The sequence below is a fragment of the Rhinoderma darwinii genome, chromosome 3, assembly GCF_050947455.1.
Source record: "Rhinoderma darwinii isolate aRhiDar2 chromosome 3, aRhiDar2.hap1, whole genome shotgun sequence".
Taxonomy (NCBI): domain Eukaryota; kingdom Metazoa; phylum Chordata; class Amphibia; order Anura; family Rhinodermatidae; genus Rhinoderma; species Rhinoderma darwinii.
Window position 1 is genome coordinate 374925070 of NC_134689.1, and position 72089 is coordinate 374997158.

Below are 72089 nucleotides of genomic sequence, written 5' to 3' on the forward strand. Positions count from 1 at the left end.
ATTTGTTGTATTGTTTGTGATGAGACTACCCATTTAAGTCCAAACATTATTTATGTTTCAAACAGATTAACCGCTTCACGACCGCCCACTGTATATTCACGTCGGCACTTGCTGGGCTCTGTGAAGTGCCGACGTGAATTCACGGTGGGTGTTAAAAGCGCGATCCGGGTGTCTCAGAGTAGCGCTGACACCCGGATCGCGCTGTTGTCACCTACCTCTGTTCCCGGAGATATGATCGGGACCTGATTAGTTCAGGCAGTGGCGGATTAAGAAGACCATGGGCCCTGGGCTGTTACCCAAACTTGGGCCCCCCTTCTCCACCACCACCCTGCCGCGCCGTAACTATTGCTAACACTACCTAAACACTAGTACACAAAGTAGGCACATTATGCACAAAGTACGCACATTATGCACAAAGTACGCACATTATGCACAAAGTACACACAGTACACAAAGTAGGCACATTATGCACAAAGTAGGCACATTATGCACAAAGTAGGCACATTATGCACAAAGTAGGCACATTATGCACAAAGTACACAAAGTAGGCACATTATGCACAAAGTACGCACATTATGCACAAAGTACACACAGTACACAAAGTAGGCACATTATGCACATTATGCACAAAGTACGCACAGTACACAAAGTACCACATTATGCACAAAGTACGCACATTATGCACAAAGTACGCACATTATGCACAAAGTACACAAAGTAGGCACATTATGCACAAAGTACGCACATTATGCACAAAGTACGCACATTATGCACAAAGTACACAAAGTAGGCACATTATGCACAAAGTACGCACATTATGCACAAAGTACGCACATTATGCACAAAGTACACAAAGTAGGCACATTATGCACAAAGTACGCACATTATGCACAAAGTACACACAGTACACAAAGTACGCACATTATGCACAAAGTACGCACATTATGCACAAAGTACGCACATTATGCACATTATGCACAAAGTACGCACATTATGCACAAAGTACGCACATTATGCACAAAGTACACAAAGTACGCACATTATGCACAAAGTACACAAAGTACGCACATTATGCACAAAGTAGGCACATTATGCACAAAGTACGCACATTATGCACAAAGTACGCACATTATGCACAAAGTAGGCACATTATGCACAAAGTATGCACAGTACACAAAGTACCACATTATGCACAAAGTACGCACAGTACACACATTATGCACAAAGTACGCACAGTACAAAGTACGCACATTATGCACAAAGTACGCACAGTACACACATTATGCACAAAGTACACAAAGTAGGCACATTATACACAAAGTATGCATAGTACACAAAGTACACACGAGTATGCACATTATACACTAAGTAGGCACATTATACACGAGTATGCACATTATACACAAAGTACACCTTGTAAACACATGAATATGGACATTAAACATACATGAATATGGACATTAAACATACATGAATATGGATATTAAACACACATGCACTTACCTTTTATGTCTTCACTGCAGCTCTTCTCCTGCTCACAGCACAGAGCCCGCCGACAGTCTCCCCTCCCCCATGTCCCGACAGCTAGCAGCAGAGATGTTTAGAGCAGGGAAGGGGGGCTGGAGGGGGAGCTTCTAAAGCAGCACAGACCACGGCTGCTAAGTAGAAGCAAAGCTCCCCTCGCCTGACAGGTGCGGTCCTGGCACCGGGGCTCCCTCCGGTGCTAGCGACGCCACTGGGCATGAGGGGGTTCGGGCGGTCATAGGCTCCCTGGGAGCCTTGGGCCCCCTGGCAGTCTTGGGCCCCGGGCGACCGCCCGAAACGCCCTAATGATAATCCGCCACTGAGTTCAGGTCCCGGTCATGTGATCGCAGGGAAAGTGTGTTGTAGCAACGAACTGGAAAGTTTGTTGCTATAACAAACTGGAAAGTTTGTTGCTACAACAAACTTTCCCGGGGACCGATTGCAGGTGCTGCAGTCGGTTATAAGGCAGAACCGGGGGCCATATAACAGCCCCCGGGTCTGCCATGCACAGCAGCCTATGAGAACCAGCCGGATGCTGGTCCTCATAAGCTTCCTGTCAGTGTGACTCCCAACGTCACACTGACAGTATATAATACGTTACACTACCTAGGTAGTGTAATGTATTATTGCAGCGATCAGTGCTGCCAGGCTTCAAGTAAAACAAGTTAAAAAAGTTTTATAAAAGTGTAAAAACAAGTTATAAAAGTTACAAAAATAATGCTTTTTTTCCTATAATAAGTCTTTTATTATAGGAAAAAAATGAAAATGTTAAAAAAAGTACACATATTTGGTATCACCGCGTTCGTAACGACCCAAACTATAAAACTGTAATATTATTTTTCCCGCACGGTGAACAGCGCAAAAAAAATAATTGAAAAACCATGTCAGAATCACTTTTTTTTGGTCATCAACCCTTCCAAAATATAGAATAAAAAGTGATCAAAAAGTCGCATGTACCCCAAAATAGTACCAATAAAAACTACAACCCGTCCCGAAAAAACAAGCCCTTACACCGCTTTTTTGACGGAAAAATATAAAATTATGGCTCTCAGAATATGGTGACACAAAAAATAAATAATTTTATCAAAGTGATTTTATTGCGCAAATGCCATAAAACATAAAAAACCTAGATACATATGGTATCGCCGTAATCGTACAGACCCGCAGAATAAAGAAAAATGTCATTTATACCGCACGGTGAATACTGTAAAAAAAAAAAATACAAAAAACATTGTCAGAATTTATGTTTCTTTGTCACTTTTCTTCCAAAAAAATCTAATAAAAAGTGATAAAAAAAAATCACATGTACCCTAAAATGGTACTAATGAAAAGTACAGATTGTCCCGCAACAAATAAGCCCTCACACGGCTCCGTTGGAGAAAAAATAAAAAAGTTCTGGCTCTCAGAATATGGCGATGCAAAATGTGCAGAGTGTTCCAAAAGCGGATAAGATCGGGCGCCATTTATCAGTGCGACACCGGCCACATATCTGCGGATTATTATTTATGTACCCCATTATTATACCCTCTTATTATGCCCTGATGTACTCTGCCCAATTTACACATACCCCCACATCATAAACTGAAATACCAGCAAAACCCCAAACAGAACAGTTACCAAGCAAAATCTGCGCTCCAAAAGCCAAATGGTGTTCCCTCCCTTCTGAGCCCCACAGTGTGCCCAAACACCAGATTACGTCCACATATATGACATTTTATATCCGGGAGAACCCGCTCAACATTGTATGAGGTATTTGTCTTCAGTGGCACAAACTGGGCACAATATATTGTGCATTAAAATGGCATATCAGTGGAAAACTTTAATTTTCACTTTACACCATCCGCTGCGCATTAACGCCTTGGCGCACCACGACTTAATAGCATGTCGTGGTGCGAGGGGTTATATATGGAGCGGGCTCACGCGCTGCGCCCGCACCATATTCTGCAGCTGTCAGCTGTGTATTACAGCTGACACCCGGGACTAACGGACAGGAACAGCGATCGCGCTGTTACAGGAGCCTGTAAAATGACATTATACTGCAATACATTAGTATTGCAGTGTATTGTACCAGCGACCTAATGATCGCTCGTTCCAGTCCCCTAAAGGGACTTTTGGGAGGTTTCCACTGTTTTGGTACCTCAGGGGCTTTGCATATGCGACATGACACCCGAAAACCATTCCAGCTAAATTTGAGCTCCAAAAGCCAAATATTGTTCCTTACCTCCTGAGTCCTGCCGTGGGTCCAAACAGCAGTTTATTACCACATATGGCGTATTGCTGTAATCAGGACAAATTGCTTTACAAATTTTGGAGTAAATTTTCTCCTTTATTCATTGTAAAAATTAAACATTTCTATGTTTTTTCAGAAAAAAGTAGATTTTCATTTTCACGGCCTAATTCCACTAAATTCAGCAAAAAAACTGTGGGGTCAAAATGCTAACTATACCCCTAGAACAATTCCTTGAGGGGTGTAGTCTTCAAAATGGGGTCAGTTTTGGGGGGATTCCACTGTTTTGCTTACTCCAGGGCGTTGCAAACGCGACATGGCACTGAAAACCAATCCAGCAAAATCTGCGCTTCAAAATCCAAATGGCGCTCCTTCCCTTCTGAGCTCTGCCGTGGGTCCAAACAGCAGTTTAGTACCACATATGGGGTATTGGCGTAATCGGGAGAAGTAGCTTTACAAGTTCTGGGGTGCTTCTTAATCTTTATTCCTTGCAAATATAATTTTTTTTTTATATTTTTTCAGAAAAAAAGTAGATTTTCACTTTCACAGACATACTCCAATAAATATAGCAGAAGACCTGTGGGGTCAAGATGCTAACTGTACCCCTAGATAAATTCCTTGAGGTGTGTAGTTTCCAAAACCGTCTCACTTTTGGGGGATTTCCACTGTTTAGGTACCACAAGACCTCTTCAAACCTAACATGGTGCCTAAAATATATTCTAAAAAAAGGAGGCCCCAAAATCCACTAGGTGCTATTTTGCTTCTGAGGCCTGTGTTTCAGTCCATTATCACACTAGAGCCACGTGTGGGATATTTCTAAAAACTGCAGAATCTGGGAAATAAATATTGTGTTGCGTTTCTCTGGTAAAACCTTCTGTGTTACAGAAAAAAATGTATTACAAATGAATTTCAGCAAAAAAAATAAAATTTGTAAATTTCACCTCTACTTTGCTTTAATTCCTGTGAAGCGCCTAATGGGTTAAGAAACTTTCTGAATGCTATTTTGAATACTTTGAGGGGTGCAGTTTTTAATATGGGGTGATTTATGGGGTCTATCTAGTACATAAGGCCCTCAAAGCCACTTCAGAACTGAACTGGTCCCTGTAAAAATAGCCTTTTTAAATTTTCTTGAAAATGTGAGAAATTGCTGCTAAAGTTCTAAGTCTTGTAACGTCCTAGAAAAATAAAATAATGTTCAAAAAACTATGCAAATATAAAGTAGACATATGGAATATATAAAATAGTAACTATTTTGTGTGGTATTACTATCTGTTTTACAAGCAGATACATTTAAAATGAGAAAAATCATAATTTTTGCAAATTTTCTCTAAATTTTGGTGTTTTTCACAAATAAGCAATGAATTTATTGACCAAATTTTTCCACTAACATAAAGTATAATATGTCACGAGAAAACAATCTCAGAATCGCTTGGATAGGCAAAAGCATTCCAGAGTTATTAACACATAAATTGACACATGTCAGATTTGAGAAAAAGGGGCTGGTCATGAAGGTCAAAATGAGCTCGGTCTTGAAAGGGTTAAGTCTGAATTGGTGGCTCCGTTAGGGGCCTCCATCACAAATCTGGCAAAAATACCGGAAACAATAGCACAGCATGCTGCGTTATTGTTTCCAGTAAAACCATGGACACCCCAATGGAAATCTAGCAAAACCCATTAAGTCAATAGGTCCCGTTGGGCACCGATATTGTCCGTCATACAACAGAACTGCCCCCTCTGGTATTTTCATTGTTCTGATCCTATGATGGTGTGTCTTACATCAACATCCAATACAGACTTTAACATATTTTGTGATGTTTACTCTGTGTACTGGTGGGCACGGTAGACTGGCGAGGTCTCTGGTCAGGTGTGCTCCTGTGTCCACACACCTTACCAGAGAGGAGCCAGACTATACAGGAGGTGTTTTAGCGCGCCTTGTGGTTAGCATGTTCAGTGTGATTGGAGAGTGTACAGAGGGAGCCTGTCAGGTACAGGTAAGTAACGCATAGGACTGACAGAGTGGCAGACAAGTGGAGAAGGACTGTGAGGAGGATGGAGTTGTGCCAGTTCTTGTTGGGGAAATGGCAACCCTGTTTGTCCTGGTAAGTGGTTTCGGACCGGTTCCAGCGTTTCCCCCCCCCCCCACCTGACAGCTGTATAACTTGGGCATGCCATGAAGATTGCTCCATGACCAGAAGAGGCCCTGTGTGTTTATCCTGCAAGTGGTTTTGGACCACTTTCAGTTTGTATCCTATACCGAGGGCTGGTGGATACCTAGTGATCCCTGCCGCAAGTGTGACCGAGGACCAGGGACTGTAACCACAAAGCTATGTGCCCTACAGAGACTAAAATAGTCAAGCTATGCGCACTTAGAAGACTGTAACTTATGTGCCAACCCTGTAACCGCTACGCTAGGCACCACTGTTGTAACCATTATGCTTTGTTCCGCAGCCAGACTAGAATTGTTGTTTTATTGAACTGTACTGTGTCTGCCTCCATTACGGCGCCATCCTCGGGTGGGGTCCCGTGTCACGTTCAAGAGCTATACTTACTAAAAACGGACTCCTTTAAAAATCTTTTTAACGGAGACGTCCCTGAAAGTCCTCCACATGCCGTATATGGTTCCCACACAACTCTTTTAAGTTTTACCTGAATGTTCCTTATACCTGCTTCAGGGGCTGCAACCAACCAGACACTCACCTACAAATGTGCTGGACTTGTCCTATTGTAAAAACTTTATGGAATAGGTTCTCTAGAGACCTTCACAACTCAGTACTAGTCCCAAGGAACAAACTGGAGCAGCTATGGCTGCTCGTATTTGTAGCGTCCATGGCAGCGGACCGCCGGGATTACGTACCCCCCAGCGGCCGCAGCCATGGATCTGTGAGCGCTGGCTTGCATCTCCTTCCCAGGAGACGCCAGCGCTCACTTCCGCTCCAGTCCGCTATGTCCCGTAGGGTGTATGCGCACGCTCGTGCCCGGCCTTAAAGGGCCAGTGTGGGCACATGGGAATCATCATCATCAATTAGCCCATGATTCCCATGGACTATAAGAAAGGCCCTGCACCTTTGCTCATTGCATGAGCGTTGTTAGTACTCCCATGTCAGTCTTGCAAATGGTCCCTTAGTGTTATCCTGTTCCTGTTGTTACCCATGCCGTTACCTGTATCATGTATCCCGTGCTGTGTTCCTGAGCCTGTTAGTGTTGGAGTCGTGTCCTACTGCACCTGCTGTCATCTGCCAAGTCCAATGTCTTCTGCCACGTCCAGTGTCATCTGCCATGTCCAGTGTTATCCGCCACATCTGGTGCAACCTGCTGCACCAACCACCATCCGTGCTAAAGCCTCGGCCACTGTCTGGACTATTAAGGTACCCTAGTGCGGGACTTTGTATTGCTTGGGTGCTCTGCTGTTTGGCCAGATGCCTCCCCGATACGGCGGTGTGGCCCAGTGGGTTCACATACCCACAGACCGTGACAGTATTCATATTGAACACCAATGTAGACGGTCAACTCTCTCTATAATTTTCAGAATTAATTTCTTAATGTTATCTGACAAGCTTAATGCCTTTAAAACTGAAACTGTAGGGATTTTTGGGAAAGTGCTGCCACCTTGGGTGACATACACCAGGATACTAAATTTGTTATAAGATACTTAGGGATAGAGCCAATTTAACTAGTAGACATTACTGCCAAAACCTACAGTGAAAGGTAGCATATTTGCTGGAGACTACTACATGTCGTTCTCAGACAGTTTACATGATCTATGCTGTCAACGAAGGCATATTCACACAATACATGACCATTACTTGTTCTTTTACTTCTTGTTATTTTTTAACAGCATCCCACCCTGTGAGTGGTATTTGTGGCAGATTGTGCCATATTTTCTAGTTTCTTAAAAACCCAATAAAGCCTCGTTCACATCTGCAGATGGATTTCATTGTACCCATCTCAAGTTTATGCGTAGGATTCTTCCACGATCAGCCAGGCGCACAAAACTCCTTCCTGGAGGAATGTCCCGAACTTGCAGGGGATTGACAGAGATAATGCAAGATGCATCAATAATATTCTGTGGACTCTCCAAGGTGTCTTCCGTCTCAAAAGACCTGGACAAGGCATCGGTCCTCACATTCTTGTCGGCCGGGTGATAATGGAGCTCAAACTGGAACCTTGTAAAGAACAGTGACCACCTGGCATGACGAGGGTTCAGCCGTTGGGCCGTCTTGAGATAGGTCAGATTCTTGTGGTCTGTAAAAACTCAGGATCGGATGAGCTGCGCCCTCTAATAGATGTCTCCATTCTTCCAGGGACAATTTGATGGGCAGTAACTCCCGATCCCCAATCGAGTAGTTGCGTTCTGCGATGAGAAGAGCTTAGAAAATTATCCACATACCCTTGACTTGCCCTTGGGACCTCTCTGGAACAGGAGTGCAGCAGCACTGACAGAGAATGCTTCCACCTCCAACGAGAACTGCCGAGAGACATCTGGATGATGGAGGATAGAGGCTGACGTGAAGGCACTCTTCAGGCTATTGAATGTGGACTCTGCCTCGGGAGTCCACACCTTGGTGTTCATACCCTTCTTAGTAAGGTTAGAGATGGGAGAAGTCAGTGAGAAGAAGTTTGGAACAAACTGCCTGTAAAAATTAGCGAATCCCAAAAAGCGCTGTATGGCCCTAAAGCCTTGAGGACATGGCCACTCCAGAACAGACTTTACCTTCTCAGGATCCATCTCGAGACCTCGATTCGAGACGATGTAGCCCAGGAAGGATAGAGCATCTTTGTCAAACACGCACTTCTCCAACTTGGCGTACAGACGATTCTCCCTTAACCGTAGCAGAACTTGACGGACATGTCTCTGGTGCGTCATAGGATCTGGAGAAAAAATCAAGATGTCATCAAAGTAGACTACTACACAAACATAGAGGACGTCACGGAAAATGTCATTCACAAACTCCTGGAAGACCACGGGAGCATTACACAGGCCGAAGGGTATTACTAGATACTCATAGTGTCCATCACGGGTGTTAAATGCAGTCGTCCATTCATCACCCTGGCGAATCCGGACTAGGTTGTAAGCCCCACATAGGTCTAGTTTAGAAAAAATCTTGGCACCACGTATACGATCAAACATTTCAGAGATCAGTGGCAACGGATATTTATTCTTCACCGTGATCTGGTTGAGACCTCGGTAGTCGATACGAGGACGAAGAGAGCCATCTTTCTTTTTGACAAAGAAGAACCCGGCTCCTGCCAGGGAGGAAGACTTTCGTATGAAGCCCCTCTCCAAGTTCTCTTTCACATAGGCGGACATGGACATAGTCTCTGGCAAGGAGAGAGGATATACCCTACCACGGGGAAGGGATGCACCAGGAATCAACTTGATAGGGCAGTCATATGCCCGATGTGGAGGCAATGTCTCCGCCTCCCTCTTGCTGAAGACGTCCCAAAATGCAGCATAATGAGTCGGCAATCCTGCCAATGACCGAGGCAGCGAAGGCTGAGCTGAACGAATCGGCACCAGGCAACGACCTTGACACTCAGGGCCCCACTGGAGAACCTCTCCAGAATTCCAGTCCAGGACTGGGGCATGCAGTCAGAGCCAAGGCAGGCCCAGCAACACAGGGTTAACAGCTTTGTATAGCACATAGAAAGGCAGAAGTCCGGAGTGAAGGGCTCCCACTTGGAGGTAGTCCATTCACTGAAGCTACTGTCAACGGGTACTCCACAGGGGTAGTGCGTACTTGCAGAAGATCCACCAGGTCTCTAAGGATGAAATTAGCAGCGGATCCAGAGTCCAGATACGCAGAGAGCTGATGCGTTTTCTCGCCGGACACTATGGTCACAGGTATGGACAATCTAGACGGAAGTCCATTCTTAGCCAAGGTTGTCACTCCTAGCAACCCTAGGTTTTGGGATCTTTGGGGACACAGGCGCACGAGATGGCCACCGAGGCTGTAATAAAGACAGAGTCCAGACGTGCGTCTGCGTTGTCTCTCCTGGGTGGATAACTTATACTGGTCCATTATTACCGACTCCTTAGGAGGATCGACATCTGAGGACAGCAGGGGTTGCTGCAAAGTAGGGGCCAGACTGGGAAGGACTCCCTCCCGACTAACCTCTTGGAGTCGTTCTCGAATCCGTATATCAATCCGGGCAGACAAAAGGATGAGGTCATCCAGGGTAGACCGCAGATTCCGAGCGGCAAGTTCGTCCTTAATTCTAGAAGCCAGTCCATGCCAGAATACAGCCACCAGAGCCTCATTGTTCCATAACAGCTCACCCGCCAGGGTGCGGAAGTAGATGGCGTACTCTCACGGAGGTGTCTCCTTGGCGTAGGTTAATCAAAGCTGCCGCTGCAGATGAGACCCGTCCAGGCTCCTTAAACACCATGCGAAAAGTCCGGAGGAAGGCTTGGAAGTCACGGGTCTCTGGTCCTTGTCTCTCCCAGATAGGGTTCGCCCATGCAAGAGCCTTGCCGGTGAGGAGAGACATGATGAAAGCGACCCTTGCGCCATCAGACGAAAATGTCCTATTATACAGGCTGAAGTGGATCTGGCACTGATTCAAAAATCCACGACAGGTACTTGCTTCTCCATCATAGCGGTCAGGAAGTGGCAAAGAAACACACGGGTCCACACTGCCAAGAGGTGTAGTCTGAGGATCAACACTGCCAGGAGGTGTAGTAGGAGGAACAGCAGCTTGTGCCTCCTGCCCACGTGCAAGAATGTTCAACGCCTGGAGGAGTTGGTCCTGTCGAGACCGGAGGTCCAGCATATCCGCTCACATCTCCTGTGACGTCGTCATGGTCTTGAATCGACCAGCGGGGTCCATGGGCTGAGCGTACTGTCACGAAGGGTCTGTGGACCCACTGAGCCGTACCGCCTTGGCGGTAAGGCAGATGGCCAACAGGGCGCAGGTGAAAGTCTATAGTTCGTATAGGTACCTGTGGCAGCTCAGACAGCAGCAGGGCAGGCTCGGCGAGGACTAGGCAGCAGGTAGACGTCATGCGAGGTGAAGCAGGTCAGACGTGGAATACAGCACAACACAACTTTGGCACAGCACAGTGCTCGACCAGGATGTTATGGAATGCAAGGTACAGGAACTGGAACAGGTACAGGAACAGGAAACAGGAACTGGAACAGGAAACAGGAAACACACTAGGAGGCCATCACATAGACAAACTAGGAAACATCAACAACGCTCTGGCATAGAAGCAGGGGGCTGGACCCCTCTTATAGTCCAGGGTACTCACGGGTCAAAGTTCATCAAGAAGTCCGGTACGCGCGCTGCCCCTTTAAGAGCGAGCACGAGCGTGCGCGCGCACCCTATGGGATCTGGCTGAGGTGAGTGGAAGCGAGCGCTGGCGACTCCTGAGGAGGAGGCTGGGCCAGCGATTGCCGACATGTGGCTGGGGCTATCAGGAGGGGAATGGAGCTGACAGCCCGCAGCCACGGACATTACACCGCTCTAGGGCGTCCTTTGGTCCTGGCTACCACCGCATTTCTCCATTACTCTGGACTGGTCGCGTTCTGCATCACTGCCGCTATCCTTTTGCCCTCTCTTATTATCCACCCAGCTTTCCAAGGGATCCTTCCTGAATTAATTGTCTGCCTGGGCAATTTGGTTCCTCCTTGCTAGTAATTCTCTCGAGATTGTTTGTTTGGTTTTCCTGTGATTGACCTCTTCCTATAACTTTGACTATCCTTGCCTGCCGACTGCCCTGATGTCTTGCTAGTGACCCATGCCGAACCTCTGCCCTGACCTTTTGCTTGCCCTACCATGAGTGCCAGTTTGCTCCCTGCCCTGATCTTTGCTATACCTACTGTACATAATGTCTGTCAATTTTAGTACTATGCCCGTTTACATTGGCCACCACCATAGAGAACTACTTTGGAGGTAGCGATCTGGGGTTCCCCAGCAGTGATGTCCAGATACCTGTATAGGGGTTAAAAGGGTAAAAACCTGGGGTTCCCTTAGACTCTCCCTGATCAAATCTCTTGGTGACAAAGTGGGTTCACACCATCCACAGCAGGCCCCATCACAGTTTCACTGTCCACAGGCCCATGACAGTTTCTTGTGTTAAATCCAAAGTTGATCTCTATTAACTTTTGGGTATGTTTGGGTACTTTGCAAAATATAATATCAGATTTAGAAGTATTCATTTTAAGACCAGAAACACATCTATCTAGTGTGGTTAGAAGGTGGGTTAAAGAGGCGAGGGGCTTCATATGGGTCAAGATCATATCTTCCATAAAAAGACAATTGATCTATAGCAGCAGTCCAAAGCCATACATTGAGTTGTATGTAATCTTGTGGACTGGAGCTGTCCCTGGATAGCTAAAATCAATCCGTAGCGCTACAACAAGTCTTCGTGTAGTCAATTTGGTCATCTATAGTGTAATCTGTTATGTTCGGGTTGTTCATTTGCGAAAACAAACAATGCCAGAGAAAGGGGTCATCCCTACCTTGTGCCCCTCCAAACAGCTATATCATGTTTATGGGCAGACCGGTGATTCTTTAGACTCCACTCTTGTGTAGTCCATGCCAATGTGATCGAGGTCCACTGTCCAAGTATGTGACATGGATATTTTGACCAACGCTTCTTCATTAGCTACTTTTAATATATCAAATGTGATGACTAGTATTACGCTCCTTTTTGGGAATTACCTTAGAGTCAATATGACTTGAAGAAACAAAGATTCCTCAGTGTAGCTGGTTATTGATGTATTTTCTCAAAAAGTCTTTTGTGGTTTTTGTTTTGTCAGATGTGATATGCCTATAGACATCTTTCAGCAACATAGACGTGTTAGAGTTAAATTTATTTTCGATGTCTAATATGTTGTTATATTGATCCTTATCTTTCCTTACAGCTCTTGGAATTCACGTCTCAGTTCCTTTAAAAAGTATTATCTTCCAAAAATATATGGCGTTGAAACATTACACAGGTTGTTAAAATTCTGTTATTTTCTTTCTTAGTTTTATCTGTTTCTGGGAAAGCAAGTCACAACAAAAGTAGTCATTATTAGAGTGTAAGGGGTGCTTAGTGGGTTCTCCTTTATGAACGCAGAACGCAACGGTTGAACCAAATACTTTTATTTCCCTCACGTGGCCCATAAATTTGATGGTTACAGGCCACACTTTGTAGTACAAAAAACTCTTAAACGTTGCAAAACGTAACTTTTCTTTTTTTCACTTTTGAGCAGTCATCTGCTCCAACAGTCCAGCGAGAGTTAGGTTGGCGGCTTTTGCTGACACAATCCACGCAGTCACAAAGACAATTTCTAGTCAACTCACCGACAATACTCTGGTCTTGCTGCATGGTACCCCCCTGGCACTTCCATGTTAACTTTAGGAAACCCACTACACAGCTGCCCTTCAGGCACACTGTCATTTGTTCACACTGACCTCTGCTTGTGCGGTCCCACTGTACACTCCACAGGCTCCGACTTTTTAAAGTGTAACTAAACTTGTAAAAAACGTTCGATCGCTAAAACAATGCGGCAGTAGCCCTCGAGTGAGCACTGTGCCGATTCGTTTCCAATCGGCTCTGCTTGGCTTTCTACGGAGCAATGTACAGGCACAATAGAAAGTCTATGAGTTCGTACACCACTTGCTCTGCTTTCTGAAGGAAGCCAATCAGAAACTAAGCGGCACAGCGCCCAAACAAGCGCTTCTGCCACTTTATTTTAGCGATCGGTGGTAGCACACCTCCCAACTTGCAAGTATCACAAAGAGAGACAACCGATGCGGCGTCTCTTAAACCACGCCTCTAATCCCACCTAACGCCATACAGCCCCCCTGTAGATAACGCCATACAGACCCCCCCTGTAGATAACGTCATACAGACCCCCCTATAGATAACGCCATACAGACCCCCCTGTAGATAACTCCATACAGAGTCCCCCCTGTAGATAACGCCATACAGAGTCCCCCTGTAGATAACGCCGTACAGAGTCCCCCCTGTAGATAACGCCATACAGAGTCCCCCCTGTAGATAACGCCATACAGAGTCCCCCCTGTAGCTAACGCCATACAGAGTCCCCCCTGTAGATAACGCCATACAGAGTCCCCCCTGTAGATAACGCCGTACAGAGTCCCCCCTGTAGATAACGCCATACAGAACCCCCCCTGTAGATAACGCCATACAGAGTCCCCCCTGTAGATAACGCCATACAGACCCCCTTGTAGATAACACCATACAGAACCCCCCTGTAGATAACGCCATACAGAGTCCCCCCTGTAGATAACGCCATACAGACACCCCCTGTAGATAACACCATACAGACCGCCCTGTAGATAACGCCATACAGACCCCCCTGTAGATAACGCCATACAGTCCCCTCTGTAGATAACGCCATACAGACCCCCCCTGCAGATAACACCATACAGACCCCCTGTAGATAACGCAATACAGACCCCCCCTGTAGATAACGCCATACAGAGTCCCCCATGTAGATTACGCCATACAGACCCCCCCTGTAGATAACGCCATACAGACCCCCCCTGTAGATAACACCATACGGAACCCCCCCATAGATAATGCCATACAGACCCCTCCCCCTGTAGAGAACGCCATATAGCTCCCCCCAAAAAAACGGCCTATAGTTTGTCCTACAAAAGAGATGTATCCCCTGCCAGCGATAAGGAAAACGGGGGACCGAGAATCCCCCCAACTTCTCCATGACTAACCTCGGACTTCCGGAGTCTGCACAGTTCAATAAAAATGAAAGGTGCGCTGGTCACGCATGCGCACAAGTGCGACCAGTGCACAATTCATTTCTATGGAGCTGCAGACAGACCCAGGAAGTCTGAGGTTTGTCATGGAGAACTTCCGTTCTCCTTATCGCTGGGCGTCCCAGCAATCACACATGCATTCCCCATCCTGTGGATAGGGGATGCATGTGTTTTGTAGGAACAACCCCTTCAGTGGCGTCGCGCTGTAGCAGCCATAGCGGCTGCTAGCGGAGCCTCTGGCCATGGGGGGGCCGGCTGGTGGCACGGGCCCCCTCATGCTGCGGGCCCCGTAGCAGCCGCTATGGCTGCTATAGCGGTAGTTACGCCACTGCCCCCATAGCTGCCACCATATAGTATAATGCCCCCATAGCTGCCCCATACAGTATAAAGCCAACACAGATGCCCCCATACAGTATAATACCAACACAGATTCTCCCATGCAGTATAATGCCCATACAGATGCCCCCATGGAGTATAATGCCCAAACAAATTCCCCCATACAGCATAATGTCCCATAGCTGCCCCTGTGCAGCATAATGCCCCCATAGCTGCCCCATACAGTACAAGGCCCCGATACAGTATAATGCCCACACAGATGCCTCCATACAGTATAATGCCCCCATAGCTGCCCCATACAGTATAATGCCCCATAGCTGCCCCCATACAGCTTAATGCCTCCAAAGCTGCCCCCATACAGCATAATGTCCCCATAGCTGCCCCCATACAGTATAATGCCCCCTTAGCTGCCCCTAGTGCCAGTGCCCTTATAGATCGTTACACAGTGCACATGTAGAGAGCACCACAGTGTCCCCTGTAGATAGTGCCACACCCCCCTTTAAGATTGTGCCACCCCCCCTGTAGAAAGTGCAATTGGGACTCCCTCTAGGAGCGGAATCCCCAGCTAGTGCATAGGCCGGGGATTCCAGAGGCAAGCCCTGGTGTCACTGTCCATATATGGACAGTGACTACTCCTTGAGCAGAATCCCCGTTGCCGACTCTGGCCGTGGATTCCTCTCCAGGAGGAGACCCTGACGTCAATGTCCATATATGGACAGTGACCTCAGGGGTTTCCTCTAGGAGCGGAATCCCCGGCCAGATCGTCGGCAACAGGGATTCCGCTCAAGGAGTAGCCACTGACGTCACTGCCCATATATGGACAGTGACGTCAAGGGCTTCGCCGAGCGCAGCGCTTAAAGTAGCGCTGTGCCCAGGGAGTCCTCGGCGAGCGGAGGAGCTCCCTATGCTCCTCCGCTCTGAGCTAATTCTGAAGCAGGGAGCTGATTGTTCCCTGCTTCAGAATTGGGTTCAAATGTATCTGCGTCCTGAGGAAGCAGATACAGTTGACAGTGGGAAATACCCCCATCCGCCCGGGACAGTCCCGTTGAATCCGGGACGGTTGGGAGGTATGGTGGTAGTCCCACTGATCATAACTTCTGACATTTCACTATGACATGTCAAAAGTTTTTTTTTAAAGTTTAGTTATCGTTTGAGCCAGCTCACTGCGGCTTACAGTCTATGGTTTTTGTAAACAGGCTCTCTTGGCACTACAGGTGGCTCCTGCCACACACTCACACTACTTCCTGCTACCAGCCTCCTCCTGGTATTTGCTATGACAGTGCCATCTAGTGGTAACAGCTAATATTACAGTATAAACTCTGTAGGATTACATACAAACAGTAAAAAGAGGTGGGAACACATACACAAACAGGTACATAAACACCCACAGGGGTTGTCACTCAGCTTTCTCACAGTCCCGCACAGCTGAAAACACAGTGGATGCTTGAACAGGCGATCGGTGGTAAATTGATCCAGATTTGCCTGGATAGAGAGATAGATATGAGATAGATGAATATATGAGATGTAATGAAATAACAAAACAGTAAAAATGAAGGGCAGACTAAAAGTCTAGTTCTTTTTCTGCTGTTGCCATTCAGAAGTCTGGAAAAGCTGAGTTAATGTCAAATCACATTTCTGATAATAAAAGTGAAAAACTGACAGGCAAGTTAAAGTGTATGTTCACAAATGCCAGAAGTCTAGCAAGTAAAATGGGGGAGCTGGAGGCCTTGATACTGGAAGAAAATATAGATATAGTTGGTGTTGCTGAAACATGGCTGGACTCTTCACATGACTGGGCTGTAAATCTACAGGGTTTTACACTTTTTCGTAAAGACAGGACAAATAGGAAAGGTGGTGGTGTATGTCTGTATGTGAGAAGTGATATGAAGGCGAGTGTGAAAGAGACAATAGTGGGTGAAGACTGTGAGGAGGTTGAAACCTTGTGGGTGGAACTAGAAAGGGAGGTAAACACTGAAAAAATTACTTTTGGTGTAATCTATAGACCCCCCAATATAACTGAGGAGATGGAAGTTCAGCTATATAAACAGATGGAGCAGGCTGCACAGGCGGGTACTGTAGTGATAATGGGAGATTTTAATTTCCGGGATATTAATTGGTGTCATGGTTCGGCTTCAACTGCAAAGGGGAGACATTTCCTCAACCTGTTGCAGGAAAATTTTATGGGCCAGTTTGTGGAAGACCCGACTAGAGGTGAAGCTCTGTTGGATCTGGTCATTTCTAATAATGCAGATCTTGTTGGGAATGTCAATGTTCGTGAAAACCTCGGTAACAGTGATCACAATATAGTTACATTTTACCTATACTGTAAAAAACAAACGCAGGCTGGGAGGGCAAAAACATTTAATTTTAAGAAAGCCAATTTCCCCAGGATGAGGGCTGCAATTCAGGATATGGACTGGGAAGAACTAATGTCAAATAATGGAACAAATGATAAATGGGAGATTTTCAAATCTACTTTGAGTTATTATAGTGCAAAATTTATTCCTACAGGTAATAAGTATAAACGACTCAAATTAAACCCCACATGGCTTACACCTTCCGTGAAAGGGGCAATACATGACAAAAAAAGGGCATTTAAAAAATACAAATCTGAGGGTAGAGCTGTAGCCTTTGTAAAATATAAAGAGCTTAATAAAATCTGTAAAAATGTAATAAAATTAGCAAAAATACAAAATGAAAGGCAGGTGGCCAAGGATAGTAAAACAAATCCTAAAAAATTCTTCAAGTATATAAATGCTAAAAAGCCAAGGTCTGAACATGTAGGACCCCTAGATAATGGTAATGGGGAGTTGATCACAGGGGATCAAGAGAAGGCAGAGTTACTAAATGGGTTCTTTAGCTCTGTATATACAACTGAAGAAAGAGCAGCTGATGTAGCCGGTGCCAGTGCTGTTAATATATCAATTGATATACTGAATTGGATGAATGTAGAGATGGTCCAAGCTAAATTAAATAAAATAAATGTGCACAAGGCTCCGGGACCAGATGGGTTACACCCTAGAATTCTTAAAGAGCTTAGTTCAGTTATTTCTGTCCCCCTTTTCATAATATTCAGAGAATCTCTAGTGACTGGTATAGTGCCAAGGGACTGGCGCAGCGCAAATGTGGTGCCTATTTTCAAAAAGGGCTCTAGGTCTTCCCCGGGTAATTATAGACCAGTAAGCTTAACATCCATCGTGGGGAAAATGTTTGAGGGGCTAATGAGGGACTATATACAGGATTATGTGACAATAAATAACATTATAAGTGACAGCCAGCACGGTTTTACTAAGGACAGAAGTTGTCAAACTAACCTAATCTGTTTTTATGAAGAGGTGAGCAAAAGTCTAGACAGAGGGGCCGCTGTGGATATAGTGTTTTTGGACTTTGCAAAGGCATTTGACACTGTCCCCCATAGACGCCTAATGGGTAAATTACGGACTATAGGTTTAGAAAATATAGTTTGTAATTGGATTGAGAATTGGCTCAAGGACCGTATCCAGAGAGTTGTGGTCAATGATTCCTACTCTGAATGGTCCCCGGTAATAAGTGGTGTGCCCCAGGGTTCAGTGCTGGGACCACTATTATTCAACTTATTTATTAATGATATAGAGGATGGGATTAATAGCACTATTTCTATTTTTGCAGATGACACCAAGCTATGTAATATAGTTCAGTCTATGGAAGATGTTCATGAATTACAGGCAGATTTAAACAAACTAAGTGTTTGGGCGTCCACTTGGCAGATGACGTTTAATGTAGATAAATGTAAAGTTATGCATCTGGGTACCAACAACCTGCATGCATCATATGTCCTAGGGGGAGCTACACTGGCGGATTCACTTGTTGAGAAGGATCTGGGTGTACTTGTAAATCATAAACTCAATAACAGCATGCAGTGTCAATCAGCTGCTTCAAAGGCCAGCAAGATATTGTCGTGTATCAAAAGAGGCATGGACTCGCGGGACAGGGATGTAATATTGCCACTTTACAAAGCATTAGTGAGGCCTCATCTAGAATATGCAGTTCAGTTCTGGGCTCCAGTTCATAGAAAGGATGCCCTGGAGTTGGAAAAAATACAAAGAAGAGCAACGAAGCTAATAAGGGGCATGGAGAATCTAAGTTATGAGGAAAGATTGAAAGAATTAAACCTATTTAGCCTTGAAAAAAGACGACTAAGGGGGGACATGATTAACTTATATAAATATATTAATGGCACATACAAAAAATATGGTGATATCCTGTTCCATGTAAAACCCCCTCAAAAAACAAGGGGGCACTCCCTCCGTCTGGAGAAAAAAAGGTTCAACCTGCAGAGGCGACAAGCCTTCTTTACCGTGAGAACTGTGAATCTATGGAATAGCCTACCGCAGGAGCTGGTCACAGCAGGGACAGTAGATGGCTTTAAAAAAGGGTTAGATAATTTCCTAGAACAAAAAAATATTAGCTCCTATGTGTAGAAATTTTTCCTTCCCTTTTCCCTTCCCTTGGTTGGACTTGATGGACATGTGTCTTTTTTCAGCCGTACTAACTATGTAACTATGTAACTATGTAACCATGCCTGTAGAGACGACCATAGGTTTGGTCACTCAGCTTTCCTATTAGAAACCCAATAATAACGACATGTCAGTGGAAGCAATGTCTTTTTCATTTTTTATTACATTTTACCACATATTACAATATCAGCTCTTTCATATCCTAAAACACACTGTGCTGCTGTGAGTATTGTGTAAACTGAATTGACTAGGTAAAGTAGTTTATTCCGACCTACTTGGGATTTCTCTTTTATAAACGATATGAATAGAATTTTTAACAAGTTTTGTGAATGGATATGGGTTTAGTAATGACGCATGAGCAGTATCAGTACTTTGATACAATCTATTAGCCCAGAACGAAAAGAGAACCCTTAGCTATCATGCGCAGCATCTTTGAAACGCGGCATCTATCGCGCAAGCGCAGTAGGTTACTTCGGTATTTGCTGCGCATGCGCAATACCAGCTGTCAGTCTTACCTCGGCGATGTCAAGTAGTCGCCTGTCAGTCCTGCCGCGCATGCGCAGAGACAGCTGTCAGTCTTTGCCGCGCATGCGTTCTGCGCTATTTGTTTATTATTAGTGCGCGGAGGGAAGATGGCGGCGTCCTCCCTAGAACAGAAACTCTCTCGTCTGGAGGCGAAACTCAAGCAGGAGAACAGAGAATCAAGAAGGAGGATCGAGCTGGAGATCAGCCCGCAGCGTCCCAGACCCAGTAAGAAAGATGGGGAGGTAGTGGGGGAAATGAAGACTGATGGGCCCGAGTGATGGGGGAGGGGTGATAGGATATGTCTGGTTATTATTGTGACTGCTAGGTGGATATGAGGAATGACTTTGTGGGGAGCTCCTTGTGTGATGTCGGGGCTATGTAGTGACTTATAATGTATGGCGGTGTGTGTCACATGGTGCGAATTTACTGCGATTCGAGTCACTATTTTCTCCTCACGGTTGTCAATGGATTTGTTGCAGTCGCCATTAATTCCCTTTTACGCTCAGGCCTGGACTGTACGTGCCGTGCGCTGTGACGCTGTAACGAGCCGTGCGCTGTGACGCTGTAACGAGCCGTGCGCTGTGACGCTGCGACGAGTCGTGCGCTGTGACGCTGGGACGAGTCGTGCGCTGGGACGAGTCGACGAGTCGTGCGCTGGGACGAGTCGACGAGTCGTGCGCTGGGACGAGTCGACGAGTCGTGCGCTGGGACGAGTCGACGAGTCGTGCGCTGGGACGAGTCGACGAGTCGTGCGCTGGGACGAGTCGTGCGCTGGGACGAGTCGACGAGTCGTGCGCTGCGACGAGTCGTGCGCTGCGACGAGTCGTGCGCTGCGACGAGTCGTGCGCTGCGACGCTGCGACGAGTCGTGCGCTGCGACGCTGCGACGAGTCGTGCGCTGCGACGAGTCGTGCGCTGTGACGCTGTGCCGTGCGCTGTGACGTGCCGTGCGCTGTAACGTGTCGACCACGCTCCAATAGAAATCAATACAATTTGCGTTTGACGCCATGCCTTACTCTGACGTCTGTTGGTTGCCGCTCAGGTACCACACAGGTCTTGTTGGCGCCCTCCCTTGTGCTCGGTGTTGACCTCATTGTGGATAGTTTATACCGTTGTAGTCAAGGCTACAATTCTGGCGGCTGCAGGGTCACATTAGGCACTTCGGTGTTAGACCGCGGGACGTGACGTTGTGGTAGATGTCGTATTGGCCGGGTCTAAGGTTACAGTCACTTTGATCACGTGACTGCAGCGTCCTTAGGATGTACAATGTGCGCGCCAACTGGTGCGACGGTTCCACTCCCATTCATTTCAGTGGAGGATGTGAGACGTTCTGTGTAGATGTGTCAAAAATGGACGCGACAAGTCACAAGAATAAAAATAAAAAGAGACTGGTGATGGTGCGACAAGTTTCTGGATGGGAGGAGTAGTTGTATTTAGAGAGTTAACTCTTGAAGTGTAGCAGGTATAAGATGTACTCTCTACAAGGAGGGGGATGGGTATGTGGCCCATATTCATGTTCAAGTTTGCAGCTCCTAACTTGTGTTGGTGCCCGGGTCGGCGGTTAAGAGGCTCATTCACGTTGGCCGTGGTTTCGCTGGTGCACAGGTAGGCTGCGAGGAACTCATTTTGGTGCTGAAAACAATGCGTCGCTTTTCGTGCCCGTACCGAGTCTCTGGCAAGTGGTTTAAGTTTTTAAAAGGTTATGACCTATCGCTAGGGTGCAGCACTGCGGCCCCTTCATTCTCAGGACCAATGGGAGTGCCGGGAGGCGGGCCCCCACCCATCAAAGTGATGGCGGAATGACGGTACTTTCTGTGATAGAAATAACTCCTTAGGCCTCATGCACACGACCGTAAAAACCCCCATTATTACGGGTCGTAATTACGACACGTAATAACGGGCTCATAGACTTCTATTGGCCACGGGTACCTTCCCGTTTTCTTACGGGAAGGTGCCCGTGCCGTTGAAAAAGATAGAACATGTCCTATTTCAGGCCGTAATAACGGCACGGACAGCCCATAGAAGTCTATGGAGCTCCCGTAATGACGGGTGGCTACATGTGTGCACCCGTCATTACGGCAGCGTTGCTAGGCGACAAAAGTAAATAGTCACTGTCCAGGGTGCTGAAAGAGTTAACTGATCGGCAGTAACTCTTTCAGCACCCTGGACAGTGAATTCCGATCACCATATACACCAACCTGTAAAAAATAAAATAAAAGACGTTCATACTTACCGAGAACTTCCTGCTTTCTCCAGCCCGGTCTCCAGCCCGTTGCCTTGGTGACGCGTCCCTCTCGACATCCGGCCCGACATCCCTGGATGACGTTTCAGCCCATGTGACCGCTGCAGCCAATCACAGGTCAATCACTGGCTGCAGCGGTCCCATGGACTGCCACGTCCAGGGATGTCGGGCTGGATGTGAAGAGAGGGACGCGTCACCAAGACAACGGCCGGGTAAGTATGAATTTCTTTAACTTTTATTACAGAAAGGGCTGTCCCTTCTCTCTATCCTGCACTGATAGAGAGAAGGGGCTGCCGATTAGTGCAGTGCTATTTTACTGCCAAAAACGTGCCCGTAAATACGGGTGGAATACGGGTGACACCGGACCCATATTTACGGGCACGGGTCCGTAAATACTGGTGCAAAACGGGTCAAATACGTGTGACACCGGACCCGTATTTACGCCACTATTTACGGGTGGGAAAAAATACGGTCGTGTGCATGAGGCCTTAGGAGATTAGTCCTGGACACATGTAATGTTGGGTTGCTGTCAGGATATAGGGGTGGTCAGTGATTCCGGGGGTTTTATAATAAACTAGTGACATGTAATAGAGTAACATTATTGGACCATGGACCGAATGTCACTGCAGTGTAGTCTAAACATTGGACCAGGGGAAACCAGCAAATGGCAAGTATAGTAGAGCCTCTTGTTTGTTTATGTTTTCTCTGTAGGTTTTTAGTAGAGTACCTATAAAAGGTCGCCGGTTATATTGAGAATCTATCGGCTGTATATGCGTACAAGCATTTGTTGTGGTTTTTGGATGCTTATAATAAGAAACATTTCCTGCCAACCTCGTTACTAGTGGGTTTTCTAGTCATGGGGCAGTTTATACTAATGACTTATCCAAATAATAGGTCCTCAGTATACGATCGGTGGGGGCCCGGCACCGATCCGTGGTTACGGCTGCCTCCTGCACTGAGTTAAACCGGGTTCGGAACGGGAAGCAGAAGGCTCCGAGGACTGTATAGCGGCCGTGTTGCAGCTCTGCTCCTATTCAAGTGAGCTGTAGTAACACAGAACAGCCGCTATGCAGTGTATGAAGCCGTCTGCTACCGGCTCCAAACACTCCCAGTGCCGGAGGCAGCCTTAATAGCTGGTCGGTGTGGGTTCCGGGTGTCGGACACCCACAGATCCTATCCTGTGGATAAGACATTAGTATAAATAAACTGCCCCATGACCAGAAAACCCCTTTAATTGTGACCCCTCTTTATAAGCCACCGCTTAAAAGCCTACTACAAATCATGTCCATGGTTACCATTTAATAAAGTACATTTCCAATCCATCGGTCACTTTTCCCAGTATTTAGTTTTGCCCAACCTGTAGTCGGGAGAGTTACGAGGTGGGGGGGGACCCATTGGGAGAGCTACGAGTGGGGGGGACCCATTGGGAGAGCTACGAGTGGGGGGGGACCCATTGGGAGAGCTACGAGTGGGGGGGGGACCCATTGGGAGAGCTACGAGTGGGGGGGGACCCATTGGGAGAGCTACGAGGGGGGGGGACCCATTGGGAGAGCTACGAGTGGGGGGGACCCGTTGGGAGAGCTACGAGTGGGGGGGACCCGTTGGGAGAGCTACGAGTGGGGGGGACCCGTTGGGAGAGCTACGAGTGGGGGGGACCCGTTGGGAGAGCTACGAGTGGGGGGGACCCGTTGGGAGAGCTACGAGTGGGGGGCACCCGTTGGGAGAGCTACGAGTGTGGGGGGGACCCGTCGGGAGAGCTACGAGTGTGGGGGGGACCCGTCGGGAGAGCTACGAGTGTGGGGGGGGGACCCGTCGGGAGAGCTACGAGTGTGGGGGGGGGACCCGTCGGGAGAGCTACGTGTGTGGGGGGGGGGGACCCGTCGGGAGAGCTACGTGTGTGGGGGGGGGGGACCCGTCGGGAGAGCTACGTGTGTGGGGGGGGGACCCGTCGGGAGAGCTACGTGTGTGGGGGGGGGACCCGTCGGGAGAGCTACGTGTGTGGGGGGGGGACCCGTCGGGAGAGCTACGTGTGTGGGGGGGGGACCCGTCGGGAGAGCTACGTGTGTGGGGGGGGGACCCGTCGGGAGAGCTACGTGTGTGGGGGGGGGACCCGTCGGGAGAGCTACGTGTGTGGGGGGGGGGGACCCGTCGGGAGAGCTACAAGCTGATGTGGTTGAGGTTCTTTCTGCTTGCGTTGCATGATTTGTCATGCAGAGTCCAACCAGTTGAGTTCTTGGCCTGTCGTCCTCCTGGCGCGTCTCTCTTATTTTGCCACCTGGGTAGATTTACACCAGGGCGGGGAGCAGGTTTGATCATGTTTGAGTTCCCTGAGAATGTCCTGGACTATATAATGCCGATCATACAGTAACGTGAATAGTTGATAGATTTTTTTGCTTGTAGGACTTTTTTCCTCAAGAGCTTCACAGGAGGCAGAGAGCAGTACTTGGCGCCAGAGGACAAAGTTGAATGCATCATTTACAACGATGCGACTCCGAATCATCTCAAAGACCTGAATGTGGCCGTGTATTGTCAGAACAGATGTAGATGAATGTCAAACCCTGGATCCCCCCATTACACAGACATGATCATTATTTTACTAGAGTTGTACTTTGTCCTGAAGAAGAGAAGCACTTTTGGGCATTTTTTCCGTCAAAATTTGGAATGTAAGACAAAGGCATTGTACAATATATTATTGTTAGGAATTATTTTTTTTACTACCATCAGGCCCCTTGCTACCATACTGTCAACCCTTGCTATAGTGATTGCTGACAGCTCCACCCACCACCAGTCAGTATCCAATTCCTGGTGGCATCAACTGCAGAGAGCAGGGTAGCCATCATTGGATGTGCATAGCATTCTGGGATTATTCTACTCCAGCCGCTCTGAACAGCCGAGCAGTTCACACTGTGCACCTCCTAGGTGACCACTTGCAGCAGGGGGAGGCAGAACAACTTCAGCCGAGCTCTTTGAGAAAAAACATTTCTGCCGTGTATACACCGATCAGCCATAATATTACAACCAAGAGATCAGTGAGTTCCTGAAGTTGATGAGTTGGAAGCTAGAAAAAGTCTGAGGCACCATGCACGCGACCGTGCCCGTAATCGCAGTCCGTGATTATGGTCATGGCCGGACGCTGACGGCCTCAGACAGCCACCCGCATTTGCCCCCCACTCTCCTTGGCAGGTCATTCAAACTACATTATTCAGCAGGGTGGGAAGGGAAATGACAGGAGTAAAGTAGGTATGAAATCTGTGCTCCGTCCTGAGGTATGATGGGAGTTGCGTATAAAGTCTATGCTGACTGTAGTGTGGATGATAATGATAGTTGTGTTTGGGATTGTTAAATAACAAATATAACATTGATTCTTCTGTTTTCATTGATTTCCCACTCTACAGAATTCTGTTTAGCTGGGGTCTTGTAAAGGTGGGCACACACATAAGATGTATGTCAGCCGGTCCGGCCGAGCATCTAATGTTGTATGGCAGTATCCCGACTCTTCCTCCAATGTCGAGGGAAAGAAGGGTCAGGCATGTTTGAATTTCAACATGCCTGATCCTTTTGTTCATTTTTTTTTATTTTTTACGAAAGAGAGATTAAAAAGAAGAGAATGGGCAAAAGATAGTATAGCCCGCCACTCCAATAATCTGGATATCAAAGCCCAGGTGCCTAACCAAAGATGGATATACTCCACTATCAAACTACAAGTATCTCTGTATAAAAAGATGTGCATCCAGATATTACATAATGATTGCCGCTATAATAGGTGCAATGCCGATAAAGTGTGTGTGTCAGAACAAGATAAGCCTCCAGGACCCAAATGGGTGCCAGACTCCAGGGAACTGACTTGTAGATACCACAATGTCCAAACGAAAAGTAAAAAAGAGAGACGGCTCTCCAAGCAGATGTCAGAAAAAGGGTAGATTTATTCTCCCAAAAACCAGTGCAACGTTTCAGCTGCTCAATGCAGCCTTTGTCAAAAATCAACCTTTTTTCTGACAGCTGCTTGGAGTGCCGCCTCTCTTTTTTTGCTTTTCGTGTGTGTATACTAGTCCTGCTCAATGAATTAGAATAAAGAGTTAATTTTATTTCAGTAATTCAATTTAAAAAGTGAAACTCATATTACACTTCTCTCCATTCATATTCATCACAGCGTGATCTTGCGAGATCACGCTGTGCTGTCACATACACCCACATTAACTTTGCCAAAGTGTCTTGACGGTGAATAGACATCACCCCCAGCCAGCACGCGAGGTCTATTCACCATCCCGACATTTCGGTAAAGTTTATGTGGGACTTAATCGCTGCACAGCGTGATCTCGCGAGATCACGCTATGAATGACAGCAGTAGCGTGATCTCACGAGATCGCGCTGTGCAGCGATTAAGTCCCACACAAACTTTACCTAAGTGTCGGGATGGTGAATAGACCTCGCGTGCTGGCTGGAGACACAGTAAAGTTAATGTGGGTGCATGTGACAGCACATCATGCTCTCGCTAGATCGCGCTGTGCTGAGTATGAATGGAGAGAAGTGTATGACACTGATTAGTCACTGGTCAGCGTCATACACTTCTCTTTACAACGCCCACTTGGACATTAAGAAACTAATTAGCATAAATCGAAAATTGCTCATAACTTCCTCAAAAATGATTGTTTTTCAAAATAAAAACCACTGCGGTTACCTACATTACAGCGCCAATCACATAATGTAGGGGATCGGACACTTATAATCTGGTGACAGAGCCTCTTATTAATGACAAGCTACATTTTTCAGTTTTTAACTCTCTGCATTTCAGCAGCTATAACTTTTAATTTTTTTTATTGGGTAGAAAAAAAATATTTTTACGGCGTGAATATAAGAAAAAGCGATTCTATGCATCGTTGTTCTTGTTTATTTTGTATCCCGTTCGTTTCAAACTGAATAACCCGTTAGATTAATTCTTCAGGTTATACGGTCGTTTAATACCTAATATGTGTAGGTTTTTTATTTAGTGTAGGGGCAACATAATCTATTTATTTATTTTTATATTTATTTATTTTTTTTTTTTATTTTTAAATCTCATTAAGGAATAACTTTGACTTTATTTTTTACTTGTAATGGATTAGCATACTCCTATATGCTAATACATCATACTGTGTCACTATGACACAGGCTGCAGTTAGGGCAGCTCATAGTGGACCCTAACAGCAAGAAAACTGAACAGACCCCCTTTTTAGGTCCCCAGGGCTCACTGCAGAGGGATTCCCCGGTGTTAGATCACGTCACCGGGTTTCCAATGACGATCAAAGCGTGGAGTTCCCTTTGATCGCCGCGGTCTGTGAAACGGCTGGTGTTCAAATGTTTTCCGACCCCAGCTGTATTCAGCAGGCAGGCTTCTCTAAGATCAGGAGCTGTTAGTTACAGCTCCTGCTTAGAGGATGAGCGCTCACCGATCAGCCTCTTCTACAGAGACGCCAAAAGACGTTGCTGTAGACTAAGGACTTGCACGTCGGGTGGTCGTTAAGGTGTTAAAGAAGTCCAGAATCAACGCAGCCGTCTACCAGGAAATTTTCGAGAACTTCATGCTTCCCTCTGCTGACAAGCTTTATGGAGATGCTGATTTCATTTTCCAGCCGGACTTGGCACCTGCCCACACTGCCAAAGTACTAATACCAGGTTTACTTACCACAGTATCACTGCGCTTGACTGGCCAGCAAACCTGCCTGACCTAAACCCCATAGAGAATCTATAGGAGATTGTCAAGAGGAAGATGAGACACCAGACCCAACAATGCAGACGAGCTGAAGTCCGCTATCAAAGCAACCTGGGCGTCCATAACACCTCAGAAGTGCCACAAGCTGATCGCCTCCATGCCACGCCGCATTGATGACACCTCAGCAGTGCCACAGGCTGATCGCCTCCATGCCACGCCGGATTGATGCAGTAATTCATGCAAAGGAGCCCTGACCAAGTATTGAGGGCAGATACTGTACATTCTTTTCAGTAGAACAACATTTCGGTATTAAAAATAATTTTTGAAATTGGGCTTATATAATATTCTAATTTTCGGAGACACTAAATTTTGGGTTTTCATTAACTGTTCCCATAATCAACATTAGAAGAAAAAAATGCTGGAAATAGATCACTCTGTGCAATGAATCTAGAGAAAATATGGGTTTCACATTTTTTATTGAATTACTGAAATAAATTAACTTTTTGATATTTTAATTCATTGAGAAGTGTGTGTGTGTGTGTATATCTAGATCTCCACAAACTATAACTGTACACATGAAGTCACAAACAAATCCACAATAAACCCTGAGGAGCCTATATTGATATGTCACTAGTAGATCAGTCACTCGCCCCAAGGGAATAGCACACCAAGACACGCGTTTCGCGATACTTCTCTTTGTAAGATGGTACAGATAATTAAAAACTATGGGGTATAACTATGCTGGGGAATAATGAGCACAACTGTGCATGGAGTGAATCGGTGCACTGCCGCCATGATGCACCTCCCCTTGGAAAGCATTCTACGCTATTCCGACCGCCAAAAAACAACTGAAGCTTGACGGAAAAGAACTAACGGAGGTCTAAACAAAGCCTTTAGGGTTTGTTTACGTCTGGGTTGGAGGCTTCTCGCGGATGACGTGGTTTCTTGCTATTTTGTCTGGCAGATTCATGGATACCAGGCCTATATACCCATAGAGCATTGCAATCTGACTGTCGTTCTGTGATCTCCTATGAAATAGAGAACGATCATAAACTACCTGGTCATCTGAGTGTCTGGGATCACATAAGTTGGATCATGAAAATAACATCGGAGTGTCATGTCCTGCACAAGGCCGATCAGGAGAACCCACTAAGTCTTGCTTGGGTGGAAAGCGAAATTCTTCTGCTGACCTGCTTCTTACAGAGCAAGATACTTAGATGTCATCATGATCTGCCTCGCAGGTCATTACTGGATCCAGCAGTCTTTTTACGGATCACTGGATGTAATGTTCTGGACAAAGCAGCCAAGGGGAACCCCCAAAGTATTTGCCTTCTGGGACCCCATGGAAGTAGCATTTAATGGGGCTGGAGATTACTTGCCCAAGCATTGCCCAGGTTTACGTGAAGAGGTAGAGGGGATCTTGTGCTTAGGTAGGACCAGGATCGCTGTGGAGGAAGGTGATGATTGTGGAACACGAATGTAACCTGGGACATGTGGCATTATTGGTGGAGATCATCAATGTGGCTGTGCAGCCTGAAGACTTTCCTTCAATGGTATTTTTAAGGGATGATACTTTGTGTCTTCTTCACTATCTCTGGACATTTTCTTGCCATCCAGTCTATATTATGTTCCTCATTTTCATACAATGTATCCCATATATTCACCCCTCTGTTCACCCCGACCCTACTTTTCTCTCTCCCGTTTTCCTGTTGTCTCCTTTTATTTCCTAGGTTGCTCTGTGTATTTTATGTTGATTTTTTTTATTTTTTTTTCCCCTATTTTTTTTCCCCCCAGTTATTCTCATCACTCTAAGCCCCACGCCCGCTCCATCCCAGAGAGCAGGTACCGGATCGTCCTTATCAGCTCTTTACTTGCTCCAGGCCCAGCTAACCTCCCCCTCCATATATATATATATATGTCACTCTTTTAACATGTACCCACTGATCTTTCTTTCTTTTGATTTTTCCGGTGTTTCTCTCCTCACTCTTCTGTATACACCCCCCCCCGTCCCCTCCGCTGCTCAGGCTTGGCGTTGCTCTTCCACCTGTCGTCTTGTGCATGGGATGGGGGATATTGCATGCAGTGTGAACACAGCATGTAGGCTTTGTATGGAGCATGAGCTCAGAAGAACCTAATGATCAAAGACGAGGTGGGAAAAGGGTTGAACCAAGAGCAAGGATTGAGATTTACATTGCATGGGGTATAACAGGACTAATGGGGTGCACCAAAGTAGGAGAAGGAAATTACTATTGAAGCCAAATATGGTACACCACGGGGGGAGATGACTTCAGAATAGCTTACTTGGCGCACAGATGGGTAATGGGGGACGTTTGCTGTTGCTCAATGCTTCTCTCCGTTGGCCAGTCTTTCTCCCTCTTCTACATACCACCCTCTACCCCTTTTTTTGTGCAGCCTTACAACTTCCTCTAGCCAATGATGGACACACTCGTCCTGACAACCCCACACATCACACATCATTGCCAGCCCGACCGCGGCATATGTTGAGCCTGCCGCAAACCAACTACCTGACACAACGGAGCTTGGAGAGGTAAGAGTGTATCATGGTGACTTGTCGAAATGTCTAACCCCTTCCTTACAATCCTCCTCTGTCCCAATCGAACTATGAATTGTACTAAACTGCTACATGTCAGGACCTTTAAGGGGTACCTCCAATGATGTTATTGGCCCCGCCTCCCCATCAGAAGTGGTGGCCAGAACAGCGGGCACTCTGGTTGCTTAGGCAGACATAGGTCACCAGGAGCCGCTCCTGCAAAGGAGCTTTGCGGTAAAGGCTTTTGACATTGTATAATTGTCTTGGCAACCAATAGTTCTCTCCCGGCCACGTTTTCCTTAGTCACTTGTTAACTTTTGGCTGGAGATTGGTCGGTAACATCGCTGGAGATGACTATTAACCATTTTGGTGCTGGGAATTTTAGGACCATTTTCACCCTTTTTGACATGCACAAATAAAACCTGAAATATGAAATTTAAAAAAATAATATACCCATGTTTGTTCTGAAAATGGACACCTGGCACATTGTCAAAATGCCATTCAACACTTTACACATTGCAGCAAACTGTAATGTTTAGTAAAAAATGCATAAAAAGTTATGTTTGTGGCTAAAAGTCTGACCTTAGCAGAGACGAATAACACCTCCTAAACATAAAAGTTCAGGCGGTGTAGAGTTCAGACATGTCACCTATACCTATGTCTATATGTATGTATCCAGGGCAGGCATTGGGTTGGATGGCACCCTGTGCGGGACTCTCTAAAGCTGCCCTCCCCAAATAAAAAATGAATCACATATATATACACACACACACACACACACACACACACACACACACACACACACACACACAAACACACACACGTAGATAAATATATATGTACAGCGTACAGATAATGTAGACGTGCTGCCTACAGTCCTATGTAACTCCACAGATATCAGACTCCAACTATACACATATAGTATGTGTGTATATATATATATATATATATACATACATACATGTCGCACACACCTAAGGCCGCGGCTGCATGTATCTTCAAATAATCACCAGAACTGAATAGATCAAAATTCTCCACGATCCAGATAACCGTAAATATCTCAGTTGACGAGAGGCCTGATTAGGTGCAGGGGAATCCGGTAACAAGCTGGTAATCCTCCAAACCTTTTAGAAAAAATACCCCTATATGTGACACAGGTGCATATCCTCTGATTAGTAAGAAGGATGATAACCTGAAGAAAGGTTTATGTATCACACCCGTGGGGGTCACGCAACGGACTTCAATTCAGAAAATTCGCAGCGTATTACGGTATCGGCAGAGTGGATGAAATTTGAACAAATCTCATCTGCACGCGGCGGAAAAATATACGCAAAAAATACGTGCAGAAATTAACCTGCAGTGCGGGGGTTTTGTTTTTTTGTTTAATCTGCAGCATGTCCATTAAGGTCCCATGCACACGACAGTATTTCCATCTATCCCGAAATACTGTCCATAAATACGTATCTGCAGGCATCCGTATTTCATCCGTATATATGGAAAGGTGTCCGTAAATACGGTCCGTATTGCATCCGCATTCCATCCACATATACGGATCCGTACAAAAAGTGGGAAGTTGCAAATGATGTCATCAACATGTTGCCTACCAATGGTTCCGTAAATACGGACGGTTTACAGATTCACATCAGTAGCTGTCTGTATTTACGGAAGCGCCCATAGACTTCTATGGGAGAGTGCGTGGCGTAATTACTGACAAATAGGACCGGTTCCATCATTTCTTTCAGCGAGGACATCCATCGGTAAAAATACCGAAAGGTGTCCGTGACCAATAGAAATGAATGGGTCCGTAATTACTGATCAAAAAATACTGCAGTGTGCATGGGGCCTAATTCTGCGGAATTGTTGTTTGTTTTTTTTTCCCATTTAGTTCAATAGAAAAGTAAAAGCTGCAAAAATCACAAATCTAAAAACAATTGATTTAAATAATAATAAAAAAAAACGTTACCCCCCCCCCCCCCACCCGCTGGCGTTATCATTGCGACGGCTCCATGTTGCCCCAGCTGTTCTCCATGCAGCCTAGCCCACTGGGATTATGTTTCATCCCATGTGACTGCTGAACAGACACCAGTGGGACGCTCCGTTACAGCAACGCCGATGAAGGTAAGTTTTGGCTTTTTTCTCCCTGCTCTTCTTTCCGCAGCGGCGATTCTGGGCAAATATCTGCACCACAATTTGGTGCGGTCTTTCGGACGAAATCTCTGCGGTTTCTCGGTCAAATATGCTGTGTACTTTCCGCAGCATATCCGACCTGTGTTGAACGTACCCGAACAGGCTGTGTCCATTCTTCCTGCTCTCGTGTGCCGCCCCCTCCCTCCCTACACAGACGCAGGAAATAAAACCCCTGGACTAGAAGTTCTAAGGATATTGCACTAGGAGTTTTGATTCAAAATCACAAATGATTGATTGATTATGATACAAAGGGCTATAGCCCTAATATTCTTACATACACCCTTAGTAGTAAAAGGGTTAAAAATCATATTCCTGCATGTGAGCTGTAAGCATATTTTTTTTTCCCCAACCTCTTAGGAAATGTATCAGCCTGGGTTGGCTCACAGAGGATTGACTAGGGTTGAGTACAATTGTAGCAAACTCTAAGCTGTGAGAAGTACTCGGTCTGTACAGGCTTTCAGCCTCTGGATGTAAACAAGAATTCTCCCATTCCCTGTTGGCAAGCGCAGATATTGAAATGAAAAGGATCGTCCAATTAAGGCATATGGACGTGATGGTGTTCCCTGCTCGGGACCCCCTTTATGAGAGCGCTCTGAGAGCCTGGTAACCATGTATCACAAGGTCGCCAACTCATTTCCAGCATACACATTGGTTGGCTGCGCACCACTTTCCCCAGAAATGACCGCTGAGAAGTCAGACCCACAGCGGTTTCTGTACCGCTCGTAAAATAGAATGGAATGAGCCATCAGACCCCGTATTGTCACCTCGTGACTTGTAAGAAACCATTTACTAGTTTTTACAGATTTGTAAGAAATGGATTGTGGGGTTTGGTTACCTGCCAAGCGATGCTTCTTTTATTATAACGCCCCATGTTTGAAGATTTCTCACAGGAAGAACGGCGATCTCCTCCTGATGGTGCATTGGACGCCCGTCCTTCCTTCACCACCCACCTGCTCCCATCTGTCATGTTCAGCTGCTGCTGCTTTCTTGGGGATTAGGATTGTGGGTCCCTCTTGTAGCATTTTATGGCATCATTACAAATTCTTATTTTTCTGCTTTTTTCCAGCACTGAAATTGATCAGAAGCTGCAAGAAATTATTAAACAGACTGGATATCTTGTAATCGATGGGCAGGTGAGATCTAGCAGCGTGGATATATCATGCGGTAGATGGAGGACGGTCTATGTGTAATACTTTACATTTTTTTAGCGTAGGATACACGTCCGGTCCGCCTCTGAGGACTCGCCGTGACATGGTCAATCATTTGAATGAACGTCATGCGGTACAGGGGAAAGGTGCGGCCATAACGTGCACCATAACTGAATGGCTTGTGACAATGCAGCGGAGCATATTATAGGCTGAGCTTGAGTGATAGATTTCAGTTTTATGACTGACGCAGTGTCGTGGTCATTGCTGAATGATTGGATGACTAAGGCCTCGTGCACACTGCTGTTTTAGGGCTCTGCTCGGGAGCTGTATGTTCTACAGCTCCGTATTGAATCCATCCCGTTAGGTTAGGAAAGCCAATCCCATAGAATGCTTTAGGAAAGACTTTTCTTATCTCTCGGGTCGGGATCCGATTTAGTTATTGGCATGAAATACATGGCTTATTCACGGAGCTTAAAGAGGCTCTGTCACCAGATTTTGCAACCCCTATCTGCTATTGCAGCAGATCGGCGCTGCAATGTAGATTACAGTAACGTTTTTATTTTTAAAAAACGAGCATTTTTGGCCAAGTTATGACCATTTTTGTATTTATGCAAATGAGGCTTGCAAAAGTACAACTGGGCGTGTTTAAAGTAAAAGTACAACTGGGCGTGTATTATGTGCGTACATCGGGGCGCGTTTACTACTTTTACTAGCTGGGCGTTGTGTATAGAAGTATCATCCACTTCTCTTCACAACGCCCAGCTTCTGGCAGTGCAGCACTGTGACGTCACTCACAGGTCCTGCATCGTGTCGGCACCAGAGGCTACAGATGATTCTGCAGCAGCATCGGCGTTTGCAGGTAAGTCGATGTAGCTACTTACCTGCAAACGCTGATGCTGCTGCAGAATCATCTGTAGCCTCTGGTGCCGACACGATGCAGGACCTGTGAGTGACGTCACAGCGTGATCTGGCAGAAGCTGGGCGTTCTGAAGAGAAGTGGATGATACTTCTCGTCAGAACACCCAGCTAGTAATAGTAGTAAAAACGCCCCGATGTACGCACATAATACACGCCCAGTTGTACTTTTACTTTTCAACACGCCCAGTTGTACTTTTGCAAGCCTCATTTGCATAAATACAAAAATGGTCATAACTTGGCCAAAAATGCTCGTTTTTTAAAAATAAAAACGTTACTGTAATCTACATTGCAGCGCCTATCTGCTGCAATAGCAGATAGGGGTTGCAAAATCTGGAGACAGAGCCTCTTTAAAGTGAATGTCCACCTTTTGGTCTTGTTCACACAGTCTTTTGCTGATTTTGAACTTCCTGCAGGTATTTTTTCGCAGAGTTCTTCGCCTGTAGCCATTGAAGCAAATGCAAGGACCTGGGGTAAAAAATGCAGTGAAAAACACTCAACGAGAGCCACAAGTTTTTTCTGCCGCTCATTGATTTCAATGGGAGGCCAGAGGCGGAAACCTCGGCAAGAAAGGATGTGTCTATTTTTGTTTCTGCGAGCGGCCAAAACCCGCCCAGGAATGAAAAAAATGCTTCCACCTATCATTGAAATGAATGAGGGCGCGATTTCGGACATTTTTTTTGCGCTCTTTCCAACGTGGTTTTTGCATCAACATCCGTGACAAAAAACTGTGTGAACTGACCCTAATCACTTTTTTTTTTCAAAAAATTCTGTTCTGAAATATTTTCTTAACGTCAATAGTGGTCGAAGATCTGTTTTTCTGACACAATCCCCTGCATGGACGTAGAGCTGAATCATCACGTTCAGAACGCTGCTGCTGCCACCACTAGAGGGAGCTTAGTGCGTACTGTGTTTATTATTAAATTCAGTGTATAAACGGTATACAGTAAGCTCCCCCTAGTGGTGGGTACAGACAGCCAGAATGTTATCTTTACAAATCTGAGGGTACGAACACACACAGCGTGTTCCAGGCGGATACGCTGCGTCAAGCTGAGCAGTGTATCCGCCATGAAACACCGCAGGGAATGCGGTCCGAAAAATTGAGTTATTCCGGAGGAATTTCCACTGCGTAAAGCGGCACCGAAAACTAAAAATGTTCATACTTACCCTCTTCTCTGCGCGTAGTCCAGTCTCCTGGGATGACGTTGCAGGCCATGTGACGCTGCAGCCTGTGATTGGAGGAGGCTGGACTGGATAAGAAGCAGGGAGCTCTGGGTAAGTAGAACTTTTTCCCTTGCGATTTTTGCGACGGAATTGCTGTGATTCCGCTGCAAATGCCGCAACACACACCACTTTGTTGCTGGTTTAAGCACCCCATTGAATTAAATGGCGAAAAGGCACAACAGAAGAGCTGCGATTCCGCAGCATTTATTGACCTGCTGTGGCTGAAGAAACCGCACCGCAGGATAATTCGTGTGCGTCTTTTTCGGCTGCTTTGTTCCGCTGTGTGGGGACCAGAGTTATTGAAATCTCACCCACACTGCTGCTACTGTAATACGCTGTGGGTTTTCCGCAATAAATTAGTTGCGGAAAATCAACAGTGTTTACGCTGCGCGTGTTCGTACCCCAAGTCTCAGGTCGTAGCCGTGATTACGGATATGGCCGACTGCGGACAGTCGTTTGCGGGCCGTGCTCCCATTATAAGGTATGGGAGCACGGTCCGTAAAATAAAAAAAATAAGACCTTTCCTATTTTTTACGAAAGTTTTCTTTGGCCCGGACACCTTCAATATACGGGAAGGTGTCCGTCGGCCATAGAAATGAATGGGTCCGTTATTACGGTTGAAATCTACGGCGGCGTGCATGGGGCCTTAGTGGTGGGAGTGCAAACAAATGGAGCTCCCACCACTATAAAGATATAGTTTAAAAAAAATGGATCCGTGCAGAATTTTGGTCCTGTTCATGTAAAAAGAGAAATACCGTTCTAGGGAAGAAATTCACTTTACATGTTTAATTAACCCTTTCCCTCTGTAGCCATTTTTCTGATTTTCAGTTTACCGTGGGGTAGAAAACGGCATGTTAACTTTATTCTGCGGGCCGATACGATTACGGCGATACCAAATTTGATATCGTTTTTATAATGTTTTCCTACTTTTACAAGGAAAAAACTAATTGTTAAAAATAAAATTTCGTTTTGTGTCGCCACATTCTGAGAGCCATAACTTTTTTATTATTTCTTCGGCGATTGAGCGGTATGAGGGCTTGTTGTTTGCGAGCTGTAGTTTCTAGAAGTACCATTTTTGGCTACATGAGACTTTTTGGTCACTTTTTATTGAATTTTTTTGTTGAAGATTACATGACGAAAAAGCAGGGATTCTGGCGTTTTTTAAATATTATTTCTTTATCATGCAGGTTAAATAATGCTATATGGTAATAGTGCAGACTTTTACGGATGTGATGATACCAGATATGTTAATGTTTGATTTTTATTACTTTGTGTTTGGGGGGAAATGGGAATAGGGCTCTTTTTTTTTTTTTTTTTTTTACTTTTTTATATATATATAATTTAATGTATTTAAAAACTAACTTTTTTCATTAGTCCCCTCAGGGGACTTGAAACAGCGATCGCTGGCACCACTTACTGCAATGATGTGTTGCAGTGTATTGCTATTTTGACAGGCTCAAATATTTTTTCAATATTTCATTTTTATTTCCGGGAGAACCGCTTTGAGTAATATAGTAATTCCATTATAAGAAAAGATTCTGGGAGGAAACGTGTGATCAGACACAACAGTAGAGATGACTTCTGATATTTCTTAAATCTAGAAATACCAGGCGGATATAAATGACCTGGAAAATTTGGGTGAAATTGGCAGCGGGACTTGCGGACAAGTCTGGAAGATGAGATTTAAGAAGACTGGACACGTCATTGCTGTGAAGGTAACTGATGCTCGGTGGACTGTAATATGATCCGTACTGTAGAGACGTCTCCTTTGTCTTATTCCCATAAATCAATCACGACATTCATTCATCGGTCTGATCTGATCTCTGGCTTTGTTTTTCAGCAAATGCGTCGTTCTGGTAACAAGGAAGAGAATAAGAGGATCTTGATGGACTTGGACGTTGTACTGAAGAGTCATGACTGCCCCTACATCGTTCAGTGTTATGGCTCCTTCATTACAAATGTAAGCACTTATAGCAATGTAACCTACTTTATTATGATCTAGTTCCCATACTGTACATCATAACTGGCTTGCAGGGTTAGCAGCTGGTGAGCTGCAGCCAATTTGAGCTCACAGAGCTGCGGTGTAAAGCATGGGGGAGAGAGAGCGCAGTAAACTGGTGAGATAGAGGGTGTGTTTCAGACTTGTGTTGAAGCTACACGACTATACATCATAGCTGTGCCCTCAAAAAGCAGCTAATGCTGAAGAATATAGATGGCAGGTAAGCATCAGTCAAGGGGTTGGGGCTTTAAACCTATTTTTGTAGACCAACTGAAAATCGACTTTAATCTTTGTGCCACCCGCGTGTAACTCTGTCATGCGCTAACTTTACAGACAGACGTGTTCATAGCCATGGAGCTGATGGGGACATGTGCAGAAAAACTGAAGAAAAGGATCCAGGGTCCCATCCCAGAGAGCATCCTGGGAAAGATGACTGTAGCGGTGAGTGGTGATGGAATGTGCCCGGTGCTGAATAACATGAGATGTTGCCATCGGTGTAGATGAGACGCTTCTCTTCTCTTTATAGATTGTGAATGCTTTGTATTATCTGAAGGAGAAGCATGGCGTCATACACAGGGATGTCAAGCCTTCCAATATACTGCTGGATGCCAATGGACAGATTAAGCTTTGTGACTTCGGCATAAGTGGTCGCCTAGTGGACTCTAAGGCCAAAACAAGAAGTGCGGGTTGTGCTGCTTACATGGCGGTGAGAGCGTTGAGGGATGTGTTAGTTTTAAGGAAGAAATGCTTGTTTAATTGTCAATTCAGGGACCAACCTTGTTTCATCAGGCAGCCCCCCCCCAACAATTGGTGCCCATGGAATGCATGGTATTGATGAGTCCTACCGAATGAAAGCATTAGTTTGTTGACTTAGACGAGGTCGCCAACGGGGAACTCCATTTTATGAGGTCTATATATCCTAATAGAGAATACCAATTGTTCTAAGAAAAATGCATATAGTTTTTTGGGATTTATTTTTGTTGGTCACATTTGTATTCCAAAACAAATTTTGGTTTTGCATGAATTTTTTTTTTTTATAATTTTTTTTTTGTCCTAAAGAACCCACATCAAGAACAAAGAAGACTTGTCGGCTCTCCTGACATGAATGTGTTAATAAAAACCTGTATTCCTTATGAAATAACGAATTAATTTTTTTTTTATTGTAAAAATTCTGATTTGAAGCGTTCCTCTTTTAATCCTCCTGCAAATGTGTGCATAAATAGTCAATTGGGTGTTAGAATTCCCATTGTCAATGGGGCATGCCTCTACTCACGCTTACACTTTCCAATCATCGCTGACCGTGTCAGACTGTGTAGGGACACTTCCTATAGACAAGGGCAATGGTAGCGCCTAGTTGTCCATTTATTAGGGTGCTCCTAAAACACAAGTTGCAAAAAAAGCGCTGTGAAGGAAAAGCCATAAAGTGTCCAAATAACACCCAATGTGAATCTCCACCCAGTAACACCACTTCGTTTTTAGGTCCAATATACTGGTCTAGTTAATTTATTCTATGGCGCTTGGAGCGCCATATTTTTTCTTTTTATTATACACCGCACCAAATCCCCTGATCAGAAGATGACTGATCAATTCCATTTTTTTTACTAGTCTAACTGGAATGTTTTTGGTTCTTTTCAGCCTGAACGAATTGATCCTCCGGATCCAACTAAACCGGACTACGACATCCGAGCAGATGTGTGGAGTCTCGGGATCTCATTGGTAAGCTCAAAGTCATGAGACGTCCTCCGCTCAGTTGGCTCTATGTTTTCATTGATACCCCAGGGGAGGCCATTTGAAATGTAAAATTGACTTATGCGTCCGCTGTTCTTCTGCTCTTAGGTGGAGCTGGCAACAGGACAGTTCCCCTACAAGAACTGCAAGACTGACTTTGAAGTTCTCACCAAAGTTCTTCAAGAAGAACCTCCAGTTCTCCCTCATAACATGGGCTTTTCTTCTCTATTCCAGTCGTTTGTCAAAGACTGGTAAGTAAAACAATTGGCATTTATTTGATTTGTGCCTAATGGCGGATTCCTAGAGACAGTGTTTGTGTGTTCAGAGGGCAGATCTATTCTAATATTAGGGATTTAGTATGAATTAAGGATTTTTTTTGTTTTCTTCATAGTCTTACTAAAGATCACAGAAAGAGGCCAAAGTACAATAAGCTTCTGGTGAGTATAAACCGGGTATTTTGTGCACTTGCCTGTAAAGTTACTGTGGTAAGAGGTTGCTTTAAATTAATGGATTAACATCTCCGATTAAAGGGGTTTCCTAATTTACGCAACGCCTTTTCGTATTTAGGTCATCTGGCAATAAGCCAATTGCAGGTGGTCTTCTGGCTGTGTAGTTGCCAAGCCAATCGTACGACGCCTGAAGTCTCGTCCAGCAAATGGTGTTTCCATGTTCGATGTGGACAATAGGGCAGATTTACTATTGGTGGCGCGGCAGAATTCTGGCCTAAATTGCACCACCTTTTTGGCGCAAATAATTGTAGACAAATTTATTGATGAAATGTATTGAGGAACATATGTTTGCACCTTGCCATCATGAGGCCGTGACTTAAAGGAACAGTGTCACCACAATTTTTTTTTTAATATGTTAAAGATGTTAGTGCTTTATTAAAAACGTTTGTATTACTTTGTGTGTTTGTGTGTTACTTTTTTATTTTTACACTTTTTCTTCCCTATGGGGGCTGCCATTTTTTTTTCCATTTCTGTATGTGTCGATTAACGACACCTACAGACATGGAATACGGCAGCTCCAGTCCCATAGGGACTGCGAACGGGGCCCATTCCATCCACTAACATGTACGCCGCTGTGTGGGAACGGCGCATGCACCGCTCCCACACAGTTCAATTTGAAATGCGCGCCGTCCGGCGCCATTTTCCTGTGGACCGGAAGTCGCGGCCGGACAGTAATATTACTACTTCCGGTCGCGGCTTCCGGACTTGTGCACATGGGGCAGCAGACGGAGCGGATGGACCGGAGGGAGCGGCTGCGACTGGAGCAGGTAAGGGATTTCTATGTATGTTTGTGTTTCAGTGTGTGTTTACTACTGTATGTAAACCTACTACACTGTGTGTTAGCTCAAAAAATGGCGACACACAGTGTAGGAGGTTAGACCGTTCAATCCCCTCGTTTATCCCGGCACTAGCCAGGATAAAGGAGGGGGGGGGTGCTGAGAGCTCACTAGAGCGAGGGATTTTTACCCAATTTTGCAGCATAAAGCAATGTGGTTGCTTTACCACATGCAATGCTGCAATTTTGGGAATGGCTCCATCTAGTGACCAGCAATGGGAAATATTATAAATTAGAATCCAATTGAATCCAATTTATAATATTTCCTGACTCGTGAAAAAAAAATAAAAAATGTGAACAATGTTTAATCACCTATACACTAATTGTTTAACTAAAAAAAAAAAAATATCATGTTTTGCTGGCAACACATTCCCTTTTAAGGGGTTATCCAGGCAGGGAGCTTTTTTTGTTACTGATGACCTATCCACAGGAAGTTATACAGTGTTCGGTGCCGGAAGCAAAAGGCTCCGTATGCTGTATAGTGGCTGTGCTGCAACTCTGCCCCTATTCACTCTGCAGAGCTGCAGCATGGCTGCTATACTGTGACCAAAGCCATCTGCTTCCGGCGCCGATCCTGCAGAGCTTCCGGAGGTAGCCAGGAGAGCTGATCGGTGTGGGGTCCAGGTGTCAGACCCGCACTGATCGTATACCGTGGATAGGCCATCGGTATGACAAACCGCCCCGTGCCTGGACAACTGCTTTTAAGATGCACCAAATTTCGTAAAAGTTTTAGAGCAAAAATAGTGTCTCAAGGTGTGCCGAATCTATTATCCAGCATGGGCCACTGTGATAGTTTTTGGTGCGTCTAGTCCAATTCTAAGCTGTCCAAATTGAATACCGTAAATATGAACGATCAGACAACTTCATCTTGCTAATGCTTCCTCTCCATTGTCTTGCAGGAGCACCTGTTCTTGCGTCGGTATGAGACACAGGAGGTAGATGTAGCCTCCTGGTTCCAGGACGTCATGGCTCAGACGGAGTCGCCAAGAAGCAGCACTCTCCTCAGTCCCCAAAACCTACCCTTTTTCAGCAGGTAGCATCTGGCATGGGAGGGGAGGACTGCCCCCTCCCCAACATCATCTGCAGATGCGGCATTGAGACTCAAAAATGGATAATCGTATATTAGGTGGTGTATTGAGGGGGTCTTCTGAACGTTCTTCCCCCTCCCTCACCATCTCTTCTGTTGAAGATATATATATTTTTCCCCCCATTCTCTGTCTTTCTTGACAATTGACAACCTAGGATGAAGAACCCCTTTTTTATTCTGAGATTTCATCAATCAGCCCATTACTGCGCTCCTTTCTTCAGAGACTCTGCATCAGAGTTGGAGGCTCCTATCAAATACCTATGTCAGAACACTCAACCTCTTTTATGAACTATAAACTCTAAGCTTTGCTTCAGCAACTTCTAGGATATGGAAGTCTATTTATCTGTTCCTTGATACGGTTGTCATTTTCTGTGATGGGGAGGGGATGGTCTATATTTATTTAATTTTATAAGGATGGCATGTCGTGGAGTCACCAAGCCTCTGTTACACCTTTTATGAGATAATGAATTAACTCTTGCTCAGAGCACACCGATATTTTATTTTTCGTCCCCTGTTCCGTTACACCATAGTACTACGTTGGTATCGGTTCATAACCTCCTGAGGACCACAAGCAGGACTTAGGACAGACACATTGCTTCTGTATGGCAAACGCAATACAAATTGAAGAGGGTCCTCTCAGGCTGTGTGTCCTTGCCTCTATTTATGAAGTACTTGTTAAGGTCTTCCTCTCCTGATCAGATATGGCTGTGAAATACACCGGTTTATTCAAATATGTACTTCAGGAAAAGTTTCTAATGGACTCCCAGATTTGTTCTGAAAATGATCCATAGAAGATTGTCCAGAGCAAGAAATTCATGGCATTTACTCCTCGGAGGCGGAGCAACCTCGGGGGAGGGACTTGCTGCAGACAGTTGTGATGCACTGTAATATGCTGTGAAGATGTCTTTTTAGAAGCGTATCTGTTTAAGATAATGGTAGCGTTGAGGGAAAAGGGGAAAAAAAAAAAAAAAAGACTGGCGATTCCACCACAAAGACTAAGAATTGGAGTAGAGGAGCGGTTCTTGCCGCTATCCTCTGCTAGCTCAGGTTGACGTGGATGAACCACCATAACTTGTATATGGTATTAATGGGAGAAAGCTTTCAACTGAAAACCATAAAGACTGACCCTCCACAGTACCTCCATATAGATGGGCACAGGAGTAAGTTATTGGACTCTTGGGCATTTCTTTAAAGTGCCCCAAAAAGACAGATTGGAAATGTGCATGTGAACCGAGCGACCGGAACATAATTGTTCTTTGGCTGGTGCTCCCAGGATTGATGGCGGGTGGAAGTGAGAAAAGTGCAGAGGATATCTTTATATGTGGAGGTCTCGTGCAGGAAGGTTTTGCTGATCAATGTTCTGTGTGTCTTCAGGACTGTTCATAAATGGGTCTATAGATGCAGTTTTAATGCATTATCCGTTAATTAAATGCCAGATCAATTTGTGACCGCCTCCTTCCTATGGGAGGGTGGAGCCAAGAGTGGTTGAATGGGTGGGCGGGGCTTAATATGACTGTACCAAAGCTACATTGGGGGGGGGGGGGGCTAATGGGGAATTTCCCACCGGTTTTAATGTCTGTAATTCTATTAATGCAGCAGTGTAACAGAGATGCTGGTGCGCTGCTGTGTAGTGCGGGTGTGTGTATGTGTCTTTCCTCTTCCTCTTTTCTTTATTTTTTATTATTCTCTTCCCCACCCCCCTCTTCTTTCTCCATCTCTTTCCCTCTATTCCCCTATATATCCACTCTACTATTCCTGTTGCATGTGTCCAGCTGGCTTTTTTTTTTTTGCAGGGGAGGCCATGTTTGAAATAAACTCTGCTACAACACTCCATGCTGACTCCAGTTTACTTTTCTTTAAAATTGATGTAAAATGTAAAGCTGGTGATGCACATTAGGAAGCTGCGGCAATTCAGCCAACAGCTATCCTGACCGTCTATTGGCCAAGCATAGATGTATCTTTCTGTAGGAAGAGGAGGATAAGCTGCTACCAAATACTTCTGCGGGAACAAAGGATCAGCCATATTAAGACCCAACATGCTCAATTCTTCCGTTGGGACGCTCCGCCATACACATTCAATTGTCAGATGATCCCATTAAAATTGATGGCTTTAGCCAGCTTTAAAGGCTATATACACCTTTTATAAGGGACTTTTTTTTTTATTTTTTTTTTAACAAAAGGTCAATGCAACTTTATAATTCGCTTTTTTAAATTATTTTTACTTTTTGAGATTCTCTATACAGAGCAGCTGTATCGTGCACTAAGACCTGAATCTGTGGGACTGATGTGTTCAATGAAAGCGGGTACTCAGAATCCACCTGTTATCCTTTACATCTTACAGGTGGATCCTGCGTGTCTCTGTGGAACTGCCTGATTCAGGTCTTGGCAAATGATACAGCTGCTCTGTATAGAGAATACAAAGCAGCTGTGGCTCAAAAAGTAAAGAATTTTTAATAAAGTGATTATAAAGTTTCACCAAACGCTGACCTTTTCTATTAAAAGAAGAAAAAAAAAGCCCTTTCAAAGGTGTATATAGCCTTTAATGTGTATACCCAGCTTAAATCTTCGCTAAACGCTTTTAGTGTAGCTCTCAAAGTATATTTAGGTCCAAAATTTGATTCTGATTTTTATGGCGGAGCTCTGGTTTTCGGCTACAGAGCTCCATATGCCCTGCATGGACATACGTTATAATAAAAATAAAACACTAGGGGGATCTCAGGAGCTTACGGTGTTATTGAGTTCAATGCGTATCAGTTTGCTGCAGCCTTCGAATCTCCCTCTAGTGGTGGCTGAGGCTGTGCAGGGGATATGGGGCCCTATATCTGAAAAATGTAGGTTTGACCTCTAAAAATAAATTGCGAAATCAGCACAGAATTTTAGACCTTTTAGGCTGTTTGCGCAAGTTGTGTGTTTTTTCTTCGTAATATTGTGGCACAGATGTCGGTATGACTGCAACATGTGAGCACAGCCTTTAGATTAAATACAAAAAAAACCCCACTGGTATACAAGGGTGGGCACTTACAATTCTGCCACACCATTTTGTTGAGGTAACATTAGAATTAGTTTATTTTAAGCAAGAAATGGAAAGAATAAAATAAGTAAATCCTCAAATGATCTACTAATATTAGGTCTCATTCAGGCAGCTGTAGTTTACCAGGGTCTGTACTCTGGAATATAACACTCGAACCGCCGTCATTCTACCGTACCTATTTAACAGCGCCAGAGATAGAAATAGGGATCTGAAGATCTGTTCATCTTGATGTCAGGGGGTCTGGGTGTTTCATCTAGAATACAGCCGTTTCACACTTGTGCAATACAACTGTCTGAATGAAGCCTTAGGCCATATGTAAAAGGATATATATTTTTTTCTATGATAGGATTGCTCCTATTTTTAGCAAAAACTATAGATCCTGATTTTAAAATATGTCCGTGTGATTGCAATAGAAAAATATTCCTTATTGGCTTGTTTAACCCATTTGCCACCAACAATGGTACATATACATTCTAGGGGAGGGGGTATAATAATACAGCTGACGCCTCGCTAAAACAAGAGGAATCCGAGAACCCCCAATCCCGGATGTTAAACCACTTTGATGCCTCTGTCAAAAGTGATTGCGGCATCTAATCCTTTATCAAGGGGGGGTGGGCAGCTGACTCCTTACAGCTCATTGCACCCCTCCCCCAGAGATGTGTGCGTGGAGAGTTAATATTTGTCATGGCAGCCTGGGGGCTAATTGAAGGCCCCCAGGTCTGCCATCTTTGTGCTATTAAGTCCTTCCAGAGGCAGGGTTTAATAGGAGCCAGTAAAAAAACACAATATACTGCAATACAAGGGTGCTACAGTATATTGTGCAAGTGATTCAAAGCTCGCTGGCGTAAGTCAGTAGTAGGACTAAAGTTCACACAGTTTTTTGTGTTTTTTTTACGCGGAAACGGCGCCAAAAAAACTTCCAAAAACACCTCCGTTGATTTCAATGGGAGACAGATGTGTCATGCCCTTTCTTCAGGCGGTTCACTCTCTGACCTCCCATTGACATCAGAGAAAGCGGTTTTAACAGCATTTTTTTTTTGCCTGCGGCGGTCAATGGCCCTGGCCCTGGCCCAAAAACGCTGCAAAAAAAAAAAAAAAACGGGTAGAGAGTGCAGGCAGGTCAAAATCTGCCTCAAAATTCCTGAAGGAAAGATGAGGCAGGTTTTTCCACCTGCAAAAAAAACTCTGAACTAGGCCTAATAAAAAAAAAAAGTAAAAAAACAAAAAACTCCTTTTCCCATTTTTCCCTAAAAGTAATTTAAGAAAATGAACATAATTAGTATTGCTACATCAGTCAAACTCTGAACTTTTACAATAGAACATTATTTAACTTGCACGTGGATGGTGGAAAAAATAAGAATAAGTCAATATAAACGCCAGAATTGCTGTTTTTTGGTCATCTTGTTTCTCAAAAAAATTAAATAAAAAAAGTGATCAAAAAGTCTCATGTACCCCAAAATGGCACCAGAAGAAACTACAGCTCACCCTGTAAAAACAAGCCCTCATACCGCTCCTTTCACTGAAAAATAAAAAATAAAGTTCTGGGTCTCAGAATATGGCAACACAAAACAATTTTTCCAGTACATCCCTCATGACCGCACCACAGGAGGTTGCCCTATTGATCTCTATAGGGACAGGAAGACAAAGAGGTTAAAAGGCCCCTTCCACCACCCACTTGCCAGTGTTCTTCCTGTCCCTACATGGTCAGGAGCAGAGAGACGTCGCTCCTGGAGGAAACTTGGGCAGGGGGCAAGATCGGGGAGTCCGTGCACTCTCCCTTCTATGCCTCCTATGTGCCTAGGCTAACGTCTCTCTAACGAGACGTCCCTTAGCTCCCAAATAAAACACCTACCTTACGAATCCTAGGCAGGGTTCCGGTAGTGTGTGGGGTTCGGGATTCCCAAGCCAGGCTCCGGCCAAGGCTGTGTGACCACTCGAGGACCGGCAGCTCCATAAGGTTGGTAGCGCCGACAACATCCTCGTAAGCGGCTGCATACCCGGCAGTCTCAGTCGCTGGCTATGACGCGGCCGCATCTCAATGAAATAGCCGTGACCGGAAATGACGGGCTACTTCCGGTCCGTTGCCATCTTGGAAGGCGGGAAATTCAAAACGCCCGCATTTAAAGGGATCCGCACACGTATGTAGTTAGAGCTGATACCTCTAACGTGGATTTATACATACAGCCTTAGGCCGGATTCACACGAGCCTGTGCGTTTTGCGTGCGCAAAAACGTGGTGTTTTGTGTGCGCAAAACGAACATAACACCTCCGTGTGTCATCACCATATGATGCGTGGCTGCGGGATTTTCGCGCATCCGCCATCATTATGACACTGTTTGTAAACAGAAAAGCACGTGGTGCTTTTCTGTTTTCATTCATAGTTTTACTGCTGTAGCGCGAATCACGCGCATCACACGGAAGTCCTTCCGTGTGCTGCGCGTGATTTTCACGCACCCATTGACTTGAATGGGTGCGTGATGCGCGAACAACGCACAAATATAGGACATGTCATGAGGTTTATGCAGTGGACACGTTGCATGAAACTCACGGACAGTCTGCACGGCCCCATAGACTAATATAGGTCTGTGTGAGGCGCGTGAAAATCACGCGCGTTGCATGGACCTATTACACGTTCGTCTGAATAAGCCCTTAAGCATATATCTTGTGGACTGGATATTGCATTTGACTATTGCTTGTTGCGGTGATGGAACTACCTCGTTCTGATGGAATTCCAGATATGTCCCAGGGTCATGTGAGTCTCACCCTTGGGGTAATGGTTACGACTCCGTATGTAAGTACACCATACTTTACCTGCCTTTTTGTTTTCTTTAGGATAAAGATTCCTCTCAGAGACAAACTGATAAAAAGAAGGTTAAAAAAAATGTGCAACTTGTGGGAAAAAAAACTGCCAGTCGCATATGAAAAAATGGTGTCAAGACTATTGCAAAACTACTAAAAGAGGAACAACCGACATTTATGTCTGAACTTTGGGTTATGATTCGCGAGGAAGTGAGTCAGTTAGCCTCCCTCACCCCTCCTCTAGGAACTCCATCACACTCCCGCGCAAAAAGGCCACGGACTGAAGTGGAACAAAAATGGTGCCTACCATCTCGGGTCTGACTGAGCAGGAGTGTTATTACTTATCGGAGGTGAGTTAGAAGGAGGAGAGGAAATCTTGCATTCAGCCTCATCTACTCAAGAGAAAAAAAAATGTCTTCTCTTCTGAGATGTTTTATACCTTAATCCAGGCAATACGGGAGACAATGGATATTCCCGAAAAAGACCAACCCTATAACAGCCAGGATGAGATGTTTGGGGGCCTGACGGAGAAGAAAACAAAGATTTTTCCGGTAAATAAGAATCTCAAGAAAAGGGTAACAATGGAATGGGTGGATTAAAAAAAAAAAGACTCTTCATCTCAAGAGAATTTAAAAACAGACTTGTCTTTGATCCAGAAGACACTAAACCTTGGGATGAGATCCCAAAAGTGGATGTTGCAGTAGCCAGGGTTGCTATAAAAAAAAAACACAGCACCCTTAGAAGATTCCTCTCAGTTGAAGGACCCCATGGACCGGAAGGCAGACGGCTGCTGAAAAGAGCTTGGGAATCTTCATCCGCTTTAATCTCTACAAATATCGCGGCCACATCTGTAGCAAGGGCGATGTTTATATGGTTAAACCAATTGGAGACCCATTTAATGATGAAAACATCACGAGAAGATCTATTAGAATCTCTACCCTTACTAAAGATGGCAACCGGATTCTTGGTAAATGCATCAGCGGAATCCATTAGATTTGCTGCCAGGAATGGGTCTCTCAAATGCTGCTAGAAGAGCATTATGGCTCAAGATGTGGTCAGTAGAGACGAAGTCCAAAAACAAGCTATGTTCTATCCCATTTACAGGATCTCTGATGTTTGGTCCTCTCCTGGATAACATGCTGGAGAGCGCAACGGATCGAAAAAAGGGGTTTCCAGAAGAGTTTCGTAGGTTTCGCCAACAGAGGGAAGCAACCTTACAGAACTACAGCGGAAAAGGGAAGTCCGGTCGCTGGAGTTACCCCAAGGGAGGAAGGGGTCGAGGATATCTCCTCAACCCCAATAACTCATTTCAGCCCTCAAAGCAATGACGCCAAGAGTGTGGTGGGGGGGACGCCTACATTTTTATTCCAACTGGACCAGAATAGGCCAGAACCCTTGGGTTCTACAGATTATAGAAGGGTACAAAATAGAATTCTCTTCCCATTCCTCCAGAGAAATTTCTAATAACCAAGTACCAAGCAAGGGATCTTCATCAAATCCTTATCCTGGACATCCAGAAACTGCTCAAATTAAAAGCAGTTACTCCAGTTCCCCACAACGAAAGATTCAAGGGTCACTATTCGAAAATCTTCTTAGCCAAGAAACCAAACGGTTCTTACGGAACGATAATCAACCTGAAGTTACTGAACAAATGGGTGAAATATTGCAAGTTCAAGATGGAGTCTATCAGATCGACTATTCCTCTAATAAGGGAAGAAGCGTCAATGTGTACGATCAATTTAAAGGATGCGTACTATCACGTCCCTATCCACCCCGCTTACCAGAGATTCCTCAGATTTGCGATTCAGAGCGGTCCCTCCGTTCTCCATTTCCAATTTGTCTGTCTCCCCTTCGGCATTTCCTCCGCCCCCAGAATTTTTACAAAAATTATGGCAGAGATTATGGCATTCTTAAGAAGTCAGGGCATAGTGATTATCCCATATTTAGATGATTTCCTGTTGACAGCAGATATTCTGTCTATCTTACACAGTCATCGGTTACAGGTTCTTTTCCAACTACAGGAATTGGGATGGATAATCAACATTGAGAAGTCAAGTCTTTCTCCCCAAAAACAGGTCTTCTTAGGAGTGCTGCTAGACTCCTCCCTTCAACATTCCTTCCTCCCAAGGGAGAAACAAATACTTCTACAGATAGAAGTGAGTCAATTTTGGGGAAAGAGCACATTTTCCATAAGGAAAGGAATTCAGATGTTGGGAATGATGACGTCTTGCATCCAATCCATTCCATGGAGTCCATTTCACTCCAGACCCTTACAGAATCTGATCCTGTCCCAGTGGGGTCGAAAACAGGACTCCTTGAATTCAAGGATTCAGATTTCCGAAACAGTGAAGTCATCTCTCCACTGGTGGCTCTGCACAAACAACATAAGCAAGGGGGTCCCAGGAGAATGGTCCCTGAACAGGGAAGCTTTTCTGTCCTTAACCCGAAGGTGGGGTTATCCACAATAGACATATTTGCCACAAGGAAAAACTCCCAGGTAGACATTCTTCTCCCTAAATCTCAAAGACAACCCATTAGGGGTAGATGCATTATCCGATCCCTGGGATATGGATCTGGCCTATGCCTTTCCTCCGTTTCCTCTAATACTAGTGGTATTAAGAAAAACCCAGGAAGATTTGACAAAGCTTATCATCATTCTTCCCTATTGGCCAAAAAGAAGCTGGTTTCCAATCGTAAAGTACCTAGCATTGGAAGACCCTACCATGCTCCCAGTCAAGGAGAATCTTCTTTCCCAGGGTCCCTTATTCTTTCAGGGAAGTTGTCAGCCTGGATCCTGAAAGGCAGATCTTGAGAATCAAAGGTTTGTCGGACGAGGTAATTTCAACAATCTTATCAAGCCATAAAGAAGTTACCTTAAAAATCTATCAAAAAATTTGGAAGAAATTCTGTTCCTGGTATGGAGATCCGGGACCAGACCCCTTTCTTCCCAACATCACGAAAATCCTAGATTTCCTGCAATACGGATACAAAAAAGGGCTTAGCCCTAGTACCTTAAAAGTGCAGATCTCAGCCTTAAGTAATTTTTTCAATACTCCTTTAGCTGAACATCGGTGGATCAGAAGATTCACTCAAGCAGTCTCTAAACTGAAACCTTCCCTAAAGAAATCAGTACCTACCTGTGATTTAAATGTAGTGCTAACGGCTCTTTGCGATTCCCCCTTTTGAGCCGCTCGACATGATTAATATGCATTTTTTAACTCTAAAAGCTGTATTCTTAGTCGCTATTACTTCAGCAAGAAGGATTGGAGAAATCCAATCTCTGTCGGTCATAGAACCGTACCTAAAAGTACAAGAAAATAAGATCATTCTAAAGCTGGACCCTTCCTTTATTCCAAAGGTATCTGCTGCTTTCCATAGAGAACAAGAAATAATTCTACCTTCCTTTTGTCCAGATCCTAAAGACCAACAAGAAGAAAAATTCCATTGCCTGGATGTCAGGCGAACAATTCTTCAGTATCTGGATAGAACCTCCTCCTGGAGACGAGATAAAAATCTATTTGTCCTGTATGGGGGAAAGAATAGAGGAAAGAAAGGCTCTCTAGCGAGATGGGTAAAAACTACCAAACAAGAAGCCTACAAGTCCCAAGGACTATGTGCCCCACAAGGCATTAAAGCCCATTCAACGAGGGTAGTTTCGGCATCCTGGGCCGAAAGAAGAGAAGCCTCTATGGACCAAATCTGCAGAGCTGCCACCTGGTCAAGCCATCATACGTTTTGCAAATATTATAGGCTAAATGTTCTGTCAGGTATGGATTTGAGTTTTGGACAGAAAGTCCTCCAATCCGTAGTCCCGCCCTGAGCATTATAATCTGGTATTGCTCCTGTAGTGCTGTCATGAGGGATGTACTGGAAAATAGCAATTAGACCTACCGGTAATTGTATTTCCAGGAATCCATCATGACAGCACCCTTACATTCCCTCCCTTATTGAATTCTGATTTGTGCAAGTAACATGTCAGTTATTATCCCTAGAAATAAAATAGGGTTGCATCCATCCTGGTGTAGTAATTGAAAAACACCGGAAAGTGGGTGGTGGGAGGGGCCTTTTAACCTCTCTGTCTTCCTGTCCCTATAGAGGTCAATAGGGCAACCTCCTGTGGTGCGGTCTGTCACAATGTGTGGGTATGTGGACCCACTAGGCCGCACCGCTGTAGCAGGGAGGCAGCTTGCCAAACAGGAACCCCAGAAAAACAAAGTCCCGCACAAGGTTACCTGTATAGTCCAGACAGTGGACGCAGCTCTGGCACGGATGGAGGTGGGTGCAGCAGGTAACGCCAGACGTGGCGGATGACAGCAGGTGCCGCAGGTTGCGCCAGACGTGGCGAATCCCTCAGGACGTGGCAGATGAAAAAAGGTGCCGCAGGTTGCGCCAGACGTGGCGAATCCCACAGGACGTGACAGATGACACAGGAGGTGGCAAAGCAACAGCAGGTGCAGTAGACACGACCAACTAGTAGGCACACAAACACAGCACGAGAATACAGGAACAGGTAACAGGGCACGGGTAACAACTGGAACGGGAAACACTAAGGGACCATTTGCAAGACAGACTTGGGAATAACTAACAACGCTCAGGCAAGGATCAGAAGGGCTGGGGCCTTCTTATAGACAAGGAAATCATGTGGTTGATAATGATTGTTTTACAGGTGCGCGCGCTGGCCCTTTAAGAGCAGGCGCGCGCACCCTACAGAACACAGCAGACCGGAGCGGAAGTGAGCGCTGGCGTCTCCTAGGAAGAAGATGGGGACCAGCGCTCACGGATCCATGGCTGCGGGCGACAGGAGGTGAGTAAACCCGACGGCCCGTGGCCATGGACGCTACACGGTCATGATGGATTCCTGGAAATCCATTACCGGTAGGTCTAATTCCTACTTTTGACAATGTTTTTATTTTGTAACTGTAGTAAATCCTAAAAATAACTATATATATGTTGTATCGCCGTGATCGTATTGACCCGCAGAATAAAGTTAGGGCGGATTTACACAAACGTGATTTGCGTCCGTGCAGCCCGTGTGGTTTTCACGTGGGTCGCACGGACCTATGCAAGTCTATGGGGCAGTGCAGACTGTCCGTGAGTTTTGCGCAGCGTGAGTCCACTGCGTAAAACTCGCGACATGTTCTATATTTCGAGCATCACGCACCCATTGAAGTCAATCGGTGCGTGAAAATCACGCATGCCCCACGGAAGCACTTCCGTGGGACAAGTGTTAGGGTATGTGCACACGTAGTGACCAAAAACGTCTGAAAATACGGAGCTGTTTTCAAGGGAAAACAGCCCCTGATTTTCAGACGTTTTTTGAGCAACTCGCGTTTTTCGCGGCGGTTTTCGCAGCGTTTTTTACGTCCGTTTTTGGAGCTGTTTTCATTGGAGTCTATGAGAAGACGGCTCCAAAAACGTCCAAAGAAGTGTCCTGCACTTCTTTGACGAGGCAGTCATTTTACGCGTCGTCGTTTGACAGCTGTCAAACGACGACGCGTAAATTACAGGTCGTCGGCACAGTACGTCGGCAAACCCATTCAAATGAATGGGCAGATGTTTGCCGACGTATTGGAGCCGTATTTTCAGGCGTAAATCGAGGCATAATACGCCTCGTTTACGCCTGAAAATAGGTCGTGTGAACCCAGCCTTTTTCGCACAACAGTAAAAGAATGAATGTAAACAGAAAAGCACCACGTGCGTTTTCTGTTTACAAATATCCAAACGGAGTGTCATAATGCACGCAGAGGCGCATCCATATGAACATGACACACGGAGCTGTCACGTTGCTGCCACGCGCACAAAACGCAGCGTTTTTTGCGCACGCAAAGCGCACACGTTTGTGTAAATCCGCCCTTAAAATGTCATATTTACCACAGGGTGAACGCTGTAAAATAAAGCCCAAAAAAAAACATGAGGAAATTAGGTGTTTTTGTTTCCATTCCAACACACAATAGTTTTAAAAGTTTCCCAGTACATAAAATGGTGTGATTTAAAAACTACAACGTGTCCCGCAAAAAAAGCTACAACTAGTCCCGCAAAAAATGCGCTCATACGGCTATGTCAATAGAAAAATAGGTTATGGCTCTTAGGGCGGATTCACACGAACGTGAATCGCGTCCGTGCAGGGCGCGTTGTTTTCACGCGCCACGCACAGCCCAATAGAAGTCAATGCGGCAGTACAGACAGTCCGTGGTTTTTGCGCAGCGTTTGTTCGCTGCGTATAAAGCGCGACAAGTTCAATATCTCTGCGTATTTCACGCATCACGCACCCATTGAAGTCAATGGGTGCGTGAATATCACGCATGTCACACGGAGGCACCTGCGTGGAACGCGTGTTTTTCACGCCAGACACGTTGTCTCTATGCTAATGAGTTTGCTAATGAAAAGCTCAAAAATGCTGCAGCACAGGTGCGCACATCAAGCAGGGGTGTTGCATTGTTGGGCTTTTTGTAGGCTGGCGAAAACATGACACGTCCTTGCGTTTTTTACACGCGCCGGAAAAACGCATGTCGTACGCGCGGAATACACGCATACACGCCCCAAATACGCATGCCACACGCTGCTGACGCGCGCGAAACGCAGTGTTTTTTGCGTGCGCAAAAACGTCACGTTCGTCTGAATCAGGCCTCAGAAGGTGAGGAGTATAAAACAAAAAATGGGAAATCTGTTACACAACATTGAAATGAACGGCCCTTTACTTAGACTTTTGTGTTAAAGAGTACCTTTCACCTCCCCATACATGTGCAGCTGAGTGCAACATGTAATAGGCAGGGCTGCACAAACCCTGGGGCACTTAACATTTTTTAACTATCCATCCGTTATTTAGATGTCGGTGCCGTTATATGTGGCCACCGATATTTAAATAATCCCCTGAACTGTCAATGGTGTGTGTAATTGTCAAGGGGCCGTGTAACTTATCACTGAGACACTGTCCAATCCGCTATGGACAGTGTCACAGCAAGAACTGGAGAGAGTGTGTGTGCGCATGTGCAGCTCCCACGTCACCACAGAACCGAAGAAGAGAAGAACGTGAGTTCTACTTCTGTTCCGCGGTGGCGGTAGTATCGTCGGTTTCGGAGCTGTGCGCGCACGCTCTCACTCCTCCACTCTCGGCAGACGAGGACGACAAGACACTGATCTCTCGCGAGAGATCACACAGTCTGAAGAGTGAGAGCATGCACAGTTCAGAGGGTTATTTAAATATCGGGCGCCAAATATAACAGCACCGATATCTAAATAACGGGGGTGGATTGGAAAAAATGTTTATGCCCCAGGATTTGTGCAGCCCTTCCCATTACATGGTGTACTCAGCTGCACATGTATGGGCAAGTGAAATGTTCTCTTTAACCCCTTAGTGACCACCAATACGGCAGTCACTAAGGGGCCTTAGGCTAGGCCGCCGCCCTTGCACGGCGGCCCAGTCTAAGCCCTGCACGGGTGTCCCGTGCTGGCTGGAGCCGGCGCTCGGCTGTCTGATGACAGCTGGGCTTCTGCTCCACCGGCCACGATCGAGGTTTACTTTGATCGCGGCCGTTTAACCCGTTAAATGCCACGGTCAATACAGACCGCGGCATTTAAATCATTTGCAGAGTTAGGGAGCTCCCTCGGTCACCCATCGGGGGCCTGTAAATGCAATCGCGGGTCTCAGATGAGGTGTCATGGTAGCTGGGGGAGTGATAAAAGCCCCCAGGTCTGCCCTGGACATATGCCTATTAGGACGTCCTAATAGATGCTTGTCAGATTTACACGGACAGGCAATAATGCTCTGGTATACTAAGTATACCAAAGCATTATAGCAGCGATCTACAGATCGCATAGTAAAGTCCTCTAGTGGGACTAAAAAATAAGTAATAAATGTGAAATAAAAATTACAGTAAAAAAAAAAAATAACTAAAATCATTTTTTCCATAAAAAGTGTTTTTATTTAGTCAAAGTGTAAAAATAAATAAAACTAAACATATATGGTATCGCCGTCACTGTAATGCCCCAAACAATTAAGTTAATATGTAATTTCAACTGCAAGGTGAAGACCGTTTAAAAAAAAAAAACAACAAAAAAACGCAAAAAACAATAGCGAAATTGCTATTTTTTTCCATTGCCCCCCAAAAAAGTCATCATAAAAGTTAATCGATAAGTGCCACGTACCCCAAAACAGTACCAATCAAAACTAGATATCGTCCCCCAAAAAACAAGCCCACATATCACTACGTTGACGGAAAAATAAAAAAATTACGGCTCTTGGAAAGAGGCGATGCGAAAGTAAATAATTTTAGTTCAAAAGTGTTTTTATTGTGCAAAAGCGGTAAAACATAAAAAACCTCTACATATGTCGTATCGCCGTAATCGTACCGACCCAGAGAATAAAGGTAACATGATAATTACACTGCACAGTGAACGGCGTCAATTTAAAACGCATAGAACAATGACGGAATTTCAGGGTGTTTTTCTATTCCCCCCAAAAAAATGTTAATAAAAGTTAATCAAAAAATAATATTTACCCCAAAATGATGCTATTAAGAAGTACAACTAATCCCGCAAAAAACAAGTCCTCATACAGTTATGTCAAATGAATAATAAAAAAAAGTTAGAGCTCTTTGAATGGGACTATAAAAAAAACAGCTTGGTCATTAGGGCCTAAAATAGGCTGGTCACGAAGGGGTTAATAGAAATCTCTGATCGTAGCCAAAGGCGATTGGTTGCTCTATAGTTTTGGCATTAGGTTATGGTCTGAGCTTACAGTCTGTACCACTGTGGTCTGGTCAAATCTTCCATCTATCAGATCACTTTTGGTTGAGTTTCCCCCTTTAATTTGGTATTCAAAAGTGATCACAGAATGAGGACTATTTTTATGTTTTGTTAATGTGTTAATTGAAAACCAGGAAGGGGGAGGGATGGGGGAGGGGTTAGATATACAGTATGTCCATATTTTGGTACTTTTCCTTTGCAGTACTTTAACACAGCAGCATTTTGCATCTGTTTCTTTGTCAGCCAAAACCGGAAGAGGTGCAAATCTTTCCATTCTACTTTTTCTCTGTTTTATGTTTACTGGTTTTGACATTCACAGAGCAGTATTTTGCATCAGCATTTGTAAGTGGCCTTGAAGGGGTATTCCCAATGTAGGCCTTTATGGCATATCCACAGGATATGCCATAAATGTGTGATAGATGGGGGTCCCAGTTCTGGGACCTGCATTTATATAAGGAGGGGGGGGTCTTTGCCTTGTTCTGTGGCAGAGACTAGTGGAGTGGGGGCTGCACGCACATTGATTCCGTAGCTGCCATAGAACAGAATGGAGAAAACCGTGTGCATGCGAAACGGGGGAGGATGACCCTCATTTATCAGAAATTTATGGCACATCCCGTGGATATGAATAAGGAATTATTCACACAAACGTGTTTCTTGTCAGTGTGCGGTCTGTTTTAACAACGGACAATACGCTGCCCAATGTATGTCATTTAAAGGCGTTATTCACACACTCACAGCATGTCCTATTGGACCATTAAAGTCTATGGGTGTGAGGAAAAAAACGAAGAGCATGCCGACAATATCCATGTGCTGTCCGTTTTTCACTCATCAGATGCTAAAGAAATGCAGAAAAAAAAGTGAAATCTGTAAGTTCTTGCAGAGGAGGAAAACGGATGGCACAAGAAAACCACACTGGCGCAACACCGACTCATATACATGGAAAACGGGCTTGTTTTTGCGTACAAAAATCTGACATGCTTATGTGCCGCTCCAGTCCTAAATCTCCGCAAAATATCAGTGGCAGTACAAGACTAATGTTTCTTCTCCAGATTCTGCCCACAGGTCTGCTGGCTACTCACAAGAAAAGGCAAAGATAAGCAGTGTCCAATATATCATAGACCTCATCTTCTCGTGAAACGTAGAACCTTCAGAGGGAAAGATCACAAAAGATTATTGAAAGGAAACGCGTCTGCTGCCATTGCTGCGCATCTACAACTCACTTTGCCAAGGACTGCAAGGTCAGTATATAATGCTCAGAATGTGACACCACAGATCACAACAAAGCATTACACCCTGGTCCAGCTCCATGGAGTTCACAAAACACTACAGGTGACAGCGAGCATGGCGAGGAGGAAGAGACCACTGATAAACCTGCACCAGAGGTCACCTCACAATGCACAGAATTGTACAAGGAAGTAAATCCTGCTCCAAAATCTGTCATATCAGAGTCTATCCAACAGGCCAAAAAGAGAAAGCTATAAAATCGTATGCCATCTTATGATCAGAGTAATAGATCGATCCCTAGCCAGATCAACCTTCTATGACATCTTTAAAATTCAAGGACCCAGCATTCCCTACTCCATAAAAACATGTGCAGGTTCTATAACAACTATGGGCATGAAGAATACTGGCTACCAAATTAAATCCTTAGATGGACAGACATGCCTATAATAATTAAATGCAACCAAATTCCTAACAACAGATCTGAAATTCCTAAACCAGATGTAACAGTCCACCATGTGCACATAGGGTAGGAACACACACAGTGTATTCAGGGCGGATACGCCCTAAACACCACAGGGAATGCTGTCCGAAACCCAGTGTGGTGCGTTTTTTCGGCCGTATAATCCGCTGCGTAAATTATCGCACATACTTCCTCCCTCCTATGACGTCCGCTCCGGCCACCCTGGATGACGTTGCAGGCCACATGGCCTGCAGCGTCATCTAGGGAGGCTGGACTGGGGAAGAAGTAGGGAACTCTGGATAAGTATAACTTTTGTTTTTTTCTTACTTGCGATTTTGAACTTTGTGAACTTGTAAGATATCTCTCCCAAGGAGCAGGATTATCTGGGTCTGATGGTAAAGTTCTGGTATAAGATGTCACTTTAAGGGTAGGAGCACACACAGCGTAAACACTGCAGATTTTCCGCAACGGATTAATTACGGAAAATCCGCAGCGTTTTACAGTAACAGCAGTGTGGGTGAGATTTCAACAAATCTCGTCCCCAGACTGCGGAAAAATGAAGCCGAAAAAAATGCACATAAATTGACCTGCGGTGCAGTTACTTCAACCGCGGCATGTCAATTAATGCTGCGGAATTGCAGCTCTTCTGTTGCGGGTTTTCTCATTGAATTCAATAGGGTGCTTAAACCCGCAACAAAGTGGTGTGTGTGTTGCGATATTGGTGGCAGAATCACTGATTATCACTTATTATCTATCACATCTTCTTTACCTGCATATACATCGTTCAGTCTCACCAAAGTAATGCAGTTATTTCCATGGTGTTTTGTTTTTTTACAAAAGTCATCACAATAGCAGTTTTCCTTCTTACAAGAGGCTCCAGAAGGACAATCTGAGTCATTCCTACATTTATCTGCATGAACCAATGACAGCAAAATGAATAAAGTAATGTTTAGAGGGTCAGGGTCAACTAGACCACCCGATAACCACAGGATCCTCCGATGGGCACAGCCTCTGACGCACTAATGGGTTCCAAAGATCTAGCAGAAGACAAACCATGTGGAGCTGACATAGCCGGGTCTATTTCTTATGGGTTGACCTACTAGACCCTAATGATGATATGTCCTATGTGGGCAGTGATAATAACAGATTAGGATGACATATAAAGTGGCGGTGTACATGTTCTTTATAGATGGAGGATGAGCTTCTAGAATCATTTATCTCTATTGGGGCCAAGGAACCAGATAATTAATTCTCTAGGAGAGCACCCAAGGAAGATAGAGCGAGTATGCGGATTTTATAAAGTGAACCTGCAAGCATGCTGGGGGCAGCGGATAAGATTCTTAAAACAGGTGGAGATTTTCAATGTACATGTCTTGTAAAACAGAATATTCTTTATGACTGAATCAAAGTAAATCAAATAAATTAAATTAATACCCATGTGAATAGTTTATAATAACAAACATAATACAATATTTAGATGCAGACGATACATACTGTAATTAAATGGGTTGTCTCGTTTTAAAAAAACAATCTTCAAATACCCTATTAGTGAATTATGAGTTAATCGTAAGGGATTCTCTGTTCAGGACCCTCATCTATTAGCCAGCGCCAAGAGCAGCTACAAAGAGCGTCTGTTACTCTGGAAGACCCAATATGTCAGTGGATTACAATGAGAACTGTGTAATTCTGCATTTCACCTGTGGCGGGGCTGCAGGGAAAAGGAACACTTACCCGCTCGTTTTTCCCCACGGATTACAGCTGATCACTGGGGCTCACAACAGCCGGATATTCTGGGATGAGATTGTTTTCGAGGACACTTCTAACATAAAGGAATTATCCAAAGTGAACAATCCTGAGTTGAAACTGTCATGAGGCCGGTGCACGTTAAACAAGTGAAAAGTTGTGCAAAAGTGGTAAAATCAGTTTGGGCTAAGATGTCATAGGGGTGCTGCACATTACATCCATGGTCCAGCTGAACTTAACAAACAGATGCTTTATCAACATTTTACATTGTATGTGTTCTCAATTCTACACACAACATACTACTTTAAAGAAGACTAAAGCCCATGGAGCATTACATACAGACCGATCAGTCAGAACATTATTACCACCTGCCTAATATTGAGTAGGTCATCCTCGTGCCACCAAACCAGCTCTGACCCATCAAGACATGGACTTCACAAGACCTCTGAAGGTGTACTTTGGTAATAGCAGATCCTTTAAGTCTTTAAGGCGCAGTATATATATATGTACTCAGCTTTGTTCTGGTGCTGTATTTATGTGATGAGCTTGGTTCTGGTGCTGTATATATATATATATATTAAGTTTGTTCTGGTGCTGTATTTATATACTGAGCTTGGTTCTGGTGCTGTATACATGTTATGATCTTGGTTCTGGTGCTATATATGTTATGATCTTGGTTCTTGTGCTGTATATATCTTATGAGCTTTGATCTGGAGCTGTAATTACGTACTGAGCCTTGTTCTGGTGCTGTGTATGCAGGGCCGCCATCAGGGGGGTATTAGGGGTACTGATGTGAGGGGCCCGGCCAAACCTAATTGAAAGAGGGGCCCGGCAACTGCCGCGACTTGCCTTTGGTAGAAAAAAACAGGACCCTGCAATGGGGCCCATTTTTTCCACCAAAAGAATGTCGTGGCTGAGGGCCCCCCCTCTCGTCATGGGGGCCATCAAAAACCGCCCACCCACACTATCTTGCCGCTTTTTTTGCTGCGTTTTTTGCCTGCAGCGATTGAGGACAGCAGACAAAGAACGCAGCGAAAAATGTATTTTCTGCCTCCCATTGATTTCAGATTAAATCAATGGGAGGCGGTTTTGGAAGTTGTTTGGTGCTGATTCTGACGCAGTGTCCGAGTCAATATCAAGACCCAAAAACTCTGTGAACTGGGCCTTATTGTTAGGGCTTATTCAGACGAACGTGTAATACGTCCGTGCAATGCGCGTGATTTTCACGCGCCTCCCACGGACCTATGTTACTCTATGGGGCCGTTCAGACTGTCAGTGATTTTCATGCAGCGTGTGTCCACTGCGTAAAACTCACGACATGTCCTTTATTTTGTGCATTGTTCGCGCATCACGCACCCATTGAAGTCAATGGGTGCGTGAAAATGACGCCCAGCACTTCCGCAGCAGTATAAACTATGAATGAAAACAGAAAAGCACCACGTGCTACAAACATACATACTGAAAACATGATTACAGTACGGGACAGTTGTCCGGCAGCGAGGCAGGGACTCCTAGCATCGTACATAACTATGATGCTAGGAGCCCGGCTCCCTGCACTGTGTTCGGTCCGGGACTTGCGGCCGAAATACGTCCGTCAATTACGGACGTAATGTGCCCGTGTGAATCGAGCCTAAGTTTAAAACAGTCATAATAAATCTGCCCCACTGGGTACAGTAAGGAAAATAATTATGTGAATCATTGACCGTATAATGTCACATCTATGTTATGTAAAAATTTGTAGAATAAAGAAAAGATAAATAGTTGGAAGAGAGGAAAGCGGAAAATTATGGCAAATAGCAATATGGATGTGGGCAAAAATAATCGCAATCGCAGAAAATTTTCACGGTTTTTGACAAACCGTGGCAAAACCATTGCATTTAGCCGCAATTTAGTGACAAATCGTGGCAAAAGAGGGTACCAAAAATGCAGCTTGAGAACCCAGACTAATAGTTCTAAAATGGAATATTTAAATGAAGATAACAATTAGTGGCAGGCAGAAGCTCATGCGCTGAATCAAAAGTAGAGATGAGCGAATTGAGAAATATTGGCGACTAGGTATCCTCCATCGAGGCTGAGCGCAAGCCATCAGTTGCTTAAAGGCAGTGGAATCCACAAAGTGTTATGGCAGTGACTACACCGCCAGCAACTCGGCCAGGTGGAAGTTTAGTTGGCACCCAAGCAGATTACTGAGCTCGTATTGTTGTTTCCTGCTTATACATTCCGTTATGGATGACTGACGATGGAACGGAGGCGGAGTAGACGCAAGAGGAGCAGGAGCAGCAGTAGATCATGATGATGATGTTGTTGAAGGTGATGATGACAGCAACGATCATGTACGACTTGTGGATGTGGCCTGGTGGCTACTGGAATGACAACAGGGAGGAGCAGGAGGACGGTTTTGCTCACATTGCTGGCCAGTTTGATTTTTCCACGTGAGCAGGTGATGCTAAAGGAGAGCTGTAGTTCCTACATTTGTGCCTGAATGGCCACGGCTTGCGCACTGCGATGGTTTTGTTGCCGGCGATGTAGAGAAAATTTCCCACACGGTAGATGCCCGAAATTCATTTCAGGTCAGATTCTGCCTAAGTAGGTGACACGCGTCCTTGATGACCTGCCACTACCTCAGCTCAAAGAGCACATGCTCCCTGCATTGGTGGTCTAGTGCATCATGTAATCATTGACCGCTTTCGGGTATATTCACATGGTTAACAAAATATGGCTGAAAATACGGAGCGGTTTTCAGGGGAAAACAGCTCCTGATTTTCAGCCGTTTTTTAATCAAACTAGCGTTTTTTTACATCTGTTTTCGGAGCTGTTTTTCTATTGAGTCAATGAAAAACGGCTCCAAAAACGGTTTTAGAAGTGACATGCACTTCTTTTTACGGGGCGTATTTTTACGCGCCATTATTTGAAAATAAGGCATAAAATAACGCCCCGTTGGAACAGAATGGCGTATTTCCCATTGAAATCAATGGGCAAATGTTTGTAGGCGTTCTGCTTCCGGTTTTTTGGAACGTTTATGGCTGAAAATAGCCCGTGTGAACATACCCTCACACTACTTGTACAGACGGTCCAGCATGTGCAAGGTGGAATTCCAGTGAGTTTTAATGTTGCAGATCAAGCTGATCTATCACTACAAGTCCAAAAGGATATTCTTAACCACATAAGAACGGCTTAAAGGCTCAGACAGCACCTTTTGCAAGCCACAATTAAAAGATGTTGCACCACCAAATTTATGACCTGTGCCACTCATGGAGCATGTGTTATATTCCTCAATTCCAGTGCAGCCACAATAATCCTGCCATTGTCGTGGACTACGTTACCCAGTTGTAGTTGGCATGGAAGACATCCAGCGGGAAATTTGCTGCCCGATGCACAACAACAACTGACCAGCTGTGTTGCTTCTCTAGCCCAGGTTCATCAGATGTAAGCCAGCATGGCAGCACTTAAGCTTACACATATAAAATCAGAGAGGGGGAGTGGAAGCGAACGCTCTGCCCTGTTGCTATTGGGGATGGGAAGATGTCCAATGAGGCGGAGGTGGATAAGCGCCTAGTGTCAGAACCAGACCTGCACAATTGTGGAGGTGTTACTAGCAGCTGGCTTCATTGTAATGGCGCATCGTCGCCACTTCTGTGCAATAACTTGAGCCAGTAGGCCATGAAAGACACGTACTGACCCTGGCCTTAATTGCTGCTCCACGTGTCGGTGGTGGCGTTCACCTTCCCACACAGTGACAAATCCAAGTAGCAGCCTACGTTCTCCACCACATGAGAGTACAGAGCAGGGATGGATATATTTGAGAAATATTGGGAGTTAGGTATCCTCCATGAAGGCTGAGCGCATGCCATAAGTCGCCTAAAGGCAGGGGAATCCACTAAGTGGTACGGCGCTGCCAGCAACTTGGCCAGGTTGGATCTGCCATTTAAAAGGTAAAATGTTCATGCTGTTGGTAAGGACCTCTAGTTTTCACCAAGTCAGACTGTATTTTACATCTTCTTATGAGAAAGAAAGACATTGTGAGGTGCAGAGCTAAATGAAGAATTCTAAAAATGTGAAAAATTACCACAATAATCTGACATTTATCTGAAATGAGGAACTATCACTCAGATGTCACCCACTGTGACAGGTGACATTTAGAGCGACTCCTGGACTGGAACCTTTGTGTCTCATATTCTGGTAATGATAAGTCCCTAATATAGAGCAGTTTATTATTATGTAAAGTGGTACAGTTATCTAAACTTCAGTCTAGGGTGCAGTGAAGATGCTCTGCACCCCCGGCAATAGAGGAAGGGGCCTCTAACCTCCTACCTTAGTGATAAACTTGAGATGGTTTAAAACATTGGGGCGGCCGTGGAATCATGCTTATTTAGACAGTGTAAACTTAGATCAGGCAGTCAGACGGTGCGCCAAATTTATGAAAGTGGCGCATGCTGTATGATAAATTTGGCGCATCTTGCTAGTCGTGTTAGACACTTTTCCTCATGCCATCTCTTTGTTGGTGTAGTTAACCCCAGTTTTTTGTACCATAATTTTGGTGCACGTCGGCACATTTTAATCCACGCACCTTTCTGTTAAGCAACACCAACTTTTGCTAGACACTTTTGAACTGTATCTAATCAGATGCAAACATCTATTCTACATGGCGCAAATCAATAAATTAATCTAAATTGATTTCAACCCCCTAAAACAGCCAAAACTTAAGTCGGAATTCTGGCGCAACAACAATAGTAAATATACCCCTTTATGTTTGAGCAACATTCATCTCATTTATCTCTTTTTACAGACCACCCCCAGTGATCCACCTCTGCCATCTATAAGACGCAACATATACTCTGAGGCGGACTGGCCATTCAGCCAATGCCAAAGGGCCATGTGCTCTATAAAGGGCCTCATGAGGAAATTAATATGGTTATTTTAAGACGCTTCTCTGTAGTTTTAATTTAAGTTTGGGGCTTTATCTCTTGCTGTTAAATAAAATCCCATGGCCACAGTCCACTTGTAGCCTTAAGCAGGTTTTCCTCCAGGAAATGTTATTACTTTATTTTGTTGAATTGAATTTACTCTCTTTACAAACCCTCCAGGGCCTTCTGTAGAGAAGCTTCCTCACTGCCCGATTGTGCCAGCCTGCCATCCTTCACTCTTGGAGTGGTGTGTATATGGTGGCGTGCAGTGTTGGTCTTAAGCTAAATGATTCACAGATTGTCTCAATTTGACTATGTGAGTTAATTATTTGTCATCATAGTAATGTGGGTGAATAGTTATGTACTCCTAAGGATAGGCCATCAATTTTTAGGGACCGGACAACCCTTTTAAAGGGAAGAACAAAATGGCTGCATGTTACTTTGCCAAAACAAAGCCCCCTCTCAGTATTGAGAGTACTACTGTATGTGTAGAGGGTGGGCAGAGAAGGAAGTCAGTGAGGAGCAGCTGCAGCCAATAGCTGAAGAGCAGTGAGTGATGTCAGAGAAGGGGGCGTTGCTTTGACAACTTCTGCTGTATAGCCCAGTAACATGCAGCAGTAGTTTTACTATGTTTTAAGATCCATCTGTTCAGTGATAGAAGTAGCTTATTTTTTATGTATTAATTCTAATGAATGTAAATTACTTTGCCATAGTTGGCAACATTTGAAATTTGTCGATTTTTTCCCCCCAGGGACAAATAGGGTGTGGCATCTTTGGTGTGTGTGTGTGTGTGTGTGTATTATGGGATGTGGCTTATCTGGTGGGTGTGGTTAATGGGGCAGGGTTTCTTTCAAGAATTTCTGCATACAAATAAAAAAACAACAATTTCTGCACTAGTTTGGCTGACAACTACTACGGTAGCCGGTATCTCTGGTAACCAGTTGTTTACAGACAGGTGATGTCTCACTTTATCACTAGGGCTAGGCGACTATGTGCTGACCACTTCTGGCAGTTTAAAAACCCCAGCGTAAATCGTTCCACACTATCTCGTTCCTGTAGATAGTGCCACAGTGCCCTCTGTAGATGATGCCACACAACGCCCCCCGTAGATGATGCCACACAACGCCCCCTGTAAATAGTGCCACATCCCCCCCCCCTTGTAGATAGTGCCACCCCCCATCTTGGCTCCCTCTAGGAGGGGAATCCCCAGCCAGAGCGTTGCCGATGCTCTGGTCGGAATTCCTCTCCGGGAGGAGCATCTGATGTCACTGTCCATATATGTACAGTGACACCAAGGGCTCCCAGTAGCGGAATCCACAGCCAGAGCGTCGGCAATGTTCTGGCCAGGGTTTTCGGTTCCTCGGGAGGAGCCCTTGACTTCACTGTCCATATATGGACAGTGACGTCAGGGGCTCCCTCTATGAGCGGAATCCCTGGCCAGAGCGTCGGCGGCGCTCTGGCCGGGGATTGCGCTCCAGGAGGAGTGAATGGCAGAGCAGGAAGTGGATAGTTTCAGGTTCTGCCATAGTATTCAATTGTATCTGCGTCTGGAGGACACGTCCCTGGACAGTAATTTGCCGGGATAGTCTCTGTAAATTTGGCACAGTCCTGTCAAATTTTGGTTGTCAGCTATGCTTGGCAGAGGTATGTTTTTATACTGACAGTATTTTACTGTTAATCAGTGGCAAAAAAAAACCCCAGTTAAATCCAATGTGATCCACAGTATCTACCCAATAAAACATTGAAAATTCCAAGAGGAGGGAGGTGAATACTTGTATATACACTGCAAAGTGAGAGCTGTGATGACAGTTAGGGTATGTTCACACACACTATTTATGGACGTAATTCGGGCGTTTTTGCCCCGAATTACGTCCGAAATAGCGGCTCCAAAGCGTCGGCAAACATCTGCCCATTCATTAGAATGGGTATTACGATGTTCTGTGCATACGGTCATTTTTTTTACGCCCCGCTGTCAAAAGGCGGGGCGTAAAAAAGACGCCAGCGTCAAAGAAGTGCCTGTCACTTCTTCAGATGTAAATGGAGCCGTTTTCCATTGACTCCATGGAAAAACAGCTCCATTTACGTCCGTAATTCACGCGGCGAAAAAGCGCTTCAACATGCCATGACGGCTGTAATTTCAGCCGTAACGGACGCTGCCGTGTGAACATACCCTTAGAATGGTTATCACTCAGCTTTCCCTGAAACATGTAACTATGGGACGACTTAACAGGAGGGGACGACTCAGGACATATATTTATTAATATATTTATATATCATTTAATATATTTTATTTTTATCATATATTTTAATAAATGGTGAATATTTTGTCATATATTATAAGATGAGCTGTACTGCCTGTACCTGCAACTGCTTGCTTACTATACTTGTAGATTATCTATGTTTTGTCTGAGTCCGGGACAAGGCCATTGACTGGTACATGGTAAGTAAGAAGAGAAGGGGATGAAGGACAGGGCACAGGTAGAGCGTTGCAGGCGGTGGTGATGTGTAGACTTGAAGAGGACAGAATTAGGTTAACCAGCAGTCAGACGTCTACCGTGAGACCGTACACAGAGCAATAGTCTGCAGCTCCACTTGGTCAGGTAAAACGCTCTACCATGGGATATCCAGCTGGTATTGTCTATTGGGGTTTAATAGAGAAAATTATCTTTTGATATGTCATAGATACATCATTGATAGAGACTAAGTGAATGTCTCCTTTAACCAGAGACCTAGCAAGTAATAGGAATAGTTAAGAAGGTTCAAGTCTATACTGGCTCCTTCCAAAGCACATATGGGTTCACGCACTTTTTGCAAGACTGTATTGTGTTTTTCCCTTTCAGAGATCTTTTCACTCCAGAGGAGCAGCATCAATGTATTTCCTCATCACCATGTTCTTGTGTGTTGGGCTAGTCAAAGGTATAAGTTTTATTTTTATTGCAATATATACATATGTGTATACAGATGTAGAAGAGCTGAGTTTGTAATTTTGCAAAACTGATGGTCATATTTTGGTCTGTTCTCTGTGATTTTGCATAAGACAACAGGTAAACCTATTGAGTTATACTCAAGAAAAATTGTGGCAGGGAGATGTAAAGTCCCCAGCTGGCCCAACTCCCCTTCCCTTGCTTTTTGATGGACATTTCCTTTTACTCCATGATTGAAAATTATGCACATCAATAACTTCATGGGAAAGACATCCCTGGATCTCCACAAGAGCAGTGGCTGAATGGAGAAGTATGACTAAATAATTATTCATGAAGATTATAATGGAATAACAAATTTAGCTCTGTTAAATATTTCTCTATAGTCATGTATATAGCACACAGATAGTACTACTTCAATGTCTCTTCCTGTGAATGATGTGCATACAGATAGTACTACCTCCCCATCTCTCCCTGTAAATGATGTAGGTACAGATTGTACTACCTCCATGTCTCTTCCTGTGAATGATGTGGATAGAGATAGTATTACCTCCCCATCTCTCCCTGTAAATAATGTGGGTACAGATAGTGCTGCCTCCATGTCTCTCGCTGTAAATGATGTAGGTACAGATAGTGCTGCCTCCATGTTTCTCCCTGTAAATGATGTAGGTACGGATAGTGCTGCCTCCATGTTTCTCCCTGTAAATCATGAAGGTACAGATAGTGCGGTTTCCATGTCTCTCCCTGTAAATCATGAAGGTACAGATAGTGCTGCCTCCATGTTTCTCCCTGTAAATGATGTAGGTACAGATAGTGCGGTTTCCATGTCTCTCCCTGTAAATCATGAAGGTACAGATAGTGCTGCCTCCATGTTTCTCCCTGTAAATGATGTAGGTACAGATAGTGCTGTCTCCATGTCTCTCCCTGTAAATCATGAAGGTACAGATAGTGCTGTCTCCATGTCTCTCCCTGTAAATCATGAAGGTACAGATAGTGCTGCCTCCATGTCTCTCCCTGTAAATCATGAAGGTACAGATAGTGCTGCCTCCATGTCTCTCCCTGTAAATCATGAAGGTACAGATAGTGCTGCCTCCATGTCTCTCCCTGTAAATCATGAAGGTACAGATAGTGCTGCCTCCATGTCTCTCCCTGTAAATGATGTAGGTACAGATAGTGCGGTTTCCATGTCTCTCCCTGTAAATCATGTAGGTACAGATAGTGCTGCCTCCATGTCTCTCCCTGTAAATGATGTAGGTACAGATAGTGCGGTTTCCATGTCTCTCCCTGTAAATCATGAAGGTACAGATAGTGCGGTTTCCATGTCTCTCCCTGTAAATGATGTAGGTACAGATAGTGCGGTTTCCATGTCTCTCCCTGTAAATCATGAAGGTACAGATAGTGCTGCCTCCATGTCTCTCCCTGTAAATCATGAAGGTACAGATAGTGCGGTTTCCATGTCTCTCCCTGTAAATGATGTAGGTACAGATAGTGCGGTTTCCATGTCTCTCCCTGTAAATCATGAAGGTACAGATAGTGCTGCCTCCATGTTTCTCCCTGTAAATGATGTAGGTACAGATAGTGCTGTCTCCATGTCTCTCCCTGTAAATCATGAAGGTACAGATAGTGCTGCCTCCATGTTTCTCCCTGTAAATGATGTGGATATAGAATGTACCTCTTCTCTGTCTCTCCATGTAAAAGCCGTAGTTTCTTAAGTAAGTACTGCCTTCTTGGTAACGATGTAGGCACAAAGAGGTTCTCCATTGGTACTTCGATGTATGCCTCCTCATAAAAAAATAAATTTACATTTCAATAAACTGGAGCTAACATCTATATTTAAGGCTAGGTTCACATTATGTTTTAGCAACCTACTACTTAAACGTCCTGTTTTTTGTGTTTTTCATGTAAAAAAAAATAACGGACGTCAAACAGGATACCTATCCTGTAGCATCCTGTTGCCACTGACCTGCATTGTACAGAAAATAGATCGGGATCCTGTTGTATAACAGAACAAAAAAATGAGACAATCTTCATTTATCTGTTGTGAAGTAAAAAAGTAAACCTGACGAAAACTTGTAAAACAGAGACTGACACTTTTAACCATGACAGAAGCCCCATTGAAAACATATCGATCCGCTAACGGATCTGTTTGAAAAAACAAAACGAAAACACTAATGTGTAACAGGATAGCTAAAAGTGATGAGAACCTAGCCTAATATAACCCACTAGATGCATGGATATTACTTGTCCTTTTTTGTTATTTTTTTTTTTTAACTTTAGGTCCCCCACCATGGCTAAATCTTGAAGTTTCCAGAGCCTTCCGTTTAAAGCATCTGTCTCAGACTCCAGCTCCCATTCCATTGACATGCCAGTATCCTAATGACAAAATGGACACCATTATGAAAGAACGTGAAGTAGGTGACAGGGTTGCATGACATATACTGCGACTAATTTGTTCTATACTGGTATTTCACGGTTATATGATTATCATATTTATTTCTCACTTGTCTTAGTTGCTTGAAGTTAATAATCACATCATCCTGGACGGTCTAAGCCATTATATATATATATTTTTTTTTTTACTTTACCATGTCCATCTGATATTTCAGAATTTGTTTGATAATCTTGAATCCATTAAAACCCATGGATGTAATAATTAAATTTGTTTTATTTTTATTCAAGGGGTTATCCCAAGATATATTCCTTATCCACAGCATAGGTGATAAATGTCAGATCCCTGCGGGCCCCAGTACTCGGCTATTTCCGTCAGCCCCATAGATATTGAATGGAGTGGCAAGGCACATGCTCGTCTTGCTCCATTCATGATCCTCCTCACTGCAATCGTGCAGTGAGTAGTAATGGTGGTTTGGGACCCCATTAGGGTCCCTTAGTTATCAGACATTGATCAGCTATCCTGGGGATAGGTGATAATTGTTTATGTTGGGACAACCCCTTTAATCCTATTTTCTAAAATTAATAAAGTTACAGTATGTTGTATTTTCCCACAAGTGCCCATGTACACGGCTGTACTACTGATCTGTGTAGCATGGATCTGAAATACAGTGCCTATTGACTGCTATAGACACATACTGTACCTCTTGATTTCATGCGGAGTCACACAGAGGTTTTTTTGCCACAGACTCAGGTGCCAGATTATCAAATATGCTAGGCTATTGAAATTTTTTTTAATTACAAAAACCCTAGGGACACACAATTATATACTTACCAGCAGGCAGTCCCTAATAAGACAAGATATGGAATATGCATAAAAATAATGTAATTATGTACAGGCGTCCTATGATGAGCAGAAAGGTCTGCATTGAGCACCAGCCACCAAACCTCGCACCGGACTGCCCATTTAACCATCTGCCAGAACTATTATTCTGCTAATCCAACATAGGATTGTTTTTATTCGCAGGCCAGATAATAAAAATGCTTAAAGAGGCTCTGTCACCAGATTTTGCAACCCCTATCTGCTATTGCAGCAGATAGGCGCTGCAATGTAGATTACAGTAACGTTTTTATTTTAAAAAAACTAGCATTTTTGGCCAAGTTATGACCATTTTTGTAATTATGCAAATGAGGCTTGCAAAAGTCCAAGTGGGTGTGTTTAAAAGTAAAAGTCCAAGTGGGCGTGTATTAGGTGCGTACATCGGGGCGTTTTTAATACTTTTACTAGCTGGGCGCTGTGAAGAGAAGTAACATCCTCTTCTCTTCAGAACGCCCAGCTTGTGACAGTGCAGATCTGTGACGTCACTCACAGGTCCTGCATCGTGACGGCCACATCGGCACCAGAGGCTACAGTTGATTCTGCAGCAGCATCAGCGTTTGCAGGTAAGTCGATCTTACCTGCAAACGCTGATGCTGCTGCAGAATCAACTGTAGCCTCTGGTGCCGATGTGGCCGTCACGATGCAGGACCTGTGAGTGACGTCACAGATCTGCACTGTCACAAGCTGGGCGTTCTGAAGAGAAGAGGATGTTACTTCTCTTCACAGCGCCCAGCTAGTAAAAGTATTAAAAACGCCCCGATGTACGCACCTAATACACGCCCACTTGGACTTTTACTTTTAAACACACCCACTTGGACTTTTGCAAGCCTCATTTGCATAATTACAAAAATGGTCATAACTTGGCCAAAAATGCTAGTTTTTTAAAAATAAAAACGTTACTGTAATCTACATTGCAGCGCCTATCTGCTGCAATAGCAGATAGGGGTTGCAAAATCTGGTGACAGAGCCTCTTTAAGTATTGGAATTTTCCTGTATTTTGCGGTTAAAAAAAAGTGGATTATGTTGCTAAAATCGACATGAG

General features: G+C 44.7%; 1 protein-coding gene across 2 annotated transcripts; it reads left to right on the plus strand.

The window, feature by feature from the left end:
• Positions 1-19926: 19926 nt before the first annotated feature.
• MAP2K7 (mitogen-activated protein kinase kinase 7) lies at positions 19927-43783 on the plus strand. 2 transcript variants are annotated; one of them, XM_075858759.1, is made up of 12 exons: positions 19927-20064; positions 29564-29611; positions 30182-30317; positions 33574-33640; positions 37396-37509; positions 37635-37754; positions 38127-38234; positions 38320-38499; positions 39429-39509; positions 39630-39772; positions 39913-39958; positions 41765-43783. In XM_075858759.1, exons 1-12 carry the CDS (start codon positions 19947-19949, stop codon positions 41900-41902), a joined length of 1299 nt encoding a protein of 432 aa, XP_075714874.1. In that variant the 5' UTR covers positions 19927-19946; the 3' UTR covers positions 41903-43783. The 2 variants fall into 2 exon arrangements, with proteins under 2 accessions (XP_075714874.1, XP_075714875.1); XM_075858760.1 differs by lacking the exon at positions 29564-29611.
• The last annotated feature ends 28306 nt before the right edge of the window (positions 43784-72089 follow it).

Bases quoted from the DNA above. Each gene is read 5' to 3' on its own strand.
- MAP2K7 (XM_075858759.1), top strand. From the start codon at position 19,947: ATGGCGGCGTCCTCCCTAGAACAGAAACTCTCTCGTCTGGAGGCGAAA. The intron at 30,318-33,573 runs GTAAGAGTGTAT...GCTTTTTTCCAG, and splicing joins ACACAACGGAGCTTGGAGAG to CACTGAAATTGATCAGAAGC. The intron at 37,755-38,126 runs GTAAGCACTTAT...CTAACTTTACAG, and splicing joins ATGGCTCCTTCATTACAAAT to ACAGACGTGTTCATAGCCAT.